Below are 55,922 nucleotides of genomic sequence, written 5' to 3'. Positions count from 1 at the left end.
AAAAAAAAAAAAAAAAACCAGTAAATGTTAAAAAAAAAAAAAAGCCATTGATAGGTTAATAGCTTTCTCAATAAGATAAACGTATCACTTATGCATACATCTGAACTAACAAATATGAAGGAACTAGGCTGTTTAATACATTCTGTTCTAAAAGTAGGTTTGGTCAGTCATGTAAATTGAAAATTGGGAGCCACCAAGGTAATTAATCAACAAATATACACTATGTACTAGGTACTATACATACGATGATAAACCAAACAGATGTAGTCCTTGCCTTCATAGATCTCACAACCTAGCATGGAGCCAAAAACATGTGTGTTTACACATACACATATACGTATATGTTTATATGCATATATAAATACACATATATGTGTCCATACATACACATATATACATACGAATACACACATGCATATATATATACACACACATAGATATACTATGAGAAAAAAAACAGGTGGTAAGGAAGAAGTAGAGTCGGGGTAGAGGATAGAGGGCTCCTCAAACAGGGTGGACAAGCTTGACACAAGACACTTGTGCTAAGACTCCGAGGAGGAGAAGAGTCAGTTATGTAAAGAGAAGGGGACTAGCATTGTCAGCAGGCAGCTGAAGTCCTAAAGGGGAGGGTCATGTGCTGCAATGCCAGCTTCAAGCGAATACAGTTACTACAGCATATCCTCCAACCTTCCATGTGAATACAGTGTACTAAAGCATATCCTCCAACTTTCTATTTCAATTCTCTATTGCCCAAGCTGGAGTGCAGTGGCGCGATCTTGGCTCACTGCAACCTCCATCTCCTGGGTTCTCCTGCCTCAGCCTCCCTAGTAGCTAGGACTACAGGGATGCATCACCATGCCCGGCTAATTTGTGTGTGTGTGTGTGTGTGTGTATGTGTACATATATATATATATATATATATATATGTGTGTGTGTGTGTGTGTGTGTGTGTATATATATATATATATATATATATATTTTAGTAGAGATAGGGTTTTACTATGTTGGCCAGGGTGGTCTTGAACTCCTGACCTCATGATCTACCCGCCTTGGCCTCCCAAAGTGCTGGGATTACAGGCATGAGCCACTGTATTTTCTTTTGCTATTGTTTCTACCACCACTTCTCCTTTTCTGGTGATAATTATTTTAAATTTCCTGGCTAAATTAAATGATGGCATGAATCTGGGGAATGTAAGACTACCTATTTACAAATAATCCTAAATTCCTTCCAGTACTTATGACTGATCAATTCATCTTGAAGTGACAACGAATATCCCATTTAGGAAAGAATGTTTCATCATATGCATTTACTTTTTGATTTGGAGGCTTCCTGATTGCTAATCAGCATGTTGTATGATTACTTCAACAAATACTTACAGGACGTTATTTTGTCACTGGAAAAATGCTCTGCTGCTTTCTTAACTTTACGTTGCTCTAGAGTCTAGGTAGAGTGAATGTACCTAAAGCAGTTCCTAATTACTGGGCATTCTCAAATCTACTACAAGATCTCATGTCCAGTTATGAGAATATACTGGAAAAAGCCCTGGATTAGAAAAGAGAGGATGTAGGTTTTAGTACCAGGTCAGCCACCTTGTTAACACAAATTTGAGTAAACTGTTTACTTCTTTTAGGCCTTTTTTTTTTTTTGACAGAGTCTCATCTCTGTGGCCCAGGCTGTAGTTCAGAAGCATGATCTTGGGTCACTGCAGTCTCACCTCCCAAGTTCAAGCCATTTTCATGCCTCAGCCTCCTGAGTAGCTAAGATTGCAGGCATGTGCCACCATGCCCTCAAACTCCTTACCTCAAGTGATCTGCCTGTCTCAGCCTTCCGAAGTGCTGGGATTACAGGCTTGAGCCACCATGCCTAGCCTTAGACCTTGTTTTCTTACTGGTAAAGTGAGAATATCTAGAAGTTGCATGTTACACAAATTCAACCATACACGCTTGGCAAAAAAATTTAAAGGAAAATATCAGCTTAACAGTACTAATTGAGTACATGCCTTGGAATGAGAATGAGCTGGAAAGAACAAAGTGTTGTTATAACAATCAGTTGCAGTTCTCATATGCCACTTGTTGTAAATCTTGCTCAGTGGCATGATTTTAGTGTTTAAACATTTATTTGTTTGTTTGTTTAGGACAAAGTCCCTATACATAATCTACTTGTTTCATCTATATATGCATATGCATACTATGGGTGTATATATATATGTATGTATACATGCTATCAGGGGTCAAATGCAGAAACAGCCATTCAGGTGATGTGATTTATCTCATACCATACTGGCATATCTCTATACCATAAGTCAAAGTACAGGACCCAGCTGTGCCAGTGGCTAGAGCATAAATATATTCACATATGTGGAGACTGATGTACGTAGAAAGTTATTCATTGCACAATACACTTTAATAAATATCTGAAAAAAAAAAAACAACATCTAGATGTTCAAAAGGGTAGGGTTGATGAAATAATGGTACATTTTAAAATGGAATATTATGCAGCCATAAAAAGAATAAGGAAATACCTTATATAATAAAGAACAACTTTTAAGGCAAGTGAACCAAAAAGGTACATAATCACTATGCATGATATGTACCATTTATACAGAAAGAGGGAAGAAACATTATATATATTTATTTATTTGCTCATATATGTATAAAATTTTTTCTGAAAAATATACCAGAAACTGGTAGCGCTGGTTGCTTCCTAGGCAGAGAATGAGATGGCTGAGAAACAGATGTGGAAGAAGACTTCACTGAGTATCCTTTTATACCTTTTGAATTTTGAACCATGTGAATGAATGTGTTACCTACAAACAAAATTACAAGTTTAGATCAGCAAGACAGCAGTTTGAAATGAAATGGGATCATATCATTGGCAGGAAAAACTTAAAATAAGCAGTACTCCTAACAGTAAATATCTGCACATGGAATGTTGGAACCGTAAGGAACTGTCCTTAAGAGATCCATCTGGGCTGGGCACAGTGGCTCATGCCTGTAATCCCAGCACTTTGAAAGGCCAAGGTGGGTGGATCATAAGGTGAGGAGATCCAGACCATCCTGGCCAACATGCTGAAACCTCATCGCTACTAAAAATACAAGAATTAGCTGGGCATGGTGATGCATGCTTGTAATCCCAGCTACTAGGGAGGCTGAAGGCAGGAGAATCACTTGAACCCGGGAGGTGGAGGTTGCAGTGTGCCAAGATCACGCCACCGCACTCCAGCCTGGCAACGGAGCTAGACTTCGTCTCAAAAAAAAAAAGAGATTCATCTATTCTAAACTTCTCATTTTATATATCTGTAAATTGAGACCTTAAAAACTCAGTGACTTATGTAAGGTCACAAAGTAGATCCCATAGATGGGATCAACTTTATTACCATACCATCTTCTCATTTTCTGTGGGGAAAACAGAGCCAAGTTTGGGCTACATTATAAGTTGTCATGTTTAATCTAAATTTTACAGCCTAAACTATAAACTAACTTTAAGCCCTTAAACTACTAACTTCTTGTTTGGATCACTATACAGCTACACTTACAAATAAGCTGTGCATGCCTCTATCATTTAATGTATACAATATGATAGATGCATGATATGACAGACACACAATATGATACATGCATTTTTTTTCTATCCCAACACATCTAAATTTACTGAAAGAACTAAAATACCTTGTTACTTTAATTTTTTAAAATATGCACAAGTGTGTTGCCAAAAACATTAATACAGGTTTACAATTCCTTAACTAAAACCCAAGGGTTGGGTGTGTTTTAGAAATAAGAATTTCATACAGTTTTAAAATGTTACAAGATATACAAACCATTATAGAACGCCCCACATACTAGGGACCAAGGGCAGCCCCCATAATCAAACATACTAATATAGTTTCAGCAAAACACATGGGACAAAGACTATATACAGCTTCTCAATAGTTCAGGTCATATTTTGCTATCAAATGACTTTTGCTGCTAAGCTTAAGAAGTTTTAGGTTTCCAGTGCTTTCTGAATGTTAAGATTGAGATGTGGGATTACAGATTGTATTCATAAGGGTGCTTCTAGAAAGTAAAGTCAATCGCTTCAACTGTCATCTTTTTGATGAGACTAGAAAAAGGAATCATAGCAAGTAGCTTTTATATCCCAGGTTTGGACCAAACACTTGTATTGTGGTTAAGGAACCTAACTTAGCAGAGGGTGCAAGAGCTGACATCATGAATGGAAAAAAAAGAAAATTCTAATTGTACAGCACTGAACTATTGCAGCTGTTTGTTAGTTATTAATTTAATAAAAGCTTTCTTCCTTTAAATCATGTGAGTATTTAACTGGAAATAGGTCAATAAAATTTCTGTCCCACATCGCTGACAAGGGGAGGGAGGCAATGAGCTTTAGTCTCACTGGAAGGTACTGGGCCCTCTCTAGGACCAGGGTATGTAGACAAAAGCATTTCAAATATACAGAAATAAGCAGAAATGTATACAGTATTTTCAACTTGGGACCGTTACTCTATAATATAAACGAAAGGGGTTTTCTAGTCAATCTCTGCTGATCTCCTATATCAAAGTTCTCCCCTTTATCTTAAAAGTCTTGTACTACCTTTTCCAAGGGGAAAAAGCTCTGGAGATAAAACATTAAAATCCCTTCCTTTCTCTTTACATCTCAAGCCCCACCTCCACTTTGTTTGTTACTAATAATTTTTTTCTGAAAAAAATCAAATTTACACTAAAAGACTAAAATTCAACTTGGCAGACAATGTTTTTGAAACAATGTTTTAAAAATATAATCCAGTTCGGTGATGTTGTTTTGCAGTCTTACAATTTTAGCTACATTTTAACAGAATCAATTGTTTAGTTCAATTTGTAAGTTAATACTTAGCAAGTTTTTTTTTTTTTTTTTTTACAAATAGCGTATTCCATTCTAAAAATGGAAATAGCAATGGTGAGCAAGAAAACCCTCTGAGTTCTGGCTATTTTACGAGAAAATACTATTTTCTCAAATTTTAATTACAATACATTTTAAAAACTAGCTAGATCTCAAATATACAAATACATTAGTAAAACAACAGAAAAAGGTAAACCAACTAACCAGCCTATTTTTATCTGGAGAAAGCCCAACAAACTGTTGGATTCCTTGGCCATTTGCATTCAGAAGTACCAAAAACTAAAATCCTTTTTACTAAAGAATTTCTTCTACACGATACTGGTTTCCTCCATACCACCGTATCCAAATTATCAGCATTAGCCCAGAACATAATCATTTAGTTTTAGACCACTAAAAACTTCACAGTACAAAATGCCAATTGTGGTTAGTCTGTAAAGAAATAGAAAGTACAAATTGTTATCCTAAAGCACCGAACCAATCGACCAAAAGGACTTCTGGAATATGCTGCCCCCAAGATTTAGAATGCACATGCAGAAATAGCACAAGCGGTCACGATGTCCCTTAAGCCACATGACCTTCCTACGAAAGCAGAGGCTTAAACTTATCAAATGAGAACTCCCCCTTTCTCTGAAGTTAAAACAAGGCAGGGCAGCTGGAATTAGTGCAGCAGGGACAGATCGGCTGCTGACTAGTCAGAACGGGTCGTGGAATGCAAAGTCCCTGTGCTTTCGCTGCTCCCCTTACCGTGAGAAGATCTGGGAGGGAGGAAGGGAGGAGAAACACCCCAGAATCCTGGTAGAAAAGCCCCTGGCTCGAAGGTGGGCTCTAGGGAGACAGGGAGGGGCAGCTCCGTGTGTGATGACCCTTTGTGAACATGCACTCTGTAGCAGCTTTGGCTCCACCGAGGCTTTGGGAGAGCGGACTACGGATGCCCAGGGCGGCCGAGTTCTTAAGGCCGAGCCGGCTGAAAGCCTCCATGGCAGCCACGCCGGCTCGAGAAGCCCTTCCCTCTCCCACCTCCGCGGGTCACTCCAGGGCCCAGCGGTTCCCAACCACGCTCGCGCGGATCAGGAAACAGCGGAGCGTAGGCAAGTCTCTTTCCTTAGCGTAATCCCTCCGCAGCAGCCGCGCACTAGTTTTAATCACGCCCCACCCCCTGGCCGCTGGCGCCACCTCCGCCACTCGAGCGCTTTCCAGCAGCTTCCAGAAACGTCGCCTCCCCAAACCCAGCCACTCACACAGGGCGGGCTCAGCAGTCGCCGGCCCCGCCCCTACTTGTCGCCGCAGAGCAAGCAGCCACGCCTCTGCGGAAAGCGACCGGAAGTGCTCCCGTCTTCACTTTCCCTACCGCGCCCCAGTCCTTTCTGCCCCTGCGTGCAGCAGGAAGGGGGACTCTTTTGCCGCGGACTCAAGCCGGAAGCCGTCTTCCTAGTGGAGACGCGAGTGGGGGAGGAGCAGTCCGAGGGGAACGTGGGTTGAACGTTGCAACTAGGTGGTGTGGAGATCAAGCTGGAACAGGAGTTCCGAACGACCCGGTACGAAGAAGGGGAGTGCCCATGGCAGGTACGGGAAAAGAGGGAGAGGTTCCTTTCCGCTCTCGAACTAGGGCAAAGGGACAGAGCTGGGATGACCTACGGGGTAGTCGGCGCGCTGAAAGGATGGGCTGGGCTCGGACGGGGTTCAAGTGGGAAAGGTTCATGATGAAGGTACAGAGTTGGACTCACAGATCCGTTTGGGCGCAGAGAGGTGAACGCTGAAGAGAAACCAGAGTTTGTTTTCGTTTTCCAAGGAGCGTGGAGTTGAGCAGGGTTAACGGACTGTGCGCCTCCTTAGGCTTCTTAGGTTGGGTCGAAACTCAGCTCTTTTGGTCCTGTTCGTCTCTGATTCAAGACAGTTGGGTTTGGTACCAGACAGGGCTCGGTGCAGAAAGCCAACCCTGTTCCTCGGCTTCCAGGTTGGTTTGGCCTCGCTTTTGACAGTTCACGTCAAAAGCTACTAGCCCTCGGAGGGCAAGCTCAAATGGGTGGGTATAAGGTCCCCTCTTCTAGTAGCTGTTTCCCTGGGTTTCTCCATTTCGCACACAGGAATGTGAATTAAGTTTAATTGCATACCTTTTGCGATTTCCGAGGCCAGCTTGACACGTTCATTGTGCTGTAACTGGGTTCATGCTGGGCTAATAATTCACATTAGGGATTCTGGGTATAAGTGGCTCATAAAAGTGTGGAAAGGGGATGTTAGAAGAAAGATGCTGGGGGTGAAGTAGAGTTGAAGATAAAACTGGAAAGCTAGGTTGGTTTCACAGTACGAGTTTAGGTCATAGTACTACCTTTAGGTTATATTGGGCTGTTTGGACTGACTTTGCTGTAATCAGGCTGAAGTAAATAGAGAATTTTAAGCTGATCATTGACAGGCTGAGACTTATTTTACAGGGGCATCATTTTGACAGTGATATGGAAGGGAAAGAGGTGGGGATTTGAGACCTTTCCAAACAACTGTCCACAGAGTTTTGTGACTTACTGTGTGAAGAGGGAAATAAAGAATATGGAACAACTCAGACTTTATAGTCTGGGTGTTTGGAAGGATGGAGGCGCCCACATTTAAGTGAGATATGGAAAGGAGGAGGAGATTGCTTTTGAATGGAGAAAGAGCAATTACTTAGGGTCAGATTAAGTTGTAAAATCCACCCCAGGATTTTGTATGTAAGTCAAAGTGAATTGTATTTGGAAGAAGACCTGGTGAGCTCACCTCTGGTATTTTTTTATGTCCCCCATATGGACAAATAAACCTCTGGTATTAAATGAATTTTCTTTTGGGGGATTCTATATATTCAGGATTTCAACCACCAACCTGTCTGTTTTTCCCGTTGAAATGTTGGGTGATGGAATTCAGAGAGCAGATTTGGAAGCTCTTTATCTCTGATAATTGAGAGAGACAAAGAGAAAACCGTTTGCCTTGAAAAGGTTTTCTAAGTTCTCTCAGGTAGTTGGAAATTTTCATCAAAAACAGTTTATTCAGGGTACATAGCCTACTAGTTTCCCTTTTGAGAGCACCGCAGAATGATGCAAGTTGTACTGCTTTTTCTATACGCAGAATGAAGTATAAAATTAGTACCAAATAGTAGGCTTAATTTAATTTATCAGGTGCTAAGCTTTTTATGTGCTTTACATCATTTAATTCTTAGAAGAAACCAATTTTACAGGTAAGTTTCTGAACCAAAATCCGCAGGTACACAGCTTGTAAAGCAGGAGCCATGGAAGTTTGACTCCTACCGAGTTCCCTGTTGTTGTTGTTACTGCTGTTATTGTTGTTTTTGAGACGGAGCCTTGCTCTGTCACCCAAGCTGGAGCGCAATGGCATGATCTTGGCTCACTGCAATTTCCACCTTCTGGGTTCAAGTGATTCTCCTGCCTCAGCCTCCCAAGTAGCTGGGATTACAGGCGCCTGTCACCATGCCCTGCTAATTTTTTGCATTTTTAGTAGAGGTAAGGTCTCGAACACCGGACCGTGTGATCCGCCCACCTCGGCCTCCCAAAGTGCTGGGATTACAGGTGGTCACACCTGTCCTCTAGTTCCCTTTTGTAAGTAAATTATAAATAGAACCAGCCAAAGGTAGTAAGTTGTCTGTGCCTAAAAAGAAAGAAAAAAGCACCAGTAGTTCTCACCAGAAGGGGTGATTTTGCCTACCAGGGGACATTTGGCAAGTCAGAAAACATTTTTGGCTGTTGGATCTAGAAGGTAAAGATCAGTGATGCTGCTAAACATCCTTCAGTGCATAGGACAGCCTTCACAAATAATTATTTGGTCAAAGATATCTGTTCTGCTGCAGCTGAGAAACCCTGTCTTATGGTTATTTCTTCAGGAATAGGAAATTAAGATTCACTGATACTGAGCTTTTCAAAAAAGCAATTTTATTTTTGAAATTATTCCTTGGCTTGAAAGGTTTGTGAAGTTTATATAGCTGAACCAAAGTAGCATAATTAGTTTTTAAAGTGAATTGTGAGCCATCGATTCCCAGGAGATAGTTGTCATAGAATCATGGATTCTTGGATTTGGGAAAGACTTATGCCTAGAATTATTTTACAACATTTCTGCTAAGTGGTAATTCGCCTCTGCTCTAAAGGTCCTCTGTATTTTATTTCCCTATAATTGTAAGCCCTCAATTAAACTGCTCTTAATTATTTTTTGCTTACATTGAGCTCCAGTGTCTCATAATTTTGACTATTAAATATGGTTCTGTGACATGGGACTACACTCAAAACAAGCTGGCCACATGTGTAATTTGTACTAGGACAGTGTTTATATTTTTGTTTTGATAACAAAATAAGTTAAATGTGGTGTAAATTAAATCATTTAAAATAATTTGTTAGCAACTTTTAATAAGTAGTATTGTAGTATTTTCCCCAGCTGGTGAAGTGTTAATGTTCTTGGTAGTTGAAAACAATAGGAATGTATGGAATATATGGTTCATTGGTTCTTTTGTTCCTGACAAATAATGGCACAATGGATCTGGGGTTTTTTAAGTACTTTCTCAGTGTAATGCTGGCATATTTGTTTCAAATTGTACATAGACTCTAAAAAGTGAGGTTTTCAAATTCTGGTCGATGTAGTTTGCTTTAAATAGTGGCTACCTCTACTACAAGTTTTATTTAATTTGTTCACAAATGAGTCTGCTATGAAAACTGGTCCTGTTGCCAGTCACTACCCTCTGTCCACAAACTTGCTAGGTTTGTAAATACAGGTATCATTTTCACATCAAGATTATACTTTTAGAATATGTTTATTCTAGGATATGTAGCCCTCAAAACCTACTTAACATATACATCTTATAAAATAGCATGGTTCTTTTTTATAGTAAATAGAATTTTTATTTAATTGTCTATTAACTTCTTTTTTCCAGGGTTCATTGAAAAAAATCCTTAGTGATATTGACATGTTTCAAGTGACATAAATTAGCCAATGACTCGGAATGATGGATTCCCCGAAGATTGGAAATGGTTTGCCAGTGATTGGACCAGGGGCTGATATAGGGGTATCTTCACTCCACATGGTGGGGTATTTGGGAAAAGTTAGTGCACTTATTTTTTGCCTGAGTGCAAAGTTTTTTTTCTCTATTTCTGAGACTTAAATTCAGTTTTGATGTTACCAATTAACTTCTAAAAAATTGTATCTTCCACGGAAATCTTACAGTAATGGCGAAAGATTGTTTTAATGTGTTTTACCTCTCTGTCTTTTATTGATATATGAAAATAGAAATAAAACATAGACCTTATGATTTACTGCTCTTTGAAAATATGGAACGTAAGTTCTCCCTGGCAGTTGATGTTACTTTTTTTCTTGCAAATAAAATTGATGCTGTTCTTAACAATTAAAATTTAATATTTAAAACTATAACATAATTCTTTTTGGAATAATAGCTGTATTTAAAGGCTTATATGCATTTCTTTTATTTGCCATGTTTAAAATATCTTGCCAGGATGCTTATAATTGAAAATTATAATTTTTTCTGGTTACCTTTCCATTTAACTTTTAATATTTTGATATGTTCTAAGAATGTCTATATTTTAATTTGCTTTATTTATCTTTTAGAATTACGATTCAGCTAAAGTTCCATCAGATGGGTATTGCCCTGCTTGTAGAGAGAAGGGAAAGTTAAAAGCCTTAAAGACTTACCGAATTAGTTTTCAAGAATCTATCTTTCTATGTGAGGATCTGCAGGTAAAGTATTAATCTTTTATAGTACATAGTTTTAGCCTTTTGCTTTTTTCTTAATTGTTTTAAAATTTTACTCATTTTTTATTTTTTAGACTAGATTTTTAATATGTAATCTCAGTTTCTAAGCCTGTCTGGTATACAATTTGAAATGTATGTTATTTTTCCACCTACTTTTCCTTGATTGCATAAAGATGTTTGTTTTTATTGCCATTTGACTTGTGAGAGGAGAAAATACATTTCAAGATTTTTGTTTCTTTTTGTGGAGGTCCCTGTTAGCCATTAGCATATAGTCGTTACTCTGTCATCTCTTTGGTTTGCCTTGGAACTGATGGGAAAAGTTATGAATCTCTAATGTACCTGGAAGAGTATTTTGGAAATTGGTTAGTCCAAAACCAATATATATGCTCTGAACTAAATAGAGCATAGAATCTTGTAAATTCTAAAAGATCCTTTTAGAAGCTCTAAATATCTTTTAGAATTATAGTAATTTGTACCCATGGGTACAACTTTTATATAGCAGCTCATTAAATTCTGTGATACTCTACATTTTATTGTATTTGACTATGAGGCTGTCTTATACACGTTTAATTCTCAAAACTTTGCAAGATTGGTATTCCTATTTTATGAATAAGAAAATAGATTGATTTCAGAAGGTTTAGGAATACAAGATCCTGTTACAGTGGCAGAGCTGTAGTTGGAATGCAGACTTCTAATTTCAGATCTGTTTACTCCAGCAAAAAACTAGCAGTTCATCAGAATCACCTGGAGTGCTTTTAATAAATTTGAGTATCACCCCCAGATGCTGATCAGTAGAGTTGGCACAGAATTCTGTAACATTTGAGGATGAGTCTGATGATCAGCCAGGTTTGGAAAATTCTATACTAAATCACATGGTTCTTAATAGATACTTACACTGGGTATAATTTGAAGTAAGTTAATCCCAGGCATGTCTACAAATATAAACAAATTTCTTTATGCATACATTCAATAATTTTTTTATGAGTGCCAATTTGGCACTGTTCCAAATACAATGTTAGGTAGGATACAGTAATAAAACAAAAATTTCTTGCCCTGAAGGAGGTGATGTTGTAGAGTGCAAAAGGCAACAAACAAGTGTGTGTTTTTGTGTCAGGTAGTAAAAAGTGCTGTGGAGAAAAATAAAGCAGTAGGGACTGGAAGGCCAAAGTAGGGGGAGTTTGCGATTCTAAATAGGAGGGTGAGGGGAGCACCTCATTGAGATTGGCATAGAAGCCTGTAAGAGGTGAAGAGCAGTCAGCCTTCTAGGCAGGGGGAGCTAGTTCAGGAAGGCCCTGAGAGAATGGAGGCTGCCTGTCATGTTTGTGCTACTGCAATGAAACCAGCAGAGTGATAGAAGGTGGCAGAAAAATAATGGGGGAGCTGGGCTAAGTAGGGTCTTATAGGCCATTGTAAGCCTTCTGCCTTTTACTCTGGGTGAAACAGGAGCCATGGCAGAGATGTTGGCAGAGGAGTGACATAAATTGACTTCGTTAAAAGCATTACTGTGGCTGTGCTGTTGAAAATCATATGTAATGGGCAAGACCTAAAGCAGGGAGATTAGTTATGGTATAATATGAATTATATTTGGTCCTTGTCTCTGGTTTCCGTCACAGAGCCAAAACTCTTGGAATTTCCTTAGTGATAAGAGCATCCTGTTATTCATAATGAGCCTGTTTGCTAACACCGGAGTTCATACTAATGTGGTGACATAGGATGGAGCCCTGGATAGCCTAGATGGGGCAAGTAGCTAGAAGGAACACACGGATTAAGAATTAAGAGGTTAGAACTTTTAGCCCCACCCACAAGCCTCCAGGAAAGGAGTGGAGGGGCTGGAGATCAAGCTGTATAAAAATATCGAGATTTGGCTGGGCGTGGTGACTCTCGCTCCTAATCCCAGGATTTTGGGAGGCTGAGGCAGGCAGATCACTTGAGGTCAGAAGTTTGAGACCAGGCTGGCCAACATGGTGAAACCCCACCTCTACTAAAAATATAAAAGTTAACCAGGCATGGTGGTGGGTGCCTGTAATCCCAGCTACTTGGAAGGCTGAGACGGGAGCTCTGACACTGTCTCTAGGTAGATAGCATCAAATGGAATTGGATTATAGGATACCTGTTTGGTGTCCTCTGGAAGAATTGCTTGGTATAGGGAAAAAGCTCCCACAACTTTGGTCACAAAAGTGTGCTGAGAGGATAGAATATGTGAAAACTGTCAGAATCAAAATAGAGTCACTTGTATTTAAAAAAAGAAAAACATGAAAAATCCCCCGACTGGCCAGGCACAGTGGCTGACAACTGTACTCCCAGTACTTTGGGAGACCGAGGCAGGAGGACTGCTTGATTCCAGGAATTAAGAGACTAGCCTGTGCAACATAGTGAGACCCTGTCCCTGCAAAAAAAAATTTTTTTTAATTAGCTGGGCATGGTGGTGTGCATCTGTAGTCCCAGCAATTTGGGAGGGGGACTACAGGCACACACCACCATGCCCAGGAGGTCCAGACTGCAGTGAGCTGTGATTGTGCCACTGTACTCCAGCTTGGATGACAGAATGTGAGACCCTGTCTGTATTTAAAAAAGAAACAAGAAAAAAATAAAGCCAGGAAAGGCTATGAAGAGAGAGTTTTCATGCATAAATACCAAAATATCTCAAAAGACTGCAAAAAACACAACCTTGCACATAGGTCATCATGACTTACACAGAAAATACCTTTGCAAGGACATCTGCCTAGCAACTGCCTGGTCCACCCTTGGACCGGTGTCATCCTTATTATTGATGCTTATAGCCAAGGATAATTATCTCAAAACAAGTATGTAATCCTCCTCATTTCTCTTTAAAAACCTTTTGTCTTCCCTTAACCTCACTGAACACACACAGTTTACTATGGCATGCGTATTCCCACTGTTATACTTTATTCCTGAATAAATACCATTTCCTTTTCAAAAGCTTCTCCCTCTTTCGTTTTTTTTAGATTGGTAAGTAGAAAGGAAAAAAAAAAGCTTTTTTCCCTTTGGACTAGTTGAAGGCAGTTGCAGTAGTCCAGGGGAGAGGGTGGTGGCAGAGGTGTTGGGACATGGTTGAAGTTTATTTCTATTTTGAAGGTAAAGCCAACAGGATTTGCTGAAAGATTGGGATATGGGATTGGAAAGAGGAATCAAGGATGATTCCAAGATTTTTGGCCTGAGAAATTAGAAGACTGGAATTGCCGATTACTAAGCTGGGAAGACTTAGAAGAGCAAGGTTTTGAGGGGAAGATTAGGAGGTCAGGGCCAGTCAGGCTTGAGGTTTACATTTAACATCTGCGGGTAGGTGGAGTAAACAGTAGGATTTATGCATCAGGCATTAGAGTTTGAGATAAGGATACAGTTTTGGTAGAAATAAATTTTACTGAATCAGGCAAAAATTACTGTTTTTCTTGTTTTGAACAAGACAATATTTCAGTAGAGTTCCTCAACTAAGGACCATAAGAATAGAGAAGTCCTTGTCCTCAGGAGATAGATCTTGGCTGTTAAAGTTAGATGTACTACATGGATTTTTTTTGTTTTTTGGTGTATTCTTTTTTAAGTGATAAAGGAAAAATGTATAATCAAGAATTTTAAGTTTATACTTTGGAAATGTTAAAAAGGAGCTTGAGTAATTTATTATTATTCTTAAAATTTCTATCTAGTTAGCAATGAGAGCCCAGTGTACTTTATGAAGTAGATTAGTTTACACCAGGGGTGAGCAGACTTTTTGTATGATGCATAAGCAAGTAATGATTTTTATGTTTTTTAAATGGTTAGAAAAATATCAAAAGAAAAATACCAGAAAAAATCAAAAGAAAAATGCCAGAAAAAATCAAAAGAAGAATGCCCTTTCATAATACATGAAAATTAAATGAAACTCAAATTTCAGTGTTCATAAATAAAGTTTTACCGGAACATAGCCATGCTCAATCATTTATGTATTGTTCATGATTTCTTTTGCATACAACAACAGAGTTGGGTAGTTGTGGAAGACTGTAGCTCACAAATCTAAATATTTATTATCTAGCCTTTTATCAGTAAACTCTGCTGATACCTGCTCTATAAGACCCCTGAATCAAATGATTTCCAAAGAGTTTTGTTACGAAATATGGAGTCTGCTGTGCTATAAATTGCACAGAACCATTTGGAAAACCCCTTTTTGTCAGGTATTTACATTAAAATGTTCCTTGATTTGTTAAAAAAAAAAAAACCACTAATATTCAAGACTGGCCCAAAATCATACCAAATTGAAACTCTCAAGTGTATTTAAACAGTAGGAAGTTTTAACTTTTTTTTTTCTTGGAGTCGTCTGTCATTCATTATTTACTTTGGAACATTTATTTAGGTTTTTTTTTAAAAACCCATGAAATTTGTAATAAAGTTTTTTAATCATTAGTGTTAAAGAAAACGTTTTTTTGTTGTTTTCTTCATTTGTAAAATGAATACATTGTTATTATAATTTGTCTTTGGCCATACCTTGTTGATAATTACTTATCCAAGTATAAGAAGACATGATATGTTTTCCTTATTCCTATTTTACAAGAATAAGTACAGGAATTTACGTAAGCTGCTCCAAAACTCAGTGACAGAGACAAGATTAGGTTTTTTTCAGCTTTGGATTTTAAATGATACTAGATGGTTGTGCTGGGCTCAAATACTAATGGTTTGGGTATGTTTTTATGAATTTTTAAAAGACAGCTTAAAAGCTTTACGTATTCTAGTTATAAAAATCATACATGTTCATTGTAAATAGGAGTCAGGTATAAAGAGAGAAATCTTTAGAACATGTGGAAAGAGGCAACAAAATTTTAAAAAAGAAAAAGATAAAAATCTGAAATCATTAATTTATAAGAGGGAAAAATCAGAGCAGGGACCTCAAACTATATTCCAGATTGGCCCTGTGGTGGGAGCACAGATGATATAAAGAGAAGTCATTGAAGACGCTTGCAAAGAGTGTGAGTGGAAACCACTAAGTTTTGCAGCCCCGGGGACTCTTATGGTTTATTACTGTTTTTTTTTTTTTTTGGTTTGTTTTTAATGTACATTGCTTTGGAACCAAAGGTTTATTACTGTTTTGAATAAAGTAGAGGCGTTGTAAGTAGGATGTGTACACCATGATCTTGACTGCTTGAGATTCACCAAGGGTTTCTGTCTCAGGACTTTTTTTTTTTTCTCTTAAAAAAAAAAATTGTTGGCCGAGTGCGGTGGCTCACGCCTGTAATCCCAGCACTGTGGGAGGCCGAGGCGGGTGGATCACGAGGTCAAGAGATCGAGACCATCCTGGTCAACATGGTGAAACCCCGTCTCTACTAAAAATACAAAACATTAGCTGGGCATGGTGGCGCGTGCCTGTAATCCCAGCTACTCAGGAGGCTGAGGCAGGAGAATTGCCTGAACCCAGGAGGCGGAGGTTGCGGTGAGCCGAGATCGTGCCATTGTACTCCAGCCTGGGTAACAAGAGTGAAACTCCGTCTCAAAAAAAAAAAAAAAAAAAAAATTGTTTTAATTTTAAAATTGTAAAAAAATTTATCATCTTGACCATTTTAAAATATAAAGTTCAGGAGTATTAAGTACATTCACTTGTGCAACAGGTCTCTAGAACTTTTTTGCATCTTGCAAAACTGAAACTCTGTACCCATTAAACTACTACTTCCCATTTTCCTCTCCTCCAGCTTCTGTCAACCATTCTAGTTTCTGTTTCTTTTCTTCTTTTTTTGCCTTTTGAGACAGAGTCTTGCTCTGTCACCCAGGCTGGAGTGCAGTGGCACGATCTGGGTTCACTGCAGCCTGCCTGAGGGTTCGAGCAATTCTGCTGCCTCAGCCTCCCGAGTAGCTGGAACTACAGGGGTGTGCCACCATGCCTAGCGAATTTTTATTTTGGTATTTTTAGCATTAACGGGGTTTCACCATGCTGGCCAGGCTGGTTCCGAACTCCTGACCTTGTGATCCACCCGCCCCGGCCTCCCAAAGTGCTGGGATTACAGGCTTGAGCCACCGCACCCAGCCTCTAGTTTCTGTTTCTATGAATCTAAGTACCTCATATAAATGGAATCATACAGTATTTGCCTTTCTTGTCGCTGGCTTATTTTACTTGGCATAATGTACTCAAGGTTCATCCATGTTGTAGCATGTGATAGGAGTTCCTTTTTTTTTTTGAAGTCTTAATCTCTAGCTTATTTTTATTTATTTTTTATTATACTTTAAGTTCTGGAATACATGTGTAGAATGTGCAGGTTTGTTACATAGGTATACACGTGCCATTGTGGTTTGCCGCACCCATCAACCTGTCATCTACATTAGGTATTTCTCCTAATGCTATCCCTCCCCTAAGCCCCCACCCCACAACAGCCCCGGTGTGTGATACTCCCCACCCTGTGTCCATGTATTCTCATTGTTCAGCTCCCACTTATTAGTAAGAGCATGCGGTGTTTGGTTTTCTGTTCCTGTGCTTTTATCCATTCACCTGTCTGCAGATGTTTGAGTTACTTTCACTTATTGGGTATTGGGAATGATGCTGCAATGAACGTGGGTGTGCAGACATCTCTTCAAGATTTTGCTTTCAATTTTTTTTTTTTTTATGTATACCTATTTATGATGCTTTGAATACGTAAATGCCATTTTTAAAGCATTCTCAGTTTTCTGACATATGGTAGGACTTAGGAAGTAATTTCAAAGCGTAATGTTGGCAGGTTGTTAGCTGTTGATGACTGCAGCTAGTTGGAAAGTCAGAAGAATCTAGAACTTGTCCATTTATGCTAAAGAATTTCATAGTAAGTGCAGTATTATGAGTGTACTGTTCAATTGTGTAGAAAAGGCTCTGTGGGGGGATTTAGTGCATTTCAGTTACCTATTGGTGTGAAATGAATCACCTTAAAACTCAGTTGTTCAAAAATTTGAATGGCGGCTGGGCATGGTAGCTCACATCTAGAACTCCAGCATGTTGGGAGGCCAAGGCCGGCAGTTTGCTTGAACCCAGGAGTTTGAGAGCAGCCTGGGCAATACGGTGAAACCTTGTCTCTATAGAAATACCATGGCAGGTGCCTGTAGTCCCAGCTACTTGGGAGGCTAAGGTTGTAGGGTCACTTGAGACCAGGAGACGGAGCTTGCAGTGAGCTGTGATTGTGCCACTACACTCCAGCCTGGATGACACAGCCAGACCCTGTCTCAAAAAAAATTTTAATGGCTTCATTTATTATTTCACATAATTATGTGAGTTGATAAGGGAATTCTTACACATCATACCATGTCAGCTGGGACAACTGAGACGTCCACATGGCTGGCAGTTGGTACTAGCTCCTGGCTGGCAGTTGAGATCAAGTAGTCAGCCAGGGGTCTCAGTTGTTTCCTATGACGTTCTCTCCATGATGCCAGCTGGGACCTGGGACTAAGAAGGGGTGTTCCAGAAGAAGGGCTTGTGTTCTTGAGCCAGTGCTTATCAGGCCTGTGTGTGTATCATGCGTGCTAATGTTCCAGCAAAGCTAGTCACATGGCCAAGCCAACTCTGTACAGTGAGGGGCCTGGGTACAGGAGGGCATGAATTACCAAGAGGTGTGGTTCTCTAGTTCACAGGAGGGCCACCAAGGTAATAGTCTACTATACTTGTATAAAAGAAGGCATTAATTAACTTTTTATTATTATCATTATTTTAGAGACTGGGTCTTGCTCTATTGCCCAGGCTGGATCAATAGAGTGGGGCAATCATAGCTCATGGCAGCCTGCAACTCCTGGGCTTAAGCAGTCCTCCCACCTCCGCCTCCCAAGTAGCAGGAATACAGGAGTGTACTGCCATGCCCACCTGAAAAAGAAGGCAGGTTTTAAAAGCACACCTTTAGTGTACAGGGTTCTTGAATTTGTTATTTAAAATATTCTGGTAGTTTTTAAACTTAGGAAAGATCCAGTGATTCTTTTAGTGATTTGTTTGCATTGTTGTTATTTGGCTGAAATTGTGTTAATGCACAGTAAGATGTGATGAAGTCATTAAAATTCAGCCAGTAGGACTTGATTGAAACCCAATAAGGATGTAAAACAGCAGTGCTCTGAGATGCATATTCAATTTCAAAATATAGGAAACCTAGAAATTGCTCCATGTATTTTTAATTTGAAAATAACTTTGAAAATGTGTAGTGCTATGTGGCGTCTGTCCAAAAGAGTAACATTCATTATAGGGTGTTTCTTTACATTGTTGAAAATTTTAAATTCACTTAATATTAGATTTTTATTAAAGCAGAAATATGCTTTCCTTATTTGCTTACCCTTGTGTAACTCAGATTAAACCCTTGATTGTTCAGATTAACCTGAAAAAAAAAGATTCTTTTGGAGGCTACATTTTTGATTAAGTAGTTGTCTCTAATTTTTTCAAATTTATGTGTATAAATATAACCTATCTTGAAATTAATGCTGAAATTCCATACATATTTTTTTATGATATGAAAATTATAATACATGAAGTTACTTGAATTTCTGTGGTTTTTACCATTTTATTTTTACTTTACAGTGCATTTATCCTTTGGGCTCTAAATCACTTAATAACCTAATTTCTCCTGATTTGGAAGAATGTCACACTCTACATAAGCCTCAAAAAAGGAGGAACTTGGAAAGCAGCTATAAAGATTCACTTCTTTTAGCAAATTCCAAAAAGACTAGAAATTATATTGTTACTGATAATGAACAAATTTTGAACAGCAAACATAATGGAGAAGTATATGATGAAACCTCATCAAACTTACCTGATAGTAGTGGTCAACAGAATCCAATTAGGACAGCTGATTCCTTGGAGCCGAATGAGATTTTGGAAGCTGAGACTGTTGACGTGGCCACTACAAAAGATCCTGCTACGGGGGATGTCTCTGGAACTGGCGGACCTTCCCTTCAAAGCGAAGGATGTACATCTAAACTGGAAATGCCGTTGGGGAGGAAATGTACATCATTTCCCCAGACTTTATGTGTCCAGTGGAAAAATGCTTATGCTCTCTGTTGGTTAGACTGTATCCTGTCAGCTTTGGTGCACTTGGAAGAGTTAAAGAACACTGTGACTGGACTGTGTTCGAAGGAGGAATCTGTATTCTGGCGGTTGTTTACAAAATATAATCAAGCAAATAGACTTCTGTACACCAATCAATTGAGTGACGTTAAAGGTTGGTACTAAAATTTTATTTTTATTTACTTATTTATTTAGAGACAGAGTCTCACTCTGTCACCCAGGCTGGAGTGCGGTGGCATGATCACATCTCCTTGCAGCCTTGACTTCCACAGGTCAAGTGAGCCTCCCACCTCAGGCTCCCAGATAGCTGGAACTACAGGCACACACCACCATACCCAGCTAAGATAGTAAGATGGGGCCTCACTGTCTTGCCCAGGCTGGACTCAATTTCCTGGGCTCAAGCCCCCTTCCTACCTCAGCTTCCCAAAGTGCTGGAATTATAGGCATAGCCACCGTTGCAGCCTATTTGTCTTTAATTCTTAAAAATATTAATGTTGAGTTTTGTGTCCCAGCATGTGGGAAAGATGTCATCTATTGCCTCTGTTTCTGGAGGCCTGGGAGCAAGGAGCCCAGGAGCAGTATCACGAAGCTTGAGGTAATACCATTTACATTATCCTCACTGCCAAAAAGGCAGTCTTTTTCAAAACCGAAACTGTGGTTGTGTCTGTCTTAGCCTGTCAGGGTAATAGTGGTTAGTTTTAAGTGTTTAAACTACTGAAAAGCAGTTGAAGAAGTGAATAAAAATCACCCATAATCCCACAACCTCCTAAGAGCTCTTGTTACAATAAGGGATATCTTTTTCATTTTATTTTCTGTAAAGTAGGATACTTATGAACCCACCTCCCAACATATGAAGAATTGAAACATTCCCAATAACTTACATTTACCTGTGTGTTCCTTCCATCCCATCCTCTACCTCCTCCCATAAGTAATCATTATCTGATATGTGTTTTATCATTCTGTCTTTTCTTAGTTTTTCTTACATGTGTATATCTAAACACCATATAGTAAGTAGTCCCTCCTTATCACAGTTTTACTTTTCTTGGTTTCGTTTAACCCGATGTCTAAAAGTAGGTCATTATAGTACAGTAATATATTTTGAGAGAGGGAGAGACCATATTTACATAACTTTCATTACAGCATATTATTATAATTGTTCTATTTTATTATTAGTTGTTAATCTTACTATGGCTATATGTAAAACTTGATCATAGGTATATAGATGTAGGAAAAAACATAATATATAAAGTGTTTAGTTACCATCCAAGGTTTTAGGCATCCACTGGTCTTGGAAGTTATCCATCTCAGATAATGGGGGATGGATAGTACTGAACCCTGTATATACCATGCATTTCCCCATATATACATAATTATGGTCAAGTTTAATTCAGAGTAAATTAAATGTGGACCAGTTGCAGTGACTCACACCTGTAATCCTAGCACTTTAGGAAGCTGAGGCAGGTAGATTTCCTGAGGTCAGGAGTTCAAGACTAGCCTGGCCAACATGGTGAAACCCCATCTCTACTAAAAAATACAAAAATTAGCTGGGCATGGTGGCACACGCCTATAGTCCCGGCTAGTTTGGGAGGCTGAGTCAGGAGAACCGCTTGAAACTGGGAGGTGGAGGTTGAATAATCATTTGAACCTGGGATCACGCCACTGTATTCCAGCCTGCCTGGGTGACAGAGTGAGACTCTATCTCAAAAAAAAAAAAAAGTAAATTAATTGTGGCTCAACATGTTGCTGTCAATTGGAACATTTGTTTCTGATCGTGTTTTCCACCCACAAATTCAGTGCTTTTTCCATCTTAACACTTATCAGGTACTGTGGCTGTAACTTTAGCAGTTGAGATGCAACAGCTAAATTAGCACAAATTTATTTTTCCTTCTTCACAGTTTCATGGATAAGAGATTTGTTCTTAGACCTCAGCAGTCTCAGCATACGATTTTTTTCTTTAAGTTGAGAACTTTGACTTTTCACTTAAAGAAGCATTTTACAGCTTCTCTTTGGCATATCTGAATTGCCAGCATCACTACTCTTGTGCTTTGGGGCCATTATTAAGTCACATAAGGGTTCCTTGAACGCAAGCATTGCAATACCATGGCAATAGATCTCATCATCAAGATGGCTACTAAGTGAACTATGGGCGGGGAGTGTAGACAGCATGGATACACTGGATGAAGGGAAGAGTCACGTTGCCAGTGGAACACAGCATGACTACAAGAGTTCATGATGCTACTCAGAATGGCATGAAATCTAGAGCTGATAAATTGTTTCTGGAACTTTCCATTTAATATTTTCAGACCATGGTTAACTTCAGGTAACTGAAACCACAGGAAGCAAAACCACAGATGAGGAGGGACCACTGTATTGCCTAATTTAGTTTGTTTTGAACTTTAAACAAGGGGGCTGTACAGTAGGTCTTCTGGGACCCTTTTTTCTCTTTGTAAAAATTTATGAGGCTGTTTGTAGTTGTGGCTCATTGATTTTCATTGCTATATAATACTTCCATTTTGTAAATATAACAGTATAGTTATCTACCTGTCAGTGGACAGTTTTTTCCGTTATAAATGCATCTGCTGTGACCTTTTGGGGGACAGTATAAGTGTTTCCCTTCTGTATACCAGAGGAATGGAAAATCGTGGACTCAACTTCCTAGACTCAAGCACCCTTCCTGTCTCAGCCTCCCAAGGTGTTGGGATTACAGACATGAGCGAGCGCTGTAGCCTGTTTGTCTTTAATTCTTAAAAATATTAATGTTGAGTTTTGTCTTCCTGACTCTGGGTCCAAATTTACAAGGTAATGACAGTTGTTTTCCAAAGTGGTGTTACCAGTTAATTCTCCCATTAACAGTGTATGTAAGAGCTCTTCCTGATCCATATATTCTCCTTGGCTTATTTTCACACTTTGAGATTTTTGCTATTTGAGTGGTATAAAATGGTCTGTGATCTTGATTTGCCATTTCCACATTTTGAAGAGGTTGTTGGCTCTATGTGTATATATTCGTCATATTTATTCCCTCTTCTATGAAATAGGTTTTTTTGTCTTAGCCCTATTTGTTCTGTTGATTGTCACATTTTAATTGATTTGTATGAGTTTGTTCCTTGTATCCTTGTTGCTAGAGTTATGTCAGATGTGTTGCTGAATCTGCTCCCAATTTGCACCTTGTGTTTTTACTTTTTAAAAGCTATCTTGATTTAAAGGGAAGTCTTTATCGTTCCATTTGGAGCTAGTAATGTGTGTGGCTTTTTAAAGAAATTACTGCTATTCCCAAGGTCAGAAAATCAGAAAATTTTCACAGAAAAGTTACACCGTTTTGCTTTTGACATTGAAATTCCTCACTCAGTTGGAATTCATATTTATGTGTGGTATGAGGTAAGGATCCATCTTTTTTTTCCATTTGCGAAGCTCCACTTTATTTTCTCAGCTGATCTGCCATGCTACCAGCATATCAACATTTCATTTTTGTGTGTAGCCATTCCTTAACTCTCAGTTTCATTCTCTTGGTTACTTTGTCTAACTCAGCAACCATACTTCTTAAATTATTATGGCTTTTTAAGCCTTGCTACCTTGTAGGGCAAGAATCCTCACTTTTATTCAACTTCATTTGAAGTGTCTTGATACATCTTTTTTCTGATCTTCCTTGGGCATATATACTTTTTGGACAGATGTGACGTAATACCAAGCTTTCTTCACTTGACATTGTAGGTATTTTCCTATTCATTAATGTACTAAGAATTGTGAGTTTGGTCATACAGTCTTTTATATGCATCTTATACATTGATTCCCTTGTTGTTAATCATTCAGGCTGTTACTAGTTTTTGCTGTTACGAATTAACACCAGGACAAATATCCATTTGTCTTTTGAGTTTATTACCAACTAGAATCCTAGGAGAGATATTAAAATGTGAATATTAAAGGTCTTTGCTGAACATAGTTTTCCAGAATGGTTGTGCCAATATATAACTCCATTTTCATTATGTAGAAAAAAATATCTCAGAGCTTTCTAACCACGTCTTTGGAACATTCAAGAAGTTGTGGTTTTGTTAAGTAAGAAATATGTCAAGTAAGAAATGTAGGTTTCTCTGAGACTGAATTTTTTTTAATGTCAGTCAGTTACAGTTTTTTGAAATTTTTCAAGTTCAGTTTCTCACAAACATTTTTGCCTTTGACTCTTCTTCTATTTCTGCTTTCTCTAATTACAGGAACCCCAGTGTTAAATAGGTTACAGTTCAGTTGTTTGTTACAGAAGAGCAGCAGTTCAATATCAGAATTAACTTTATGTTTGTATCTGTTACTAATTTTTTACAGAATAATTTCAGTTTTTATAATCTGGTTGTTAATTATATTTGTTTGAGCTGCATTACTTTGCAATGTAAGTTTTCTTTTTTTGGCATGGTCAGATAAAAATTCTGGTTAATGCGTATTTCATATTACAGGAGAATCTAGATATTTTCATTAGGGAGGCATATAAGCAGAGTGTGATCAGGCTGTATGAATTATTTATAAGAGATGTGAGTGAAAAGATGGGTTTGTAGCTTAAGAGTAAGTAGAGACCGATACGTGTGGAATCTTTTCTTCAAAATAATTTTCTTATTAACTTGGATAGTTTCTTGTCACAGTAATTTCATTTTTCGAGATGATTTTTACCATAAAGAAGTGATCAAAAACATAGATACGTGCCCAAGGTGTTTATCACAATAGTATTTATAATAGTGAAAAAAGAAACAAATGTCTAGCAATAGCAGAATGATTACAAAGCAATGTTTCAGCTGAATATAGTGGCATGCGCCTGTAAGCCCCACTAAGGAGGTTGAGGCTGCAAGATTGCTTGAGCCCAGGAGTTCATGACCGGCCCAGGCAACATAGCAAGACCCTGTCTCCAAACACATACACACACACACACACACACACACACACACACGTACACGTGTAAAAGTGCTGTTTCAGTCACTGTATAATAATAGTAACTAACCAGGTTTTTTGGGGTTTTGTTTTGTTTTTTGTTTTTTATTTGTTTGTTTGAGAGAGGGTCTCACTTGCCCAGGCTGGAGTGCAGTAGCATGATCACAGCTCACTACAGTTTGGAGAACCCTAACCCTCCTGGGCTCAAACAATCCTCCCACCTCCTGAGTAGCTGGGACTGCAGGCGTATACCACCATACCCAGCATTTTTTTTTTTTTTAAAGAGATGAGGTTTCACTGTGTTGCCCAGGCTGGTCAGAGTTTTCAGTGAAGCAAATTTGTGTGGATAGAGCAGGATATGGAACTGAATAAACACTACGATGCCATTGAAGACCCCTTCAAACCCCTCAAAAATGACACAGAAGGGAAATATACGAGATATTAGTTTGGGAAATAATTGGAACTTTATTAAGACTCCTTATAAATTTATCTGTCCCTGGCCAGGCATAGTGGCTCACATCTATAATCCCAGAACTTTGGGAGGCTGAGGCGGGCTGATCACCTGAGGTCAGGAGTTTGAGACTAGCCTGGCCAACATGGTGAAACCCCATCTCTACTAAAAATACAAAAATTAGCCAGGCATGATGGTGTGCAACTGTGGTCCCAGCTACTCCAGAGGCTGAGGCAGGAGAATTGCTTGAAGCCAGGAGGTAGAGGTTGCAGTGAGCCAAGATCGTGCCATTGCACTCCAGCCTGGGGGACAAGAGCAAGACTCTGTCTCAAAAAAAAAATATTATCTGTTCCTATGACCTGGCTAAGTTCAATAAAAATTACACAGAATGCAATAAATGACTAGACATCGTAGTATAAGTGATAATTGCACATAAAGAGGTAACTTCTTTAGGTATTTTATAGATAAACATATATCTGAAAGGTTAGTTATTTTGCTATGGCCTGTGATTATTTGGGCGAGAAACACTTTGATTGAGATTTTACCCATTCAGTAAATACTAATGATATTGTGCTGATAACATACATTAAGGGAATATGTAGTATAGTACAGAGAAATTATTAAGGATCTGTTGTGTTTTGCTTTTTGTCTCTTGTTTGCAAAACTTACTCAGCTTTCATTCTTGAGAATGTCTCAGTTTTCGGTGGAAAGATATACATTGATGAGGTATTGATAATGTTCTCTGTATTTTCTTAGATGGAGATTGTAAAAAACTTACCTCAGAAATATTTGCAGAGATAGAGACCTGTCTGAATGAAGTTAGAGAAGAAATTTTTATTAGACTTCAGCCCCAGCTTAAATGCACATTAGGTAAGTAATTGGTATAACTTACTTGTATTATACTCATCTACCATGTAGAAATATTCACATCATATGGAAATATAATACCTTTTTATTACCTTAGATGATCATATTCTTGGGAGAGAGAATCTGAGTAGTTTGACTTAGGAATCTACCACTGGGTAAGCTATTGTTGGGCAGAGCTGTTCCATATAAATACGTAGGCTAGTGTTTCGCCTCTTGAGAGTGGGTGCAGTTCTCAGAAAGAACCAGGAGAATATTTCGGTGGCATATCGTTAGTACTTCTCTAGTACTTTTCCCCATAGACAAATCTAGCATTTTTAACCTCACTTGTGCATTAAAAAGCACCAAGGGAATTTAAAAGTAAATGTCAATGCTAGGGGCATTTAAATTATAATCTCAGGGGTTGGGGCGGGGGGTGGGGGGGCTCAGGTAATCAGTAATTTTTAGAAACCCCTCATTGACAATAGGTGTTATTGCTAGGCAGTAACACCTACTGTCTGCCTTGTGGTCCTGCCAAGGTAACTGTTCCTGGCCATGTTCCAGGCAACTGTAGTTCCAGGCTCGGGGAAAACTGGACCATGGAAGTGAGGCTGTGAACTCAGACTCTTGGGCCAAATCAGTAAGGCAGCATCTAAGCTCCTCTGAGAATAGGAAGGAGAGAAACCAGTTGGAGAAAGAATGTAAGAGAAGCTTGTAGATTCTCCTCCTTAACTTACTTCCCAGTCTCAAAGCTGGAAGCCAGCATTCAGTGTTCACTTTTTATTTTCAATGACAACGAAATTCAAATCTTCTTCAGTCAGAAAGTTGTTAAAGGAAAAGATTGGACTGAAAAGTTGAGAAGAGTGGTAGATGAAGAGTCCAAAGAGTTGAGGCTGGTCATTTAACCATTGTTTGGCCACGCCCTCCACAGGTGAAACAAGATGATCAGAATAGAAATGGCCAATTCTGACGTGTTTCTACAGTGTTTCACTGGTTACGTTTTTTTTTTTTTAACATCTGCAGCGAACCATTTCCATATATATATATATATATATTTTTTTTTTTTAGAGAAGGGGTCTCACTCTGTCACCCAGGCTGGTATGCAGCGGCATGATCATAGCTCACTGCAGTCTCAAATTCCTGGGCTCAAATGAGCCTCCTGCCTTAGCCTCCTGAGTATCTTAGACTACAGGTGTGTAGCACTCCTCCCGGCTAATTTATTTCATTTTATTTTTTGTAGAGACAGTGCCCCACTATACTGGTCAGGCTGGTCGTGAACATCATAGAAATTGATCTGAAGTTCCTAGAGGCTGGTAGCAATTGTCAGAGGTAGCACAAGCAATCCTCCTGCCTTGGCCTCCCAGTGTGCTGAGATTACAAGGTGTAAGCCACTACACCTCACCAATTTTTGTTTTAATATACTCTAAGGCTATTGTAGCTCTGATGTGTTGTTTTTTTCCCTGAGAAAAGCTGGAAAGGTAGAAAACAATATGGGTCTTTTGTGGTTTTTCTGTCTTAAGACATTTTCATAAATGTCTGCCAAGGAAAAGGAAAGAGATTGAAGTGGTAATTAAATCTCTAGGCTGGACGTTTTCAGAAAAATGCTTTATATACTTTCCCTCTGCCAACTCTGACTTACTGTGTCATACAGTATTAACACATACTCATGCAGTAAATATAGTAAGAAAAGACAATAGTTCACAAATCTGGTTTAATTTTTGCTGTTATTAATTATGAGCAGTAATTTTTCCTTTTCTTTTTGAAGGTGATATGGAAAGTCCTGTGTTTGCATTTCCCCTGCTTTTAAAACTAGAACCCCATATTGAAAAGGTCTTCTTATCTTCTTTTTCTTGGGACTTCAGATGTTCACAGTGTGGACACCAATATCAAAACAGGTTAGTTTCTTTTGTTTTTTAAAATGGCTTCTTGTAGTTTCTCCACCACTAAGGTTAAGAGAACAGTTTGAGCACCAGACACTGCAGTTTGCTTGCTTCTTTAAATTGGAATGATCAAAACCTCATGGTTTGTTAGACTGCCAGTAGAAGTTTTAAGGAGTTCTTCAGTTGGAAATAGGGACCATGAGAGAATTAGTACACCTCGCTTCTCCAGAGTGCTTGCTGAGTAAGAATACCTCTCACAATGCCGTGAAACTATAGACGTTTTGTTTATTCTGTTAGAGAGGAGGGGTTTTGCTTGTTTACTTGAGGTTTCTAACATCATAGACACTGGTTTTAGGCCCTTGGAGGCTAGCAGCAGTTCTCAGAGGTAGTGCAAGCTTTCCCATTTCTTCCCTTAGTCCTGTGAAAGACCAGCCGCCTTCAGAAGCCTCCTACCCATGAGCCGAGCCATACTTTCTCGTTTCCTAATGCCTTTCGGCAGTGTATTAGAAAGGCCATGACTGATGTACCTGTTACCTTCAGGCTTTACATAAGATGTCTATGAAACAATTGAATTTCGTGTTTAGGCTCAGGTCCCATCTCCAAGATATCTCTTTATCTTGGAGATGCTTCTGATCCCATACATTTCAGATAAGAGATATTCGATCTATACCTACGACGCAAGGAGAAGAATAGGTTTTAGAAGAGGAGTCAGGGAAGCGACATATTACCAGAGGGATACCCTCACTTGGTCCATACCTAAGAAAATTTCTGGCTGGCAGTTAGGAAATGACCAAACTGGCTCTGTTGGTCATTTATTCAAATTATTACAATAGAAATATTTTCCACTTTTTTTTTTGAAACGGAGTCTCGCTTCCATCATGCAGGCTGGAGTGCAGTCGCACGATCTCGGCTCACTGCAACCTCCACCTCCCAGGTTTAAGCTATTCTCCTTCCTCAGACCCCCAAGTAGCTGGGATTACAGGCTTGCACCACCACACTTGGCTAATTTTTTAATTTTTAGTAGAGATGGAGTTTTGCCATGTTGACCAGCCTGGTGTCGAACTCCTGACCTCAAGTGATCCACCCGCCTTAGCCTCTCAAAGTACTAGGATTACAGGTGTGAGCTACCACACCTGGGCACACTTTTCTTTAACTTACGTGCTTAAGTTAGAAAACTTGAAGTCTCTCAAAGTTACTAACGTAAAATGTGAGATAAAAATATTACTTAGAAGGCCCTGCGTCGTGGCTCACACCTGTAATCCCAGCACTTTGGGAGGCCGCAGTGGGTGGATCACGAGGTCAGGAGTTCGAGACCAGCCTGCCAACATGGTGAAACCCCTGTCTCTGTTAAAAATGCAAAAATTAGCCGGGCGTGGTGGTGGGCACCTGTAATCCCAGCTACTCAGGAGGCTGAGGCTGGAGAATTGCTTGAACCTTGGAGGCAGTGGTTGCAGTGAGCCAAGATCGCACCACTGCACTCCAGCCTAGGCAACAAGAGTGAAACTCCATCTCAAATAAATTATATAGTAAAATATATATATATGTATTACTTCAATACTCATTATCTAAACATGAAACCCTTTTTAGGAATTTAAGGAACAGTCAAGGAGAGTTCAGTCTGGGAGGATGCTTCAGGGAATGCAAGCAACAAAGTAATTTTGGGTTTTTTAACCAGATAACTCAGATCTACTAGAACAGGGTAAGAGAAGCCACAGAGTAGACACTGTGAGCAAAGCTAACCCCTCTGAGTTGAAAAAAATTATAGACAAGAAGTTATCATTGAAATTAACTGTTGGCAGACATATCCAAGGAATATCACAAGGGTTTGGTCTCTTTATGAATTTTGAGATAGATGAATGTGGGGAGTTGGCAGCTGGTGGGCAACAGAGCGATACTTTCATGGTGGTGTTACAGGGAAATAGTTTCATCGTGTTAGAAGCCATGAAACAAAGATACATAATGGCTGCTCCTAGGAGAAATCCATGTCCCCTCTCCAAAGGGCCTGTTTTTCTCTGATAAAATTGGGTCAGATACATTTTCATATTAAACTTTTTGTTAAGTAAACTTTCGTAACAGTCGCCAAAACCCTACTAGAACAGGGTGAGAATTAACATTTTATTCATACCTAGGACTTAAATAATTTAGTGTAAACAAGTGAATATGAGAACACACCTGTTTCCAAGTCTTCTATCATTGATTTATATAAATTATCTGGTTTTCTCCTCACAGTAACTCAATGAGGAAGATCCTAGTGTCCTCATTTGGCACTTAGGAATATGACAGCTTGAAGGGGGTTAGATTGATTCCCAAGATGATACACCGTCAGTGGCAGAATCAGGAGACACACTTAGGCTCATCTGGCTTCTAAGACTTCCTTGCTCACTGTGGTATACTCCTTAATCACTACCTGGGTTTGAAATAACATAAATAAGCTTGTTGATTAAAATCAGCTTAATTGTAACTTTTCTAGAATCCATATCTTAGTTGTTTGACAGTTTTTAGTTGAGTATGTTGTGTGTGCCAGGAATTCAGGCACAGGAAATAGTCTCTATCCTTGCCAAATTCACTATTTAGGTAGTGAGGTAATACATGAACACGTAATAGACGGCCAGTGACTTTGTAATTAATCTGTTCTTTGGGCTGCTTTACTTTAGCTTTGAATGCAAGATGATAAATATGTTTTAGAGATGTATAGCACAAACTATGAGAGCTCAAGAGAAAGAAGCCACCAGCTGCTTTGGTATGCTTTTTTGCTTTTTAAAAACAACCTTCCTTTGTCCTAAAAATGAAAGTAGTTATAGGGGGAAAGCTAAAATGAAGTGTTTTAATATGTCATAACTTAAAACTTGTTTCCACTTAATCTGAAGGAGAACTATCCAGCAAATTCGTTTGTTTTTATGAAGGTGTTTTTAGTGCCAGTATAGGGTCTTTTTACTCAACTGGGAAAGTGTAACCTGGAGGCAGTAAAAACATAGTCTTCAGAGGCAGAGCTCAGGTCTGTTACTTATCATTGCACTCTATGTGTCACTTTCCCCATCTGTAAAATGTGATGAGAAGAGCACCCGCCTCTGAGAGTTGTTGGAAGATGAGTATCCAGTGCTGTGCTCTCCTTGCACATAGCAAGTGCTCAGAAACATCAGATGGCATACGGAGAATTAACACTTCCTTGCTGAGACAGTCTCCTTTTTATAAACTAAAAAATAGGAGCCTTTACTTAACAATTATCTTTGAAAATTTAAGAATTTAGCAGAAATACAGTCAGTGCATTTGAGACCTTTATGTTGCTTTGCTTTTAAAATGTTAACTTCCAGAGTAGTGATCTGTTTTTAACAGAAGGTGCTTTCTCACGGGATTTGTCAGTATTTGCAGTTGTTTAGAAGAGAAGCTTGTATCTCTTAAGTAATATGTAACTGCTCTTTTAATTAAAAACATTTTTATTAAAGTGGATACAGTTGAGGTTTAGTGTACCTCTTTAAAGATCATCCTTTTAGCTGGCTGTGGCTCTCAAGTATTCAGACGAAAGTGCAAATTTAGAACTTGTGTAACCTGCGAAAACAAAATTTGTTCACAATTAATGCTGTATATTTTTAAGGATTAAAAAAAGTTAAGTTGAATGTATTCCTGATTATATATTTGGAAACACCCTTTTTCATTTTTCTTTGTCTGTAACGGCTAGCCAGTTTAAGTTATTTGAGTAAGGGGTGAGCTTTTAATAAATTTGACAACAACCTTAGAATGGTGGCTCTTACTAGGGGCTATTTTGTCCCCCTCGGGACATTTGGCAACTTCTGGAGACAACCGGATGCTGTTATGGCATCTGGTGAGTAGAGGCCAGAAATGATGCTTAACATCCCACAGTGCACAGGACAGTACTTCACAGCAGAGGCTCTTTGGTGAAAAATATCAGTGGTATTGTTGGGGAACCCTGTCTTTTTTTCCTGCTTCGTGTCATAGTTGAAAGCTATGGGTAATTAATGTGGAACATCTTCACAGAACTTCTTTACTAGCGTAGGGGAGAATATTGCCATATTAACATGATTTGGGGAAATAAGAAAGTATGAATCACCAAAAAGGGGAGGAATACTTTCAGAAATTTATTTAAATTAATGTAAATGCATTTAACATTAATGAATTTATTATGTCATTTTTTAATAGGTGTATGAAGAGTCTGATCACCTTTACAAATGTCATCCCTGAGTGGCACCCACTTAATGCTGCCCATTTTGGTCCGTGTAACAATTGCAACAGTAAATCACAAATAAGAAAAATGATATTGGAAAAGTGAGTTAAAATTGTCTTATAGTTTTTAATATAAAATGAAGGTGGACTTACATTTTTCTTAATGTGTAGAATTGAAAATGGTAACAACAACCTACCTTTCTGAAATTTGAGTTAACATATATTTCCGAGTTCCAACTGCCTCGCTCTATCTGGCTAGTCAGCCCACTGTCCCAGGTGAAGCCACTGAAGATCCACTTAGGCTGACCCTCTGGCCCCACTCTCGTGGTGTCTCCTTCTTCTTGCCTTTTTTCTTCTTTAAAGGTATCAGGCTTCAGTTTTTCTCTCCTCTGCCAAGTGCCTGGAGTTTCTAGAATTCTGGGATTTCCTTGATCAGATTTTAAGAACTAAGGTGATTCAAAGATGAGCCACAGGCTCATCTGTCTGAATCTCCATCTTCTTCTAAGCATGCTAATTCCTCATCATCTTGTAAGCTATCTGGTGCCCTTGAGCAGATGTGTTTTCATTCTGTTTTGCCAGCTTTTCTGTTTGTCCTCAGTGGGAGGTTGGTCAGCGTCACCTTTTCCAGTGTTACCAGAGCCCCATCTCTCTCAACTCACAGGTCACTTCCATCTTAGGCAGTTTGTCTCTCTCTCGTTAATGCACTCACACATGTACACATCCTCTTTACTCTTCATTGTCAGCCTAATTGAACATTAAGGAAATGTTTTGAGGTCTAATTTGATATAATAAAGAACCAGGAACATTAACCTTTATGCCCTTGAATGTGCTAGAAACCCCTCAGAATCTTTCCTAAAGATTTATTCTATTGAAGTAATAAATTCTCAGTTCATCAGTGCTCACAAGCTTAAAGGAACAAAGGGCAGTAGTCCCCTGTCCTCTCCTCCAGGTATCTACTTTAAATCTTCAAATTAAGATAGTATTTACTTTGACATTTCAAATTGATGTGCTTATTCTACCATAATGCAATCTGTTCTTTTATAGCAGTTAAGACCGGGTTTCTCACACCAACACCTGGGCCTCATCTTAGTTTAGCCTTTCCCTGTTCTTCCAATGCAGTTGCATATTGGCTAAATCAGTATTCGATATTTGCATTGTTATTAACATATGTATGTTATTCCCTCTTCAGCCAAGTAGCATACATAGTTAGGTTGCACTTTTACAATTCTTTATTTTTCCTGGAATTGTTATTTGCCTTGTTTTCATTTGTTTTACTATGTGCTGTGAGTTTTTGCCAAATATTTTAAACACTAATACAATTCCAATACTCAGATGCTTCACAGTTTTTTACTCATTCCCCACCCCTTTTTTTCCTGGCAGCACTTTCCTGGCACTTTGCACTCTCTGCTGCAGTCTGTGCTGGTTCCTCTCTGGGCCTAGAGCATAGGGTGCGCTTTTTTATGTACACACTTTGAGTCACCATCCTAGTTTTTAGCCCAAGGCCCCATCCCCACATTCTACCACATCTGTGGCCGTAAATATCCACACTTTTAAGGGTTCTCTGGGAGAAATAAGCTCTTCTTTCTCATCAGCACATGTATCCCACAGCACTTAGTCTTCACTTTGTCCATTCTGTTGGGTAAGGTGCCACCTCTCTGTTTGCTTTCTGTCCTCTAAATATTTATCGACTCCTTGTTTGCTTATTTCCCTTTCTTTGTCCTTTTGGACTCGCATCTTTTTTGCCCGTCACTATTATTTGATAGCATTTGTGTAGGAGGGCAAAGTGGGAAGGAAGAGGAGGTGTCTGATCTGTCTGAAGATTACGGAAGTCTGTCATCTATCTTGGCTGCCATGTGTCAGTTTTGAGATGTAAGTGTTGATGATGAGGTGAGGAGAAGAGCAGCAGAGCATGGGGTCTGCCCTCCTGCCCTGGACCATGGACCTGCTTTAGGCTGCTTGATGTATATGATTTCATCTAGCTGTTCATACCTGCTTTTTCCCGTGCCCCAGCAGTGAACATAGAGTCGTACCATTGTTTTGTTTAAACTGTTAATTGGTTGCACTGTAGCATATATATTTTTTAACTGTATGAATAAGTTGCTTACCTTAAAGATTCATGCGCTGATCTGGAAATGGATCCATTAGATAAAACAGCCTTTTAATGGAAAATGTGTTTTGAGTTATAGTGGGCTAATTTATTAGCAGAATTTATAATGTGGACATTTCCTATATTCTTCAAAAGTAAATTGAATTAAGTGTATGAAGTTTCACTTAAATTTTAAGTAACAAGGTCTAAGTCCTTTGTGCTTTTATTATTTTGAAATTTGTATAACTTGATTTGTTTGTGTCTATGGAATTTAGAAAGAAATTTAATGTAGTTTTTAGGGATAACCTAAAAGTAATTGGGCTCATCATGTATCATATGTAATTAAGACATACAGCCTTCTAAAACTCATTTAAGTTCCTTGGACACCTTGTCTCAACCCACATCTCTAATGTCTCCCCATTGGAAAAGAGTTCATAGATAAATTCAGGTGAATTATGCCTAGCGGACCCAAATCTGCTACTTTACTTTTTTTTTTTTTTAGAGACAGAGTCTTGCTCTGTTGCCAGGCTGGAGTGCAGTGGTGCAGTCTCGGCTCACTGCAAACTCCACCAGCCAGGTAGGTTCAAGCAATTCTCCTGCCTCAGTCTCCTGAGTAGCTGGCACTACAGGCACATGCCATCATGCCCAGCTAATTTTTGTATTTTGAGCAGAGACAAAGTTTCATCATGTTGGCCAGGATGGTCTTGATCTCTTGATCTCATGATCTGCCCTCATTGGCCTCCTAAAGGTCTGGAATTACAGGCATGAGGCACTGCGCCCAGCCCAAATCTGCTACTTTTATTTAAGTAAGTTGTTTAGGAGTTACATTCAGAGCATGGTGACATGGAACACCAAGAACGTAGAATCAGATTTCATTTTACTTCACAAACTCTTGAAAGGTTACTGCCATAATCTCTTTGAGTGCAAGGCTATGAGTATGCTTTGTGGGACAAGGACACAATATTTCTCTGCTGTGTTTGGGTAGCAGAGGTTAACACAGTTCCCTTGTGCTTTCTTTCTCTCTTTTCTATTTTCTTTTCTTTTCCTAAGGGTAGATTTTTAAATAAGAGGATATTAACCCCATGTTAGATGAATGCAAATAGGTCTTAGCTTGAAATCTCTTGTTCACTCTTGGTTCCAATTTGGTTAATTCCTTTCATCCAATTTTCCAGTGGTTGAGGGAGAACCTAACTTGGTCTCCTTAGCTCTGAGCATCATCCTTCACTGACACATCAGGCATTGTGGGTAGGAAGAAGTCTGACCACAAAACCTAGGGATAAAGTTCTACCCTCACCCGAGAGGCTGGAAATAAGACACACTGGAATTGTAGGTAGGACGCTAGAGTATAGGGGAAACAAAGAGGAACAGAAAAAGGAAGGAGAAGCATATTATTTGATTGACTCCAAGATGCTACTATTTATAAGTTGCACCATTTAAAAAATATGCCATTAAGAAAGAAATGCTGGCCGGGCATGGTGGTTCGCGCCTATAGTCCCAGCACTTTCGGAGGCCGAGATGGGCAAATTACCTGAGGCTAGGAGTTTGAGACCACTCTGGCCAACATGGTGAAACTTCATCTCTGCTAAAAATACAAAAATTAGCCTGGTGTGGTGGTACATGCCTGTAGTCCCAGCTACTCAGGAGGCTGATACCTATGAGTATTGCTTGAACCGGGGACGCAGAGGTTGCAGTGAGCCAAGATTGCGCCACTGCACTCCAGCCTGGGCAACAGAGCGAGACTGTATCAAAAAAAAAGGAAAGAAAAGAAAAAGAAATGCTGCTTATTTAACTGTGTTCCATCAATGATAATGTGTATCCCAACTTCAGAGATGAGAGATGTTAACATACAGGAAAAAAATTGGACTTCATTTGGCGTTTGGGACTTAAAAAGTTTCATAGTTATAGAAAGTAGTATGGAGGACACATTGAGATTTTTGACATGGTAGTAAAACTCTACATTGTGGCTCTGTTCTACATCATTTCACTCCACATCAGGTCCTGGATAGCTTTGGTGTACTGGTTGATCTGAAAGGCCAGTGTAATTAAGAGAATATTTTAAAACTTAACATATAATTGTTGACTCTTTTTTTGATGGTTGAGAAAATCAAATTTATATCTGAATCTCATAGCAGACTTTGGAGGTTTCTGACAAGTCATTTCTTACTACCTAGGGGAATGTGCTTGTACTCAGCTGGCATCTGAGTATCTTCTACAGCCAGGGAATTGGGCTGAGTGTGGATTTCGGTTTTGGCCGTTTTTACTTTTATTAATTTGCAAAAGAATAGAAGATTTGGAATGTACAAAAATCATAAAAATGTGTCAGGTGGTGTTACCTGTGTTATTTATCACGTTAATATGTCTTAAAACATTTTCCATGTGTAAGCCCATATAAAAGCAGGAAACTAGTGAGATTTCATAGTCTAGGGATCAAGAGATTTTTTAGTAGCTAGCCTTAGAAGATATATTGAAAGGTATTGTATAAGGTCAAGGAACTAAATATTAGTAATTAAAAGAGTCAGGCTGGGTATTGGTGACTCATGCATGTAATTCCAGCACTTTGGGAGGTGGAGGCAGGTAGATCACTTGAGGTCAGGAGTTTGAGACCAACCTAGCCAACATGGTGAAACCCTGTCTCTACTAAAAACACAAAAATTAGCCGGGCATGGTAGCATGCACCTGTCGGCCAGCTACTCCGGAGCCTGTGGTGGGAGAGTCTTGAACCCAGGAAGTGGAGATTGCAGTAAGCTGAGATGGCACCACTGCACTCTAACCTGGGCAACAGAGCTCAGAGTCCATCTCAAAAAAAAAAAAAGTCTGGTGCCTAAAGCCTACATATCCCGCTGTGAGAATACATCTCAAGTTTTACTGTGGATCATTGATTCAGACATACAGTTCATATTTTAACCTGTCTGAAATGGAAATACATGAAATTGATGTCATGATATAGTTTTAATTGGCGGCATGGTTTCATACTGGCATATTTTATAATCAGTGAAATCTTAGATTTGATGAAATAGGTATGATTTTGTAAAGTGGGAAAGAGTTTAGTGTTATAGACAGGACTATATTGGCAGGACTTTTTATTTTGTAGGTACTTAAATTTTGAGGACTTGATTATTGTCTAACAAAATGATTGACAAAGATTAATGTATAAATTATCCCTTGTCAGTCTGAATAATCTGCAATTTGGACATTGATTCAAGTTCATTTGGGCTGAATAAATTTTGATAAAGTAAGTTTTGACAGCTGTTTAAATATTGGAAAAAGGGATATTCAACATTTTTCTTACATCCTGAGAGCTTTGTTAAATTTAGTTATTTGAGACCCGTTGGGCTCTATTTTCTGGTTCAGCATGTTGCTGTAATGGTAAAATATATTTTTGAAATTATAGTCGTCTTGAAGTTAATAATAAATTGACCAATGTATTGTATTTTGTCTCGACTTAGTTACAAATTGGACTTTTCCTAAGTAGAGCTTTTAATTTGACAGACCCCTCTGCTTCCTGAGATAACTGAAATAGGCCAAATTAATGCTTATTTTGAATATCTTAGGTTTGTTGCTTTCTTTCACATATTACCTACCCCACTTAGCAAAAGCAATCAATCTGAGCACTTGATGCCAAAGAAAATTCTAAAAGGTCTGGATGTTTTCCTTAGGTTTTACAAAGTAGCTGCCATGAGATCTTTAAGCCAAAGCTGCATTGCTGCTTACAGAGCAGTTTTTGTTTAATGGTCTGTGTTAGAGTCTTACTGCATGATGACTTCCAACTGTCTGGGATGCCATTCTGAAAAGGGTTTAGTGTTACATACTTAAGATTTCTCCATTTCTAATTAACACACACATCTGGAGGCGCTCTAGAACAATTCGTGCAGTTAGCCTTGAAAGTGTTATGTGTGACTAGTTCACTTCAGACATCTTTTGTATAACCAGACACATGGCATTAAATTTGTTTAACTTCTTTTGCTTTTCTCTCCCACAGAGTATCTCCCATATTCATGTTGCACTTTGTAGAAGGCTTACCACAGAATGACTTGCAGCACTATGCATTTCATTTTGAAGGCTGTCTTTACCAAATAACTTCTGTAATTCAGTATCAAGCAAATAATCATTTTATAACATGGATCTTAGATGCTGATGGTAAGTGTTTAGAGGTTTCCTTTTAAGATAATTGGCATGAAAACTAAACTCTAGTGTGTGGGGACTTGCTGTTTTTTGTTTTTTTAAAAAAAGACAAACTTTGCCCTGACTCTTTCTCTCTCCATTCTTGCCTTTGCCTTCTCCCCCTCCTTGCATCTATTAAAAATGGTGGTTTTAGTATCCTTCCTAATTTTTTTCTTTCCTTATATCATGTATTTTGGGTAAACGCAGGTGCATGGGTGTATTTCTCTTTGAGACAAAGAATGAGATTACATACTACTATTTGCTTACAGTTCTTTTTCCTACTTAACATCTTTGCTTTTATTTTTTAGACATATATTTCTAAGACTATTACACATTAGACTTATGTAGCCCTTCTGTCATTGTGAAATACATAGTTTGCTAACAGCTACTATCAAGATAAAGTCTTTATTTAAATAATTAAACTTCTTAATAGAAAGCTAAGTAAGCACAGCTCATGGATTTGGGGAATTTTTGCCTTCTGTTTGTCTGATGTAGTGTAATACTGAGTTTGTTTTTCTCATAATGTGCACTTTGTCTTAGACAAGATAACTCAATCTCCTTAAGGGTTGTATCAGGCCATTGATAAGGGCTCACTTTGATATAACCATTTTCTGTTATTTAGACACTCCTTCACACTTGATATTTTCCTCCTGGGGATGGTTTGAATGGATGACACAATACTGTATTATAAAAGCATTTTATAAACTGTAACTTATATTATAAATGTAATTATTACCTTAAGGTTTTACCCTCTTTCAAATTTGAGAGGAAGTAGTTCTTCACAGCATGAACCAACTTATTTTAACTTTTTTTTGCATTTCAAAGATTGATCAATCCACTTCAAGTTCAGCATGGTTCCTAACCCTGACAGCATATAAGAATATTTGGCTACCTTCTAAACATTTCCAGTTGTACCCTAGACCACCCTTGGTGATTAGGCCCAAATATCAATATTGGGTGTTTTTGGTATTGGTTTTTGGCTGGCCTTCCTTCCTGCCAGCCTGCCTCCCTCCTCTCTTCCTCCCTCCCTCCTTTACTTTTTCTGGCTTTCTCTTTCTTTCCTTCTCTCCTTCTTTCATCTTTCTTTTTGAGACAAGGTCTCACTGTGTTGCCCAGGCTGTTGTCAAGCTCCTGGGCTCGAATGATCCTCCTGCCTCAGCCTCCTGAGTAGCTGGGACTACAGACATTTTATGGCAATACTATTTTAAACATGGTTTTAAAAGCTTCCCAGGTGATTACAGAGTGGGTCGTGTGGTAGAGAACCACTGACACAGGCAAACAAAAGATACATAAAGTTTTCTATTTAATGGGAAATAGCAGGTCCAGGTAGTAGGTAAGGGTGTAGCCACATTAACCACATGCTTAATGAACAGTTTTGTTTTGTGTGTATGTGGGGGATTAGCAGATCTCTGAGCATATTTTGTTTTCCCTTTTGAAACTTACCAGAATTCGTGTCTGTTATGTGACTTATGTTCTCGGTTTACTTTTTTTATATCAGATCTTATCTTTTAATAAATATTTTAATTTGGTCTTTAGCTTTTTTCCCTTTGGGGAATGTGTAAGGAAAGGTCTCTTTTTCCTTTCTTAATCTTTGCATTCCTCAAGATTAGTTCTTTTTTTTTTTTTAGACAGAGTCTCGCTCTGTTGCCCAGGCTGAAGTGCAATGGCACAATCTTAGCTCACGGCAACCTCTGCCTCCCAGATTCAAGTGATTGTCCTGCCTCAGCCTCCCAAGTAACCACGCCAGGCTAATTTTTGTATTTTTAGTAGAGATGGGGTTTCATCATGTTGGTCAGGTTGGTCTCAAACTCCCGACCTCATGATCCACCTGCCTTGGCCTCCCAAAGTATTGGGATTACAGGCGTGAGCCACTGTGCCCGGCCTCAAGATTAGTTCTTTATAGGAAGCCTTTGAAGCCTGGTGGTGAGTACTTTTTTTCTCTCATAATCTTAAGATATGGTCTTTTTCAGCATGAAAAAGTGACTATGGTAGATGTGTCAAATGAGTTTTCTTTTTTTTGAGACAGAGTCTCGCTGTGTTGCCAGGCTAGAGTGCAGTGGAGCGATCTCAGCTCACCACAACCTCTGACTGCCTGGTTCAAGCGATTTTTCTGATTCAGCCTCCCATGTAGCTGGGATTACTGGCATGTGACACCACGCCCAGCTAATTTTTGTATCTTTAGTAGAGACGGGGCTCCACCATGTTGATCAGGATGGTCTCGACCTCCTGACCTCGTGATCTGCCTACTTGGCCTCCCAAAGTGTTAGATTACGGGCATGAGCCACAACACCTGGAAATCAAATGAGTTTTCTATGTGTGTTCTTAGAAATCTTTCTTCAAAAACGAATAGGTGCACATGGATAAGGAAAAGAAACTGAGCACACTGTAAATATTTAAGATCAAGTGTCTCTAAACATGTTTTGCAACATAAAATGATGACCACTATGTTGGTCACTTCTCCACTGCTAAAACAATGTTTTCTAAAATAATATACTCCTTAGGAAAAATACAGTGCTTTGGGTGCTATTATAATCCAAGAAATAGGAAATGTTTTGTAGTAAATATGATGGTGTTTGACATCATGATTTATTAATTTAATAAATTTGGTTTCGGTAGGCAGAGGCAGGAGGATAGCTTGAGCCCAGGAGTTTGAGACCTGCCTGGGCAATATAGCGAGACCCCATTCTCCACAAAAAGGAAAAAAAAGACAAAAAAAGGAATAGAGTAAGCTACATAAATTTGTTATGCCACAATTACCATGACATTATGCTTTTTGTATTGATTTTCTGTTTCATAGATGTGTAGATATTGATTATATAGTAGAAGCGTGGATTGTTTTGATAAGTCTCTAATGAAAGTACAGATATTTGTTGATTATTTATTAAGAAAGGTTGTTACTCATCTAAGCCTATGGTTAGCTTTTTTCAAATTATCATGTAGTGGCAAGTAAAATGTAGAGAAATATACCTTCCCTTGGCTAGGCACAAGTGGCTCATGCCTGTAATCCCAGCACTCTGGGAGGCCAAGGTGGGTGGATCACCTGAGGTCAGGAGTTCAAGACCAGCCTAGCCAACATGGTAAAACCCCGTCTCTACTAAAAATACAAAAATCAGCTGGGTGTGGTGGCACACACCTATAATCCCAGCTACTTGGGAGGCTGAGGCAGATTGCTCCAACCTAGGAGGCGGAGGTTGCAGTGAGCCACAATTGCACCACTGCACTCCAGCCTGGGTGACAGAGTGAAACTCCGTCTCAAAAAAAAAAAAAAAAAGAAAGAAAGATACCTTCCCTTAACCCCATAGCACCTATTAGCACCTAGCCACCTTTCTTTATTTCTCAGCTGTACTTTTTATATTTTTTGTTGTAGTGGTAAAATATATATGACATAAAATTTACCATAGTAACATTTGTAAGTGTACAATTCATTGGCACTGAATACATTCACAATGCTGTGCAACCACCATCACCCTCAGAACTTTTTCCTCAAGCCAAACAGAAACTCTACTCATGGAACAATAACTCCGCATCCTCCCACCCGAAACCCCTGGTAACCACTATTCTACTTTCTGTCTCTGTGAATCTTGTCTATTATAGATACCTTACAGAAGTGAAATCATACACATTATTTGTCCTTTTGTGTCTGGCTTATTTCACTCAGCACATTTTCAAGCTTCGTTTCTGTTGTGGCACATCGCAGAATGTCATTCCTTTCTAAGGCTGAATAGTAGTGTATGTATTACCCATTTATTTGTGATAGACATTTGGCTGTTGTGAATAATGCTGCTCTGAACATTGGTGGACAAGGAGCTGAAAGTTCCTGCTTTCCGTTCTTTTTGGTGTGTACCTACACATGGAATTGCTGGGCCTCCATGGTAATTCTGTGTTTAACTTTTGGACGAATTGCCAGACTGTTTTCACAGCAGTTGTGCCATTTTACATTCCCACCAGCATTACACAAGGATTCCAATTTCTCCACATTTTTGCCAACATTTGCTATTTTCTATTTTTTAAACAATACCCATCCTAATGGCTGTCTTTTTTTTTTTTTTTTTTTTTTNTTAAGGAATGGTTTAAACAGGTTACCTTCTTACTCTTCATTCATGCGTTAGTTGACTACTTAAGGGCCCCTGTCACTACTGCACCACCGAAATTGTGAAAGCAGAAGTAACTGCCAGCGACCACACTGCTATAAGTAATGGGCTTTTCCCAAGTTTTGTATTAATATTTCAGTATTTGGCAGTGTATCCTTCTCATTTCTCAACTCTTCTCTTGTCATCCATCATCTCATTCTCTCTTGACAAATGTGAAAATGCAAGGTCAGAAATAAAACAAGAATTCAAATGAATATTGATCCTTCAGGTAACAAGCTTCATTTATCATGAAAATTTATGTATATGAAACATTCTGTTTTCTGATGTTATTGGATAAATTAGCTGATAACCAAATTCTAAATTCCAAAAGTTAAATATACTCTGTCTAAGGACTTTAACACGGCAGATGATAGTGACAAGGTCAAGACCATGTTTTGTTTTGTTTTTTAATTTTTTTTTTTTTTTCTTAAAGATAGGGTTTCACCATGATGGCCAGGCTGGTCTTGAACTCCTGACCTCAGGTGATCCACCTACCTCAACCCTCCGAAGTGCTAGGATTACAGGCGCGAGCCACTGCGCCCAGCCAATTTTAGAGTCTTCTCCTTTGGTGGGTATTCAATGATAGAACAGTTGAAAAGGCCAGAAGAAAGTTAACCTAGGGTGGTGATTTTTTCATATCTAACTTTCACTTCTTTTCCCTCCTCCAGGAAGTTGGCTGGAATGTGATGACTTAAAAGGCCCATGTTCTGAAAGGCACAAGAAATTTGAAGTGCCTGCTTCAGAGATACATATTGTTATTTGGGAAAGAAAAACATCCCAAGTGACAGATAAAGAAGCTGCCTGCCTTCCACTTGGAAAGACTAATGACCAACACGCTGTCGGTAATGAGAAACCAGTATCTTCAACGTCCTGTTCTGTGGGTGATGCTGTCTCAGCTGAAACAGCCTCAGTAACTCACCCTAAAGATACATCAGTTGCCCATCATACTCTTTCACAGGACTCAGCTGTAACCCATGGAGAGCACTTACTTTCAAGTTCAAAAGGTTTGGTCGACAATATTTTACCTTTGATACTTGAAGAAACTACCCAGAAAACAGCCTCCGTTTCACAGTTAAATTCTGAAGCTTTCCTGTTAGAAAATAAACTTGTAGCAGAAAATACAGGAATTCTCAAAACAAGTACTTTGCAATCACAAGAATCACTAATGGCTTCTTCAATATCAGCTCCATTGAAAGACAAGCTTATCCAGGACCAATTTGTGAGCGTAAGTTTTCCATCTCAAGTTGTAAATACCAACATGCAGTCAGTGCAGCTGAATAGAGAAGGTACTGTAAATACTAAATTTGTGAATAACACTCATGCTACTGGTCTTATACAGGGAGTGAAGTCAGTAGAAATTGAGAGGGATGCTCAGTTAAAACAATTCCCTACACCAAAAACTGAACAATTAAAACTAGAACATGTCACATCTCAGGTATCTAATTTGAAGAAAAAAGAAACTACAGCAGATTCTCTAACCACATCTGGGTTACTACAGAATCAGTCTCTGAAAGAAAATCAGAAGAAGCCATTTGTGGGCAGTTGGGTTAAAGGCTTAATAAGCAGAGGTGCTTCTTTTATGCCACTCTGTGTTTCAGCTCATAATAGAAACACTATAACTGATTTACAACCTTCAGTTAAAGGGGTAAATAATTTTGGTGGCTTTAAAACTAAAGGTATAAATCAGAAGGCCAGCCATGTATCCAAGAAAGCTCGGAGGAGTGTGACTAAACCTCCTCCCATCAGTAAGCCACCACCAGTTCCTCCATCGTCTGATGGCACAGCTGCTCCCCTGCATGCTCATGCTGCTTCAGAAGTTTTGGAAAAGTCTGGAAGCACCTCATGTAGCACTCAACTCAACCACAGTTCTCATGGAAATGGTGTTTCTTCATCAAACCATGAAGACTTGGTGGAAGGTCAGATTCATAAACTCCGTCTAAAACTTCGCAAAAAACTGAAGGCACAAAAGAAGAAATTAGCTGCTCTAATGTCTTCCCCACAAAGTGGAACAGCTCCAAGTGAAAATCTAGAACAGGTGTCCCAGGGTGGGTCTCCAAATGATTGTGAATCAATAGAAGACTTGTTAAATGAGCTACCATATCAAATGGATATTGCCAGTGAGTCTGCATGCACCACTGTTCCTGGTGTTTCCCTGTATGGTAGTCAAACTCATGAAGAAATTTTAGCAGAATTATTGTCTCCTGCAACTCCTGTTTCAGCAGAGCTGTCAGAAAATGGGGAAGGTGACTTTAGGTATTTGGGAATGGGAGATAGCGATATCCCATCACCAGTACCAAGTGAATTAAATGATGTTTCCCAGAGCACACATCTGAGACAGGACCATAATTATTGTAGCCCCACTAAGAATAATCCATGTGAAGTTCAGCCAGATTCTCTGGCAAATAATGCCTGCGTTAGAACATTAAACTTGGAGAGTCCCATGAAGAATGGTATTTTCGATGAGTTTTTTCCACCCTCATCATTAAATGCTTTAGCAAGTGACCCATTAGATCTACCTCATTTTGATGACTATCTGTTTGAGTATTGAATAAATGCTTGTTAACTTTTTTCAGATAATATTTATTATTCTTAGAAGAACTTACTATATGTTCAGGTAGTGTTTATACACTGGACTTGTGTAATTACTTGTGTAATAACCATGAACAAAATGGAAGGCTTTACCTTTGGTTCTGCCCATGGAGCATGTAGTCTGTCACACAAATTAAAATCATTGAATGTGTTCTTTTTGGTTTTATTTTGTTCTTGTAAGAGTCTGAGGATTTCACAATGTTAATGATGAAAAGTGTCTAGTTTTTGGCAGTTTGTACAATTGAGTGCATTAAATTTTTAGATTTGAAATTTTGGTTGTGTTAGTGTTATGGGTGATCTTTGGGGTGGGTGGTTTTCTTCCCCCAGAAGCCTGTTGCCAGTGGTGCCTTTCTTTGCCTGTGTTGCCCAAGTTCTTGTCCTGCATCCAGGTATGCAGACAAATGAAGGGTGAACAAGATGAAGCGGAGCTTTATTTAGTGTTAAAACAGCTCAGAAGGAGACGCGCGGTGCGTAGCTCCCATCTGTCGGCAGGCAGGTTGTCCCTCAAGTGTTCTGCTCTCAGCCGAGAAAAGGCCCTGGAGAGGGTAACTCCTCTCAGCTCTCAGCAAAGAGGAGGACCTGGAGAAGGTAGCTTCCCTTTGCAGGCAGGTCGTCCAGAGGTCTGCTGCTCTCAGGAAAGAGGAGGCCATGGAGAGGATAGCTTCTCTCCACAGGCAGGTTGTTCTGCCATGTCTGTAGCTCTCCAAAGCTCTTAGCAGAGAGGGTAATTTCTCCCTTCTGCTGGTCATCCCTCCCTCTTGCTGGTCATCCCTCCCTCTGCTCAGCTCTGGCTGAGACTGGGGCTTTTTATGGGCCTCAGAGGGGAGGAAGTGCATGCTGATTGGCCCATGGGTGGCCACAGACAGGCTTGGAAAAGACACCAGTTCCCACTCCTATAGGTGGGACTGGTAGCCTGGCCCCCAGCCTTCAGACCCTCCCTGTTCATGGCTTCTAGGTTCCCCCCGCTTTGATCCGAAAACCTGTGCCGGCCGCAGGGAGACGCCAGGAAGTGGGGGCAGGCCCCCAGAAGTGCAGGGATGCCTGAGTCTGCAGCCAAGATGATAGCAGATTGACTGGATCACCTGCCACCATCATTAGTTCAAGAGTTTATACAAATTTAAGTGGTATATGGCATATGAATGTATGACAGTTTTCCTTATTGTGTGTGGCCTTATATTAAGAGCCTACGCCTGTTTGTTACACCAGTAGAGTACTATGGCATGTAAACTTTCCCTATATCACTTATCTCCTTTATATCTCCATACAGAGGATGGCAGGAAACCTTATTACTTGAACTTTAGTAATGTTAAGTGATCAATAAATCTGTAAATAAATCAGTAACAGAAGAAGGTTACATATTTTTGTGATGATATACAACATTTCATGTTATCACAAATTCTCTCTTCCCAGGACATTGACTTCTGTAACAAAAGTGGGACACCATCTAACAGTTCTGTTTTGGGAGAGAATAATAACCCATGCTTATAAGGCTTGTTATATGTTGGTTGTTATATATGAGATAGATGTTATTTCATTTAGACTTCAACATTCCTGTGAGTGAGATACTTTCGTCACACTTTACAGATAAGGAGACTGTACGGCTATTAAGTTGTAGAGCTGAGATTGAGTAGAGTGGCTACCATAGCAGTTGAGTGCTGAGCTTATCAATATATGTTCCACTTCTCAGGCTTCATTTAAAGTAGGATGCCCAAACAGCACCACTGCCGTGGAGATCTGAGTTAACAGCACTGCTTACTGAGGTTTAAGGCTGGCAGCCAGTGTCCTTGAGGTAAAATTCTCTGCCAGGGACTCAGTACTTCATAATTTATTTGTCAAATTTACTCCTAAACTTCCGTTTGTTTATTTTCCCCTGACAAAAGTAGTGCATGTTGTCAAGGAAAAACTGGGAAAATATAAAAAACAAAGATTTTTGACCATGCATTTTAATACTTAGTGATCATGACTACGAACATTTTCCTATTTTATGCATATAGACTTTAAATAAAAGTGAGATCTGGCTGGGTGCAGTGGCTCAAGCTTGTAATCCCAGCACTTTGGAAGGCCAAGGCAGGGGGATCCCAAGTTCAGGTGTTCGAGACCAGCCTGGCCAACATGGTGAAACCCTGCATCTACTAAAAATAAAATAATTAGCCAGGCGTGGTGGTGGGCACCTGTAGACCCAGCTACCTGTGAGGCTGAGGTAGGAGAATTGCTTGAACCCAGGAGATGGAGGTTGCAGTGAGCTGAGATCAAGCCACTGCACTCCAGCCTTGGCAACGGAGCAAGACACCATCTCAAAAAAAAAAAAAAAAAGATTCTGTTGTATCTTTTTATGTATAACCATTGTTTCACTAATCTTTTAAGATTCTGGGGTGATTTATACTGTCTTGCCATTGTTAATTGTGCTGCAGCAGTTATCCCTGTTGACAAATTTTTGCAGGGATCCAAGTTTTGTTTTCCAGGAGTGGAGTTGCTTGGTCAAAGGATCTGCACATTTAAGGTTTTTTGATGATTGCATGACTGACTTCCCTGGGCCCTCACCAACACTACATGGAAATTTGGGGAGAAACGGGGAGCCAGCCCTGGCTCCTCCGTGATCACTGGTGGGCTTGAACATTTTCTATATTGACGTGAGTTCTTTTGGTGGGCAGGAGAGGGGGTTAAGAATTGTCCATTCTGGCTGGATGAGGTGAGTCACACCTATAATCCCAGCACTTTGGGAGGCCAAGGCTGGCAGATCACTTGAGGTCAGGAGTTCGAGACCAACCTAACCAACATAGAGAAACCCTGTCTCTACTAAGAATATATAATTAGCTAGGTGTGGTGGTGGGCACCTGTAAGCCCAGCTACTCGGTTGTCTGAGGTAGGAGAATTGCTTGAACCCAGGAGGTGGAGGTTGCAGTGAGCCAAGATTGCACCATTGCACTTCACCTTGGGCAACAAGAGTGAAACTACGTGTTTAAAAAAAAAAAAGAATTGCCCATTCTTCACTTGCACTAATTATCTTCTCAACAAATATTTCTAGACTGTTGCTAGAAGGACCAAGCACTGTTATAAGCCTGAGATAAAGCAGTACAATAGAAGGAAATCCTTGCTCCTTTTGAGTTTGCCTTCTAAACAGGAAACATATAATGTTAAGTAGTAATAGGAGATATATACAGTTGATTCACGTCATTTTTAATAGTCATGGTCAATAAAGTTGTCATGAACACTGAATTAGCATAAATTGAAATATTGTTCCTAGGGGAAATAGGTTCCTACTAGCCTGTGGTCATGACGTTTTTGTCAAATAATCACTATATAACCTTTTTTGTTTCTGTTTAAAAACATGTTATTGGATCGTTATAGTTGATTCTTTACATTAACATGGCCAGCAGCAGTGTAACTCAGCCTGAATGAAGCTCATCTAATACTGGAGTTTCTCCATAAGGCACATCATAGCCTTCTGTGTTTAGAGGAACACTAGACTGCACTTGAGGACGTGCAGTATTGACTTGTTTGACCTCGGCTGGGAATGTGCACATCAGGTGACTCAAATTTTTCTCTGCTCTGTGCATGCATGTCCACGAATGGCCACAGGAAGCACTGAACGCATTGATTTGGGGGTTACAAATTAATTTTAGCAAGTGGGTGAATTCACAAGTACAGAATCTGTGAGTAATGAGGATTGACTCTATCATGTCAGGTGGCACTAAATACTATGGAGAAGAGGGGTGGATGAGAGGAGAAGTATTTTAGACTAGGAAGACTTGGAAGGCTTCTTGGAGGTGGGTGATGTTTGTGAAGAGAATTCAATAAAGTTAGGGAGTTTGCCATGTGATTTCCAAAAGGGCATTCCAGGAAAGCAAAAGTCGTGAAGAATGAATGCTAGGCATGTGTCTGGTCTGTTCGGGCTGCTATAACAAGCCTTAGACTGGGTAAAATGTATAAATAATAGAAGTGTATTGCTTATAGTTTGGAAAGTTGGGAAGTCCAAGATCAAGGTATCAGCACATTCTGTCTGATGAAAGTAGCTCTGCTTCACGGGTGGCTCCTCTCACTGCACCCTCACATGCGTAAGAGGGGCATAGCGTCAACCTAACCATCTCCCCAGTGGCCCTATCTCTTAGTACTGTCAGATTGGGGATTTAGGCTTCAACACTAATTTTAGGGGGGACACACACATTGAGACCACAGCAGCATGACTGAGGACAGGGAGGAGGCGAGTGTGGTTGAGCAAAATGATGAGGGAAGGCGAGTTATGACATAAGTAAAGAGGCTGGCAGACAGCAGATCTCATATGCCTTGTAGGCCACAGTGAGGACTTTGTCTAAGATGAGAATAACAGCCTCAGGAAGGTTTCAGGCAAGAGGGGAAGGTGATCTGGTCTGGGTTTTAAAAGGATCACTGAGTGGGGAGGCCGTCTGCAGATGGTCTGAGTAGGAGTCCTAGTCTATTACAATCTCCTTGGAGTTTAGGGTGGTAACTGGAGGTATTCAAGAGGAGTTGGATTACTGCTGCATTTCAAAAGTAGAGCCAACACAATGTGTGCATTGGCTGTGTGAGGCAGAAGAGGAGTCAAAGATGAACTCCAGGTTTTAATGACTGAGCAAATGTGCTGTTTACTGAGATGGGTCAGACTCGGGAAGGAAAGAATTTAAAGGGGATAAGATAATTCCATTTGGAGTGTGTTAAGTGTGAGATTCCCATAGACTTCCAAGTGGAGACAATTTAGGAAGATAGGTCTGCAACACTGGAGCTTAGCGGAGAGGCACACACTGGAGATACTCATTTTGGAATTAGGAATGTGTGGATCATGTTATAGGATGGGATCATTTAGGGACTTAAAGCAGCTCCAGAGAACAAAATGGTGCCTTGATCTTTGACTTCCTGGTTTATAAAACTGAGCAATTTTTTTTTTTTTTTTTGAGACAGAGTCTTGCCCTCTCACCCAGGCTGGAGTGCAGTGACATGATCTCGGCTCACTGCAACCTCCATCTCCATGGCTCAAGCAATTCTTGTGGCTGGGACTACAGGCGTATGACAGCATGCCCGACTACTTTTGGTATTTTTTGTAGACACAGGGTTTTGCCATGTCAGCCAGGCTAGTTTCAAACTCCTAACCTCAAGTGATCTGCCCACCTTAGCCTCCCAAAGTGCTGGGATTATAGGCATGAGCCACCATGCCCAGCCTAAATTTCTAATATTTATAAATTATCCAGTCTAAGAGAGTCGTAATAGCAGCCCAAGCAGGCTAAGACAGGCCAAGCACACTTGCTTCTCCTGACCTTTGCTCTTCCTGGAATGTTCTTTTAGTCACATGGTTGCCTCCCTAGCTTCATTCAATAGGAGTATGGTGCCCTGAAAATACAAGGAAGAATGCCTTTTTGTTTTTTAAAGAAGGGGATGATTATCTGTCAGATGCTGCTAAAAAGGAGTAATAGGAGGACTGAGAATTGGCCACTAGCTCTGGCAATGGGGAAGTCCCTGCTAACTCCACATGAACGGTTTCACGTGAACAAGTGTGAGTGGGCTCAGGTGAAGGGATGGTGAGAAAGTGGAGCTATGCACTCACCGTTTTTTTTTTTTTTTTTTTTTTTTTTTTTNTCGCCAGGCTGGAGTGCAGTGGCGCGATCCCGGCTCACTGCAACTTCCGTTTTCTGGGTTCAAGCAATTCTCCTGCCTCAGCCTCCCGAGTAGCTGGGACTAACAGGCGCCCGGCTAATTTTTTGTATTTTTCGTGGAGACAGGGTTTCACGGTGTTGGCCAGGATGGTCTCGATCTCATGACCTCATGATCCACCTGCCTCAGCCTCCCAAAGTGCTGGGATTATAGGCGTGAGCTACCGCGCCTGGAACACCCACCCTTAAAACATTTTCTGGTGCTTTGTGGGGCAACGTGAGGTCAAGGCTTTTGCTCCTATTTTGAAGATGGGAGAGGCTGACACACGGATGTAGGTGAGAAAAGGGCACTTGCAGGAGCACACTTCTCAGGGATGGGATTCAGTGTCTAAGAGGAGGTGGTGTGATCTTAAGAGCTAGAAAACTCATTTTAATACTAGGAAAAGCTTTGCGCCGTGGCAGTATCGTAGCCAATGAGGTTTATCCAAGGCGCGATTGTTGCTAATTGAAAACTTTTCCCAATACCCCCTGTGACGACTTGCAATACAGTCGGCACTGCCAATTTTTGACAGTCTCTATGGAGACTGGTTTTTCTTAAAAAAAGAAAAAAAAATACTAGGAAAGACAAAGTACGTAGGTTCAGATGCTAGGAGATTTGGTGATAAAAGAATGAGAAAGGTCTCCTCTGATTATTTCCTTGGGGAAATAAATAGATCATCAGCTGAGGGTGTGAGGGGAGGAGTTGAACACGGAGGAAGACAGGTGTGAAATATGGGTCTCAGAGACTAGAGAGCTAATTGAATAGGGGCATGGAGTGGGCTTGCTAAGCTGTGCCAAGAGCCCATGGGGAGATTATAGTCATCAGTTTAATAGAGACCAGCTAAGATGGTGGTTGATTTTTCTCCAGTCATATTTAACTGCTCAGGTGCGGGACAGAGAGAGTAAGCGTGAAGTTAGTTTCAGCCATCGTAGAGGAATTGTCAGGCACATGGGACAAGGAGAAAGAGGAGAAAAGGAATTCAGACTCCCTGCAAAGGTAACGATTGTAGGGATGGATAAGTGAAGGACACAAGAAGTGGCTGTATGCTGAGTGGTGGCAGAGCTCAGTGGATTGGAGCAAGGTTCAAAGAATGGCAGAGAGGCACTCGTGGAGGAGGTAAGCTGGCTCGAAAGTAGTGTGTTTGAAATTAAGCTTCCAGAGATAGCAAGGTTACCGGGGATGACAAAGTCTGAAGTATGACAAGGAAACTTTAGGGCCAGAGTTGGCAAGAATCCTTGAAAAATGAGAAGAAAGAGGCACCAAGAGGCCAGCGGCACATGGATTGTCTCCATGGAAGGCAAAGTCATCTAAATGGCAGCGGGAGCTGTAACAGAAAGAAATATATAGTGAGCCAGAACAAAAATCCTCAAGGACAGGCAGAATGCCACGAAAACAGCAGATGACAGCCAAAGGAGCAGGGGCAGGGGTTCAGTCCAAAGTGCTTCAGAGGCACTGGAGGGTTGAGCAGGCAGGGGAGGGAGTGGCTGAAATGGCAACAACGAAGAACCTCTCTCATCGCCAGGCCCAACAGTATGTGGGATGTGGGATATAAGACAGCCACCACTGGCCAGGGCTATAGAGGGACATTCAGCGAATATTCAGGTTTCACTTAGCACGAGGGCAGGGAAGGAACTGTTGGCAGGAAAAAAAGACCACAAATTCCAAAAGGCACTGTGGAGGGTTCGGGGGTAAGGTAAGGTCTAGGCTTCAATGTCCTGGGAGGGTCAGCCTTCACAGGGTGTCTGCGATCAACAAGAGTGCCACTTAGGCCGGGTGAGGTGGCTCATGCCTGTAGTCCCGGCACTTTGGGAGGCCAAGGCAGGTGGATCATCTGAAGCCAGGAGTTTGAGACCAGCCTGACCAACATGGCGAAACCCCATCTCTACTAAAAATACAAAAATCAACCGGGCGTGGTGTCGCGTGCCTGTAATCCCAGCTACTCAAGAGGCTGAGGCAGGAGAATCGCTTGAACCTGGGAGGCGGAGGTTGCAGTGCATTGAGATCACGTCATTGCACTCCAGCCTGGGTGACAGAGTGAGACCCTGTCTCAACAACATTAAAGAAAAGAGTGCAGCTTATGACGGGCTCTCCTGGGGAGAGAGTTTTGGGATTCTCCTGCCTCCGCCTCTCAAAGTGCTGGGATTACAGGCTTGAGCCACAGCACCCAGCCAAGGGAGGCTGAATTCCAATTGTCATATCTCTCTTGGGATTGGCCTCCTGGGCAGTTTAAAAGACAAGGCAAGGAATCTTCTGAAGAAAGAGGCTGTGGGCAGGGTGTGTCTGAACAAGATGTGTGAGGAGCTCTGTGGCCCTCCCTTCAGACCTGAGGTGGTTGAATTGGGGTCTCATTCATTTATATCAGCTCTAAGTGTAAAGATATTAAACGTTCTCTGTCATTTGCCAATTTTGGTTTATGCTTGACCATCATTTTTAATGTTTTGACATGTAGAAGTTTAACATCATTTTACATTCTTTTCCTTCTGGCATCATGTTTTAGCAAGATTGTTTCCATCAAAAAAATAAACTATATATATCTGCTAATGAAATTGTTTCCTTTTTTCCTTTGCTTTCTCTTTTGATGTGTGACTCTTTAATTATTTGCAATGTATTTTGATGTGCATTGAAGTTTCTATTTTGCAGTAAAATACTATTTGGGAAAAAATAGGAAACTTATTGTTTACTTATTGAACAACGTTCACTATTCTTTAACCATTCAGAATACACAGTCACTTATCTTTCACACTACATTTAATAACTTTATTAAAAATTTTTTATTCTACTGATTTATTTATTTTGAGACCAGATTATGAGACTGGCTATTTTTTTGTAATTTTGGTACGTACCGAATTTTACTATGTTGCCAAGGCCGGTCTCGAACTCCTGGGCTCAAGCAATCCGCCTGCCTTGGCCTCTCAAAGTGCTGGGATTGCAGGTGTGAGCCACTGCACCAGGCCAACAAATGTTGTTATTACATTTAATTCCCATAGTACGTTGAGATTATCAGGGAAAATTTTTTATCTATTACTGAATGTCAAAAGTGTAAATACAATGATTCAATACCAATTTTTCAGAAGAATAAAGGCCAGGAGGAAGGTCTATTAAGTTGTAGGGAATTTTTCATCCATCTAACATACCATGATCATGCACAGTGTAAGTCAGGAAAGAGTAAGAAAAGTGAAAGATACACTTGATTAGAGAGTTTTGCTGGGTACTGTAGAAGAAAACAACACAAGATGGAACAGCCTCTTCAAGCTGAGAGCCAGAGGCTGTAGTCCAAAAGACTGTAGTCGGAGGCTGTAGGGCCGAAAGACATGTTACTGCAGGGAGGAAGAGGTTGCTTTGGGAGTTCGTGGTAGAAGAGGCGGAAGCAATCTGGTGGATTAAAGAAAGCACCCCAAAGTGACATTAAACTAAAGCATCCCAAAGTGACATGAAACTAATGATTAAATTTTGTGCGGTTGTCAGAGGCAAAGCATGTTTGGGCACCCCTGCCACATGTAAAGAGCCACTTGTGGTTAGTGGGCTCCCAACAGGCCGGCTCAGTGAACAGACCCGGGACTGTTTCTCTGGGCCTTTTAGCTTTATTGAGTAAAATTTAAAGAGACCATTGTTTTGGCCTAAGTTCCTGCCCCAGGCCCAAAGAACGGGCCAAACCTGAATGGCTTCACTTGTCCTAGGTGCTATGGCCTCAAACTCAACTTTGAAACAGGTCAGTTTTTCAAAAAAAGCAAAAGATTCACAGCAACCAATTAGGAGAGGCCCAGTCAACCTGAGCCAGCATGAGGAGGCTCCTCTGCTTTAATCCTACAAGGAAAGAAACTTTGAATTGACCAGTCTGCTTTCATTCTTGGTTTCTGCTTTCTTTGGTCTTTTTCTGCCTATGAAACCTATCTGCTCTGCTCGGCTCATTGAAGTATCCTTCTATTTATAGATGGGATGCTGCCCGACTCATGTATCACTAGTAAAAGCCAATTAAATTATTACAGTCGATTTGTTGGAATTTTGCTGTTTTGACAGCTTTTCAACACCCAGAGGTTCACATCCCTACTTCCCCAACCGGTGTTCCCTCAGGGAACCAAGGAAAAAGCAAGGGCGGCTGAAAGGATGTTTCTAAGTACGGCACATCCATGAAAAGACACTCATTAACATTAGGATAGCAAAGCACTGCAGTGATAATAAATCTAGTGTTGGAGAAGTTCAAAATAATCAGTAGATTAACACAGAAGCAAGAGGTCACAGGGAGAAAAAGAACCTTATGATATACTTCACATTTGAAAATGAACGTTAGTTTAGTTAGTGCAGGCATGTGAAAGCTTGGTAAAGGACCTTTCTTGCCAGCTTTCTCTTTCATACAGCCTTTTCACTGGGCTGGGAGGCTGTTATTATCTAAATATGCTGAGGAGGTTCAAGTGTCTCCACAACTCACCCAAGAGTGAATGCTCCCCTCTGCCCTAAGGCAATGTAAACCAGCCAGCCCTGTTCAGCAGGATGGCAAACGTTTGCAGTTGTAAACTGGTGTCCCACTGCCTATGGCACCTGTGGTGTAAAGAATCCCTGTACTTGGCCATTAATAGAGAAATTCTACATTTAAAACTTCAGTTGTAACTGTAATTCTAGCACTCTGGGAGGCTGAGGCGGGTGGATCACCTGAGGTCAGGACCAACCTGACAAACATGGAGAAGCCCTGTCTCTGTTAAAAATACAAAATTAGCTGGGCGTGGTGGCGCACGCCTGTACTCCAAGCTACTCGGGTGGCTGAGGCAGGAGAATCGCTTGAACCCGGGGGGCAGAGATTGAGCTGATTACACTCCAGCCTGGGAGGCAGGAGCAAAACTCCGTCTCAAAAACAAACAAACAAACAAACAAAAATCTTCAGTTGTATATTGGCTCTTATTTATGGCAGATTTTTACCTGTGTGATATTTATTACAGTGAATTCCAATGAACAGACCTATACTCAAGTATAAGTGAATATATCATTCAATTAAGTATAAATAAACCATCATCATGCTCATATTCACACATATGATAATGCATTCAGTTTATTGCTAAAGTAATTCAGAATGTCCTTATTTGAAGTGTGCATTTGATATACCTATTTGGGAATAACTAGTTTGTTGTCTTTGACAGACAATAATTTTTGTTGTTTTGTTTTTACTAAAAAAAAGTGGTGAAAAGGGGCTCCATTTCTATGAAAGGTATCTAAAACATGGCAATTTGCTGGGCGTCATTAAAGTAACTCACAAGGAAAACAAATGCAAATTGCTATCTACTGCTGGAGTGAATCTCCGCAGAAGTGACCCTGAAAGGATCAATACATTAAAGCGTTTCCCAGCCGGTCATTCCAGATTGTAACAATAAAGCATTAAGTGTTAAAACCTAGAGGCAGCTTTTTTTTTTTTTTAATTTTGGCTCAAGTCCTTTATTATTAATTTTTTAGCTCTTTTTATTTACTAAACCAAAAAAAAAAAAAAAA

General features: G+C 39.8%; 1 protein-coding gene, 1 long non-coding RNA gene and 1 other non-coding gene across 6 annotated transcripts; 2 read left to right on the top strand and 1 right to left on the bottom strand.

Moving 5' to 3' along the window:
- Positions 1-4,871: 4,871 nt before the first annotated feature.
- Positions 4,872-5,704, bottom strand: LOC119469487. The gene is made up of 2 exons (XR_005198311.1): positions 5,618-5,704; positions 4,872-5,302 (listed from the first exon to the last, which is right to left on the bottom strand). It is a non-coding gene; the product is annotated as an uncharacterized LOC119469487 (long non-coding RNA).
- Positions 5,705-5,802: 98 nt separating this feature from the next.
- USPL1 (ubiquitin specific peptidase like 1) lies at positions 5,803-45,077 on the top strand. Of its 4 annotated transcripts, none has more exons than XM_037734855.1 (9): positions 5,803-6,436; positions 9,771-9,902; positions 10,460-10,588; positions 19,098-19,737; positions 25,696-25,809; positions 27,548-27,677; positions 31,818-31,943; positions 37,907-38,064; positions 42,887-45,077. In XM_037734855.1, exons 2-9 carry the CDS (start codon positions 9,840-9,842, stop codon positions 44,764-44,766), a joined length of 3,240 nt encoding a protein of 1,079 aa, XP_037590783.1. In that variant the 5' UTR covers positions 5,803-6,436; positions 9,771-9,839; the 3' UTR covers positions 44,767-45,077. The 4 variants fall into 4 exon arrangements, with proteins under 4 accessions (XP_037590783.1, XP_017373882.1, XP_017373884.1 ...); XM_017518393.1 differs by having other exon boundaries at positions 9,771-9,938; XM_017518395.1 differs by lacking the exon at positions 9,771-9,902.
- A 5,774-nt stretch (positions 45,078-50,851) lies between these two features.
- Positions 50,852-50,991, top strand: LOC119469489. The gene has a single exon (XR_005198315.1). It is a non-coding gene; the product is annotated as a U4 spliceosomal RNA (small nuclear RNA).
- Positions 50,992-55,922: the final 4,931 nt, after the last annotated feature.

The sequence above is a fragment of the Cebus imitator genome, unplaced genomic scaffold (assembly GCF_001604975.1).
Source record: "Cebus imitator isolate Cc_AM_T3 unplaced genomic scaffold, Cebus_imitator-1.0 Scaffold678, whole genome shotgun sequence".
Taxonomy (NCBI): Eukaryota; Metazoa; Chordata; class Mammalia; order Primates; family Cebidae; genus Cebus; species Cebus imitator.
Note: the sequence above shows the minus strand (reverse complement) of the source record. Positions and strands in the feature narration are given on the sequence as shown.

What these genes read in the sequence shown, in the direction of transcription:
- USPL1 (XM_017518393.1), top strand. Translation starts at nt 9,840, where the DNA reads ATGATGGATTCCCCGAAGATTGGAAATGGTTTGCCAGTGATTGGACCA. An exon ending in TCAATTGAGTGACGTTAAAG is followed by an intron (nt 19,738 to 25,695) that starts GTTGGTACTAAA and finishes GTATTTTCTTAG; the next exon opens with ATGGAGATTGTAAAAAACTT. An exon ending in AGAAAAATGATATTGGAAAA is followed by an intron (nt 31,944 to 37,906) that starts GTGAGTTAAAAT and finishes TCTCTCCCACAG; the next exon opens with AGTATCTCCCATATTCATGT.